This window comes from Miscanthus floridulus, chromosome 2 (assembly GCF_019320115.1).
Source record: "Miscanthus floridulus cultivar M001 chromosome 2, ASM1932011v1, whole genome shotgun sequence".
Taxonomy (NCBI): domain Eukaryota; kingdom Viridiplantae; phylum Streptophyta; class Magnoliopsida; order Poales; family Poaceae; genus Miscanthus; species Miscanthus floridulus.
Window position 1 is genome coordinate 12,332,266 of NC_089581.1, and position 71,895 is coordinate 12,404,160.

Sequence of the window (71,895 nt, forward strand, 5' to 3'; positions counted from 1 at the left end):
GCCTCACTGTAGCGTGGAGTGCGGAGCCCGTGTGCGTGTAGGAAGGCGTCGCTAAGGAGCCGCTGCCGATGACCCGTAACACAGAGGGCGGACACTCATACACGTGTGGAGAGAGCCGGTAGACAGGGCCATTTCTGGAGACATCGAGTATCAACGTGACTGGTCGAGGATTTGCATTAAGTATAGCTGTATGTCATCTTTAAGATGGTATACATGGACAAACGTTATTTGAAGAATAATCATGACGAGGACGTTTGTGGAGAAACGTCGTAATGAAAATTGTATTAAATATAAATATTAGAAGTGTACTTATCTTTGGATAGAAATCTGGTCGATGGCGATAAAGTTGTCCGGTCCTCGTGCTTTTTGACCTGTTGTGACGGTGGTCGCGGTTGTTATAGCGTCGTTCTTCGCGACGATCATCATTGCGACGTGGTCTAGTGGTCGAGGTGGTCGAAGCTCGGCGGAGCCGCTCGAGACATGGTCGACGTGGTCCGTGGTCGACGTGCTCAGAGTTCGGCAAAGGCGCTCGGGACGTGGTCGACGTGGTCCATGGTCGACGTGGTCGGAGCTCGGCGGAGCCACTCGGGACGTGGTCGACGTGGTCCGTGGTCGACGTGGTCGGAGCTCGGCGGAGCCACTCGGGACATGGTCGACGTGGTTCGATGCAACTCGCTCAGCGGCTCACTTGATGGCTCAACGTGGCTTGCTGGCAGCTTGTCATGACTTGCATGATGACTTGAGCGGCTTGCTTCGGCTCGGCTCCACCTTTCTTGATAGCATGATCAGTTTGAATGACTTGATGGGCTTGGATGAAGTCGAACTCATGTTGGAGACGTGGAAGAGCAGCAACAAATCTGTACGTAATGTATGGCTCACGTACATGCATATGTATGAGTTTTTGTCCTTGCATGGTCTTCAATATTTAGCTTGCATGACTTTCTGGTAATCGGCTTGCATGGCACTTTGTAGATGTACGTATATATCTCTTTCTTTATTTGCTTGTCTTAGGACTCAGACGTGCCCTTGCTTGCCTATTTGGAGTCGTGGCCGTGTGCCGCCGGCCGTCGACAACAACTTCGATGGCTTCAACAAGTATATGTCTTCTTCGTTCATGCATGGCAGCCGTGGAGGGAAGCCAGTCCCTTAAGACAAAGCGGGACCAACTAGGCCATGATTGATCAAATCAACCTTTGCCGGACGCTGTGCTGAATGTTAGGGCTGCTGTTTAACTTCGTGCACTTTGGTAGCTGCCCATGAAACGCGTCGTCGTAGTCCGCCCACAGGATCCCGAGTTGTCGCGGATGACGACGTTGGTGAAGAAAATTCCCATCTGGCTCGCCAAAGGGCTAGCACGCACAACCCCTAAAGGGGCACAACCCCTAGAGGGGACCCCTACCTGGCGCACCACTATCGACGAAATATGGTCGGTAGTCCATCGAGAGGGGTGCCCATGGTGGTAGATTATCGGTAGGATACGTGTAATCAGGAACCAGATGGTTACAGAGACACAAGACACAAGATTTATACAGGTTCTGGCCGCCAGTGTGGCGTAAAACCCTACGTCATGTGCTCTGTTATTTGTATTGATCTAGGGTGAGATCTGTTATGATCCATCCTCTAGGGGGACCCTTGCCCCTCCTTATATATTCTAAAGGGACAAGGTTACAAGTAAAGTATCCAATTTGGTACAATTACAATATAGCGTGCTCCGCACGCTTCATCTTACGGGCTGGGCCACCTCTGGTGGTGCGGCCCATGTATACCTATGAGGGTATAGGGGGTCTATTCCCCCACACTGGCGTTATCTGGACGGTTTAATCGGAACGCGTCGCGCCGATAGTGGGAGTTATTCTAAGTATTGCTTGACGTAAAATCAATAATGGATTTGTTTCTGTCTTTTGTTAAATTTTTTTCATAGCCGAATAGAGAATTTGATAAGCCAATGATATTTTTCCGTCTTTCATAATATGGTTAACCACCATGTTAACTAATCGATTATGAAAAATTAGATCGAATTGAAACAAATATTTTTTAAGGGAACTTATTTATTTGGCTTTTTGGCCCCATATTGTAGGATCGGCGGCGACACGACCATGGACCCCGGCTTCCTCGACCCCTCACGCAAGACACCGGCCACCGGCGTCGAGATACCGCGGGACTACCGGTTTTCGAACTAGTTGCTACTTAATCTTGCATGCAATGATGCCGCGACGCATTGAAACGAATATGAAGCAAATAAATTAAGTCCATGCGTAAGTTGATAAGCTGCCACATAACATTTTCATTGGTTTGACATAAGTTCGACATAACATAACCAACTAAGCCTATAAGTTTTGGACGCCAATAATAGTTCGACCAAACAAACTAAGACCCTAGAGTGTAAGGATCCCTAGGACGCCTATGTCTCTTTGGATTTGTTGGCAACACATTGAAAGTGTAGCCAATGTCGGTGTGGTCGCGTCGTTGGTGCGTACGGCTCGTACCCTGTAAGTATATGATATGCACGATTACTTAGAATTCTTTATGATCGTTAGTTCATGTAGCCTATGTATTTAAACAAACTATCTTTGTTAGTACCTGTGAGGCTCCTTGGGTACCAAGCAGGGCACCACCTAGCTGAGACATGCTGATCTCGTCCTGCGGCCAATCATCCCACTGGTCGTACTGTCTATGGAAGCTCGGGGGGTTGTCGTCGTCATCATCGTCGTCGTCGTCGTCCTCGGTTGTAGGGTCCTTCCCAGCGCTATAATGTAGTGGTGTACGCACCACGGAAGTGGCACCTATCACCAGCTGAGAAGAGCCGGCTGGTGTCCTCAAAGAGGCTGAAGACGTGCCACCCAACCACGCCGGGAGTGGCGGTTCCTCATAAGGAGTGTCCATCAGCTCAGCTTTTGAGCTAGCTTCCTACAGCTCTTTTCACCTTCTGCATAAATAGACGTTAAAGTTAGTGCATTTTCCAACCGCTTATACACTAAAGAAATAATTTTGGAACAGACTAGTTTATGTTTACCTCCACAAAAGCCTCGAGAACGCCTGGCCCCTGCCCTCTAGACTCATGAAGCCAGAACGCTTCTTCGTTGGACTGCCTCGACAATTGTGTCGCCTAGGTACAGAAACGCGGTTAAACAGTTTTAGTATACATACTTAATACCAAATGGATAACAAATTGTACCATTTAAGTATCTTACCACGTATCTTTGTAGCGGAGCTCTCTGTAGCTATGTGTCCTCTCTAGTGGCAACATCGTACACATCTTCCTCTAAGTCCTCGTCAGTCGCCTCCTCAGTGTATGGGGGCTTGATATGTGTCCTCATAGACCTGTGAAGCCAACGCAGGTACTTGTCGAAGATGTGCTGGTCGTGTGGAGGACCCGCATGGACCGGCTGTCGTTCCCTAGTCTCCCACAAGTGGATGTGTGCGTTGTGTGTCATGTGCCAATCCTAGGTCTTGTACCTCTTCCTGCGGTCATACCTGTAACAAAATGATGTTAGTTGTACCACACACACCACTGAATTATAGCTTTGTTATTAATCGATAATGCACCCGTGCAATCCTTGGTTGGTGGAGTAAAGCGGTGGTGGGCAGCCTGTCATTCTTCCAAACTGTCTGCAGACCCTGACGGGTAAGTGAATCTCGACCATGTGGAAGAAAATAAAGAGGGACGTTGTAGCGATACTCCTCTGACTCGTCCTTAGTGACAGGACTGAGATAGTACTAGAGCTCCGGAGCATCCCAACAACACCAATGCACCTGAATATTTCATAATTGAGTTAGGCTGTGATATAGTATAGATCGAACAAGACATAGGTATGATAGTAAAGAGAGCGTAACCTGGTGCTGTGTTAGGATGTTGAGACCGTCCGTGTACTCCCTGTACTTGCGCCTCACATTCCCTCTAACTAACTCTGATTCCATCCAGATAAACAGAGTTGTAGGGAGTGTATCATGCCCGTTCTATTGTTGCATTGAACACGATAATGAATTAGCCATTAATAAACTCATCATATGTAACCATATCGAAGAATATAATAAACCGAAGTACTTACCGATAAACCAGTACTAAGGGGCCTCCCAATGGGCCATCGTTCTCAACACCAAACCTGGAGTAGGTACGAGCAACCTCCAAGGTTCGCATACCCTAAGGTGTGATGGCAGGCAATACATAGCTGTCGTTACGTTCATGCTAGGACTACGCTGCCCCAGCTGTACGCCGCTATGTTCTCCCACGGCTGACGTAGTATGTCAAGGAAGATCTAGCTGATGGTGTTGCCCGAGGCGTCTGGGAAGAGGAAAGCACCAAGAAAGTTCCAGAGCCACACTCGAGCGAACCTATCGATCTGAGCCTCCTCAGCCTATGGGTCTAAGTAATCAAAGCGCTTCATGATCCAGGACGATGAAACACCAAAGTTTTAATGAAATTTACAAAGAAAATGAGACCCGATGGCTGCAGAAAAGCAATGCAAGTATTAAATAGGCTTCAATTTCTCACTTATTTTTCTTGGAAGCCTCGTCGTCCGGTGGAAGAAAGCCAGTAAACTGAGCCACCAGCTCCCTCCAGTGATCGTTGTCAACTATCCCTATCACTGGAAGTCCCCCAACCAAAGGCCAAAAATAGCCTTCACATCCTGCATGGTCAAGATCATCTCGCCACAAGGTAGGTGGAACGTGTGGGTCTCAAGCCTTCACCTATTATAAAAATAGAACGACTGTTAGTTGCCTCAAATTTGTTACAAAAAAGTTTACGTATAAATAATGCACTCACGCCTGTCTATAGCTGCAGTAAGTAGTGCTAGGTCAAGAGGCGGAAGACCATGGTTGACAATATGGACAAACTCGAGGAAGCCAGCATGCCGTATGTACAACGCATAACGCTCGTCCCACTGGTGCGCCCTGGTGTGCGTGCGGGGCCTCAAAGTAGGCAAGACCACCTCTGCGTCGTTATCACTCAAGATATGTGCTCGGTGCTGGTCGTCGTACTCCACCTCAAAAATGGGGTACAACGGGTGCTGCGTGGGAGGGGTCATCCTGTTACAAATTGATAAACTAAACGTTAGAGTATTCAAATTAACATTATATAGCATTGCAAAATTTGAACTATTTATTATGCAATACGAACACAATATGAAAGCACATGTATATATTCAAAGTAACATTAACAGACATATCACGCACTAGTAACATAAACAACTTCACTAGGAATATAAGCATTTGACAAAACTTCATGAAGTCATCAAAATCGACGTATCACGCACTAGTAAGTACCGATATTTGTAAACTAGTATCTATACCCAAAATCCCTAACTAAATAACTAACTATAAACTAAAAAATAAATACCTAATCAATTCCTAAACCCAAAATCATAACTATACTAGAACACATAACCTCAAACCTAAATACTACCTACGTAAATCACAAACAAATTCACTAATCTAACTATCCTAAATTTGACAAACTATCATAAATCAATAATAATCATAAAACCCTAACTATCCTAAATTACTAACTATCCTAAATCACTAATTATCATAAATCACTAATTATCCTAAAACAATAATAATCAAAATAACATGAAATCGAGAGGAAGGTACCTTAGGAGCGGGCGGCCTTGAAATCGTGGCGCGGCCAGCGCGGGCGCTGCGCGGCGGGAGTGGCCGGGCACGGCGTGGGTAGGCGCTGCGCGGCGACGGGGCACGTGCGGCTGGCGCGGGCGATGCGCAGCGGCGGGCGGGCGGGCTCGCTCGTGATATTTTTTTTGCCCACCCGCGCCATGCTCCATGGCGCGGCACTGCCGCGTCAAGATCGGTGGCGCGGTAGAGCCCTGCCACGTCAACGATCGTGATTCCGGTCGTCGCCACGTCAGCCCTCTGCCACGCCACCATGCATGGCGCGGCACAGACATTTGGCCGCGCCAGGGCAATAGGCGCGGCCAAAAGTGTTAGTTTAAAAAAAACAGACAGTGTTATATTTAAAATTAGTTTTCAAAAAATGTTAAAATTAAAAAAAAATTCACCTCCTACCACACCCTATACTTTTGTTGCCCCACTACTTTTCTCTCTTCACCCTCTATTCCTGTTGGCCCCCTCCTCCACTGTGCAAATTTTTCCCCTTCTTCTCTGCGCTCGAGCATGCGCGAGCACCGACACGGAGTCGGATGCGGTGCTTCCTGGCCGGCGTGAGGCCCTTCTCGATGCTGACAGCCGTCCCCCGGCACGGCCATGCTACCGGCACCCCTCCTCGGCGCGTCCTCCCGGCGTGGCCTGCCTAGGCGACGACGACTTGCCTCGGCGGGCATGGCACTATGGCGCGGGTGGCTTGCCCTGACGCGGGCGCGGCCAGCCCTGGCGGCCTTGCCCCAGCCTGACGCGGCTTTCCCGGTGGTCTTGCCCCGACGGAGCGGCGTCCTGACGTGGCTTGGTCATGGCCTCCTGATGCGGCGGCACCTCCCCAGCAGGCGTGGTTCCTCGACGCGGACGCGGCCAGTCCTGGTGGCCAGCCCTCGGCGGCGCAGCCAGCCCCGTGTCCGCCCTTCCTCCACCCCTCACCCCTTGCTGGCTCTGCTCATGCGTGCAAGGAAGAAGAAGCTGATAGAGAATGACAGTCGAGCCCCACGTGTCATTCTCACCTACAATGGATTTGGGTAGTCTGTTTTAGGTAGCGTTGCTGGCCGTGTTATCCTAAATGCTAAACGGTAAACAGTCGGTCGTCTGCCATTTAGCCCATTATTCGGGTAAAACGGGTGTTTAAACGGGAAAACGATCGTTTAAACGGTCAAAACATTCGATTAAACGGAAACGGTGTACAACTGTGTAGCGTTTAAACGGTGTGTAAACGGACTAAACGGCCGTTTAGGCGAACAGTGGTTGCTGGAGAAAACAACAAAATTTGGAAACTACGAAAATTGTAGTATTGTTGGAGATGGCTTTTAGCGATCCAACATGAAGGCCCACAGCTACGCAAGCATAAGTATTTTTTTTACCTTTTAACCGAAGGAAATGTTTGTAGCGTTTCCTTTATTATATATGATTGAACTTTTTAACTCAAGGAAATGGTTGTACAATGTATATATGAAGGATCTTGTCATAATCTGAAGTCCTCTAAGTCCAAATAGCACTGCTCCTTGACACCAGACACCAGTATTCATACTTGGTAGAGAAGTCTGAGAAGGCTTAAGTGGGTGTTTGATTACCCTGACTAAAGTTTAGTCCTGTCAAATGACAATCAATACGACAATGCTCCGTCCTAAACCTGTTCCAAGTCGTCTGAAACTTCCTACGAACTGACGAGACTTCAATACTTCTCAGCCGGCGGTGGGCCGGTGGCGGGTGGTCCGCTGGCGTGCAACGACCAAATTAATCGCCCAAGGCATTGTCTAGTGGTTGAAAATTTTTGGAAAATAGTACCGTAGCACTTTCGTTGTTATTTAGTAATTAGTGTCTAATCATAGTCTAATTAACTTTAAAAGATTCGTCTCGTAAATTTCGTCTAAACTGTGTAATTAATTTTATTTTTTAAAGTAAACGGTACCCAAGTCCCAACGGCCATCAATTTCATCACTTGACTTGACAGACAAGAGAGAGACTCACAAGATGGGACACCAACCGACAACCGTACGTGCCGCTCCAACATGTCAAACGTGTCATTGTCCCCCGGACAGATCAGACACCGTGCCGTGGCTCGCGTCGGACGCTGCCGAGGACGTCGGATACCACATGGCCTAAGAGTCAAACCCGTTGCTCTGCAGCGAAGCCATGGCCCCGAAATCCAGCTCCGTCGGGGACGGCTCCGGGAGCCCCAGGCTGCCGTCCAGGTAGCGCACGACCTCCGGCATGCTCGGCCTCGCGCCGGGCGAGGCCTGCGTGCAGAGCAGCCCCAGCCTGAGCACCAGGCTCGCCTCGCCGGCGTCGTACTCCCCCTGGAGCCTCGCGTCCACGCAGTCGCTGATCCTGCCCTCGGACCAGCGCCCGAGCACCCAGTCCACGAGCAGGACGCGATCGCCGTCGCCGCGCGCGTCTTCCTCGATGGGTCGCCGCCCACACGTGACCTCCAGGAGGAACACCCCGAACGCGAACACGTCGGTGAGCGGAGTCGCCTTGGAGGTGCGCGCCAGCTCGGGGGCCAGGTAACCGATGGTGCCGACCACCCGCGTCATCCGCGGGTTGCCGCCGTGGTCGTGCAGCCGGGCGAGCCCGAAGTCGCCCAGGTGCCCGGCCATCGCGTCGTCGAGGAGAACGTTGCTCGCCTTGACGTCGCGGTGGACGATCACCTGCTCGCAGTTGTTGTGGAGGTAGAAGAGGCCCAAGGCGACGTCTTTGATGACCCGGAAGCGCTTGCACCAGTCCAGAGTAGGCTTCCTCCCACGATCGTACAGAAATTTGTCGAGGCTTCCTTTAGGCATGTACTCGTACACCAGGAGGAGCTCGCCTCTCCGGCGGCAGTAGCCGAGCAGGCGGACAAGATTCCGGTGCTTGAGGCGACCGATGCTTGTGATCTCGGCGACGAACTCTTTGATCCCCTGGCGCGAGTCATGCGACACCCTCTTTACAGCTACCTGGAGCTTGGACGCCGGGAGCACTCCCTTGTACACCTTCCCGAACCCGCCGGCGCCGAGCAGATGCCTGTCGTCGTCGAACCCGCCGGTGGAGTGGAAGAGGTCCTTGTACGAGAACCGGCGCGGCCCGAGCTCGTCCTCCCATTCCTCACGAAGCTCGGCGTACTTGGCCCTTCTCCAACCGAACACAAACACGCTGGTGACCGCGGCGAGGACGAACGCCACGACGCCGATTGGCAGCGCTACCTCGAGGACCGTGTTTGACCGACCACTTCCGCCGCCAACTACCGGCTGTTGAAGCTATAGTATTGATCATAGATCTAGATCTAGGCTGGAGAGCGATTCTATTCGGAATAAAAGACGCAGTATATCTTAATATATATAGAACTAGAGAGACCGAGAGGGAAGGGAGAAAGCGTTGAACCTGACACTGCAAAGGGGAAGGGTTCAGAGGACGCCATCTCTTTCGTCGATGTAGTTTGCGCACGGGCAGCGACGGTTGGTGAAGAGAGCGGTGAAGACGTTGACGTCGATGGAGCGGTCGACGCGGCTGGTGGCTTTCCGTAACTGGCTACGCCCCTCTCTAGATTAGGTTAGAGTTTTGATGTCGGTGGGGAGCTCGGCTCAGGCGAATATCGTGATAAGAGCAGCCGGCCCCCACCTCTTTTTATAGCGCAGTGTAACAGGGGCCCTCCAGCCATGGTGGGCTGGGCGCCCCCGATCAGGGCGTGAATCAAAGAACCAACTGGACCGTTGGGTCCAGTTAGAATTAGAGATCAATCTAACTATCTCCCCCTTGATTTCCTTCCATCTTTCATTTTCATATCATTTATTTTTGTTCATTTCATTACATATTAGCGCATAGAGCATGTTTTATCGTCACGATCAATTGTCGATAGATTTAACAGCTACAACACACCACTCTATTCTGAAATAGATACTTAATTTTTGGGTCTTTCTTTGTCTAGGAATTATAGGCTTTCCCTTAAACCTATGTCGACTACATGTTCTCTGAACACGTTGGGTGGTAAGCCTTTTGTAAGCGGATTCGCGAGCATCTTTTCAGTACTTATATGCTTAAGACTTATGACATGATCCTGGACTTTATCTTTCATAATATAATACTTTATGTCAATGTGTTTGGTAGCACCACTTGACTTATTGTTGTGAGCATACTGTACTGCCGGATTATTATTGCAATATAACTTAAGTGGTCTATAGATGCCGTCAACCACCTTCAAACCGGGTATGAACTTCTTTAGCTAGTTCACCTGTCCCGTTGCCTCATAACACACTACAAACTCGACATACATTGTGGACGATGTAGTGACGGTTTGCTTTAAGCTTTTCTATGAAATAGCTTCCCCTACGAGAGTGAATACATATTCAGACGTGGATTTTCTATCATCTCCCGCATAATCAGAATCTGAATATCCCACTATATGGAGTGAATCAGATTTTCTATACGTCATCATGGGACCTTTCGTTTCGTACAAATAACGCAAGACTTTCTTTACTAATTTCTAGTATTCTATTTCAGGATTGCTCTGGAATCTACCAAGTAACCCGGTAACAAATGCCAAGTTAGGGCGCGTACATACTTAAGCATATTGCAAGCTTCTGACAGCTGAAGCATATGGGACCATTTTTATTTGATCGATCTCATATTGGTTCTGGGGCATTAAAAATTCCCATATCTGTCGCCCTTGACTATAGGAGCAGGTGATGGACTATATTTGTGCATACTGAAATTCTTTAAGATTTTTTCTATGTATGTCTTGTGTGACAGTCCTAATACCCCTTTACTTCTATTTCGGTGAATCTCGATCCCTAAAACGAACGAAGCTTCACTAAGATCTTTCATATCAAATTTTGAGGACAAAAACTTCTTTGTCTACAGTAGTAGACTGACATCACTACTAGCAAGTAAGATATCGTCCACATACAGGACAAGGAAGATAAACTTCTTATTTTAAACTTTGCATAAACACAATTGTCCTTAACATTCTCTTTAAACCTAAAATTCCTTATTGTCCGGTCAAACTTTAAGTACCACTGTCTTGAAGCTTGTTTTAATCCATAAAGGGATTTCTTTAGGCGGCATCACATTCGTTCTTTTCCTTCCATGATAAAACCTTTTGGTTGTGCCATGTAAATATTTTCCTCCAAGTCACCATTGAGAAATGTCGTCTTTACATCCATCTGATGTAATTCTAAATCGTAATGTGCCACTAATGTTATTATAATTATGAAAGAATCCTTACATGAGACTGGAGAAAAGGTCTCATTATAATCAATCCCTTCTCTTTACGTAAAGTCTTTTGCCATAAGTTGCGCTTTATATCTCTCTATATTTCCTTGAGAGTCAAGTTTTGTTTTGTAGACCTATTTACAACCTACTGTTTTGACTCCTTTAAGAATTATTTTCAAGTCCCAAACTTTATTGGCATTCATAGATTTCATTCCATCTTCTATGGCCTTAAGTCACTTTGATGAACGATCACTTCTCATGGCTTCTTCAAATGAGGTGGGATCATCCTCTATTTGAAATTTCTCAGTGTTGTACACTTCATAAGCAGCAGGAATAGCTGATTTTCTAACTCTTTGAGATCTTTTAGGGGCCTCCACATTTGGCACATCTTCTGTTTGAGGCTGTTGTTGCTCCCCCTCATTTGTGGCAATAGGTTCTATAGGATCCTAAAGAATAGGTTCCTTATCATCATTCATTATTGCCATAGGCGGATTAATAATAGGTGCTGGCACTACAGTATCTTGCACTGTCGGTGCAGCGACAGCAGATAGTGAGAAAAATGGCTCATGAATCATTAGAATGGGTGCATACACCCGCTTCTCCTCAAGGTCAATTTCTCGAGCTACCATGCTCTCCCTCATCATTTCATCCTCTAGGAAGACAGCGTGTCTCGTTTCCATAAACTTTGTATGTCTGTCTAGACAGTAGAAACGAAAACATTTTGACTTTTCTGGGTAGCCAATGAAATAGCAACTCACTATTTTGGGATCTAGTTTCTCAATGTTTGGGTTAAATACTTTAGCCTCAGTAGGACTCCCCCACATACGTAAGTGGTTTAGTGAGGGTACTCTTCCTGTCCACAACTCATACGGTGTTTTAGGCACCGACTTACTTTGTACTCTATTGAGAATATGAATGGCGTTTTAACGCCTCTATCCACAGGCTCAACGGTAAGGTGGAGTAACTTATCATACTGCGCACCATATCCATCAGGGTACGATTACGCCTTTCAGCTACTCCATTATGCTGAGGTTCACCCGGTGTAGAATATCAGGCTACTATACCATTCTCCTATAAGAACCTTGCAAAAGGTCCAGGAACTTGGCCATATGGGGTATGCCGACCGTAGTACTCCTCCCATGGTCGGATCTGACTATCTTAATCTTTAAATTGTGTTGGTTTTCAACTTTTGCCTTAAATATCTGAAATTTATCCAATGCTTCTGTTCTTTCTTTGATTGGATAAATGTAGCCATAATAGGAGTAATCATCTGTGAATGTTATGAATGAATCATAACCATCCACATTCTTTATAGGAAACGGACCACAGATGTCTATGTGAATAATCTATAAAATTCCTGCGCTTCGTTGGACATCTTTCTTAATTTTCTTTACATATTTTCCTTTTATGCATTCTCTGCATTGTTCTAAATCTGAGAGCTCTAATAGAGGAAAAATATTATTCTTAACTAGTCTTTCTATTCTCTCCTTTGAAATATGGCCTAAACGATAGTGCCATAATTTTGACAACGCATTATGTGCTCTCTTTCGTTTTCTGTTTATATCCACAGACGAGGATACATTCTCATTGTCGCACACAACGTTCCCATCATCGCATACAATATTTATATCATCACGTAGTGATAACAAATAAAGCTTATTTTATAAGACAGCAAGACCAACACATGCATTATTAAATATTATCTTACATTTGCCATTTTCAAAATGACAATCATATCCATCATTGTCCAAGCATGAAACACTAATCAAGTTTCTCTGTAATGAGGAAACATAAAGAACATCTCTAAGTATAAGTGTGAAGCCATCAGCAAGCTCTAGAGAAAGATCGCTAACGGCTTCAATATCTGCTCGTACTTCATTTGCAACTTTAATGTGTCTTTCGCTTCTTCGCGTAGTCCTCATTGAACGGAATTCCTGTAAAGAATTAGCAATATGAACAGTTGCACCTGAGTCAATCCACCAAGTAGATTTTGAATACTGTACATATAGGGATTCATTTATGAACATAATAATGTTCTCACCTTTCTTTGCCATGATCATATTTAAGTAATCGGGACAATCTTTCTTATAATGTCCCATCTTCTTGTAATAGAGACATTGATCTTTCTCTACTGTGAACTTGTTTTGCTGAGGCTGATGCAGCATGGGACCCTTTTCCTTTGACTTTGAGGAGAAGTTAGTATTATTATTCTTTTTCTTATTGTCTTTCAGATAATTGATAGTGCCACCATTGGTAGCTTTTATTCTCTCCTCCTCTTGCACACACATAGTCATGAGCCTCTCCATGTCCCATTTCTTGGGCTGTATGTTGTAGTTGACAACAAAAGTGTCAAACTCTTTTGGCAAGGAAGCAAAAATCAGATGAATAAGGAACTCTTCCTTGAGAGCCAGATCCATTGGTTTTAGCTTGAATGCCAAATTGCTCATCCTTAGTATATGCTCTCTTATGCCACCATTACCTAAGTATCTCTTTGTCATCAGCTGCTTTATTAGCTGGGTAGCATATGTCTTTGAAGAGTTAATGAACTGACTCTTTATTCTTTTGAGGTACTCGGTGGCGGTGTCACACTCTGGGATTGAGCCCACAATTACAGGCTCAATCATGTTCTTTATCACAGCCAAATATTTCTTATTGGTAATGACCCACTTCCTATGCTCAAGGTCATAAAACATTCTTTGGGATATAAAATCCCTCTCTTTGGTTGCCCAAGCGGCATCAGCCTCGTTTGTCTCCCTCACTGGTGCCATAGGCTCAGTGGGATATGGTGAGGTGACTACCCAGTCTACCTCAGCCAAGATGAAGGCTAGGTCAATCTTTTTCTTCCATTCCGTGTAGTTATCATCTTTGAGAGTGGGGATCTCTTTGATACAATCCATCAAGTTGTATCTGTCGGAAAACACAATTTATATAGAGTGAGAACATAAATAATAACAATAACAACTACATGCCTTAGTTCCAACATTGGTCAAAATTAAAACATACAATTATCCTCTACACTAATTCTACATCACTGTTGGGCAGAAATAGAATTAATGCATGACAAAACTGTTCATAAATAACATCATAATATTGTCATTAATCAACGTTGGTCAGAATAATAATAATAATAATATAATCAATTAAAAACATATCCATTTTTAAAATTAAATTCTTCCGTTGGTTCGAATTTAATAATGAAAATAACATCTTTAAATACGCAGTGGAAAAATAATTAAATTTAATGAATTTTACCCACAGGACAAATCTCTTTTCTATTTTCTTTAAGCCATTAATCAATTTCCATGAAACAAAAAAATAACTCAAATTCTCACTGTTCTTTTGGCCTGGCCTACAAAACAGCCTGGCCCACTTCTCTGTGCGCACACTGCCCGCACCCAGGCCGCAACCTGGACCTGGGTCGGCAAAGCCACACGGCGCGCTCACCCGCCTGGGCCGCGAGTTGGCCCGATCAACCAGCACCGTCTGTTCTGATCCGACAGCTGCATGGTGAAGTCACAGGATCAAAACCGATGCCCGGCTGCCTCCCCGTAACCCTAGCATCATTTTCTTCTTTGCTCTCTCTCTCTTCACCACTATCCTCTCTCCTTCCCACAGCGCAGCTGCAGCGAGGCGAGTCCGAGCGAGTCGAGCAGGCAAAACGATGGAGCGATGGCGCCGTCGCTGGCCCCCTCGCTGGCGTGCGTGCTCCCCAGCAGGTGAGCGCGACGTCGTCGAGCAGCCTGGCCGCGGCGCCCCTTTGGCCAGAGCCCAATGAGCAGCTCCCTTGGCTCGGCCCTTTTCTCCCTGTACGCCGGCAAGCCGCTCTACGGCGGTGTCAGTAGCGGTCGAGGCAGGCCTCCCTTTCCCCTTCTAATTTGCGTTCTTTCTTTTGTTTTTCTCGGATTCAACCGATTATGGATCTAGGGTTAGAGTCTCGGGTTTCATTGTTCTTTTTCTCCATGATTGATTCATGGGTTTAGGGTTTGACTTTTACCTTCTTAAGGCCGAAACCCTCTTCTTCTTCTCCTTTCCTCAACCCAGTTAGGGTTAGGGTTCAACCAAACCTTTTGTCTTCTCAGATCCAAACTGGATCTGACCTTTCTCTTTTCTAACACCTCAGCCGAGATCTACACCTAGTGGACCTGCTCTGGTACCATTGTTGAAGCTATAGTATCACTAGGATCATAGATCTAGCTAGTAGAGTGATTCTATTCAGAATAAAAGATGCAGTACATCCTAATACATGTAGAACTAGAGAGATAGAGAGGGAAGGGAGAAGGTGTTGAACCTGACACTACAGAGTGGGAGGGTTCAGAGGACGCCATCACGTTCGTCGATGTAGTCTACGCACGGGCAGTGACGGTCGGCGAAGAGGGCGGTGAAGACGTCGACGTCGACGTCGATGGAGCGAGCGGCGCGGCTAGTGGCTTCCCATCATGGGCTGCGCCCCTCTCTAGATCGGGTTAGGGTTTTGGTGTCGGTGAAGAGCTCGGCTCAGGCGAACCTCATGATAAGAGCCGCCGGCCCCCAGCTCTTTTTATAGCGTAGTGTGATAGGGGCCCTCCAGCCATGGTGGGTTGGGCGCCCCCGATCAGGGCACGAATCAAAGACCCAACTGGGCCATTGGGTCTAGTTAGGATTAGAGATCAATCTAACATCAGTGGCATCAGCATCTTGGAGTAGTCGTGTGGAGGAGCTGATGATCCGTTCAAGGAAAAGCTCTAGCCAAGGATGTAGTGTCACGACGACATGGAGCCTAGGGAGGAGGCAAAACCAACGTACGATGTGTCCATGATCACCGTCAAGAGGTCGACGGCATGGGAGAGCAGAGGCTTCTTGGGGTTCAGCACCCGTTGGGGTGCTAGCATCACGTTGAGCTCCGTGCTCGGGCCATCATAGTCCACCCACACCTGCTTGGCCTTGTTGCTGATCAGGCTTAGGTTATGGAGCGCTCCGCCACTACCGTCCTTGTCGTCGTAGTACGCTGCTGAGGCAGCCTTGACAGACCTCAGCCCATTTATGTCAATCCCAACGTGGTTGTTGTTCATGTCTCCGAACTCCACGTCGAGCAGTGTGTCGAGCTCGATGGTGAAGACATGGTTGGTGGTGTTCCCAACATTGCTCGTGTTGAAGAGACCCATGAACTGGCTTGCCAACGTGTCCGAGAAGCTCTTGGTAGGGGTGATGAAGAAGGCGATGCTGTAGGCGCTCAGCTCGGCGTACTCCTAGAGGATGGCGAACACGAAGATGGTCGAGAAGGAGAGCACGCTTCCACCACGCCTGAAGGTGAGTGGAAGTGGAGCTGGGCTGGGTAAACACCATGGCCTTTCATTAGGTACGTGTTGTTGGTGACCACGAGGACATCGTCCGGTGTGACCATGGCCGAGTTGTCGACGGTGAGGTTTGCGCTGGTGAAGCCATTGAAGATGAAGTCGATGGCGCCGTCGGAGGAGTGCACAAGGTTGAGGCTTTACAAGGATGTTGCCGTTTGCTTTTACTTTAGTGTCACACTATTTATATTGTATTGCTTTGTATACAGTGTTGCTATATTACTGACAATCTTTCTATTTAAGATAGTGTCACACTTTTTACAAGTGGGTTGCTTTTTAGAGGTGCTGCTGTTATTCTGACTATGACATCTTTTGACCATGGTGTCACTCTTTTTCATATGGGTTGCTTTTATAATGATGTTGCTATTTTTGACAATGCATCGTTTTACCATCACTACCGAAGGCGGCTTCTTTGCCGAGTGCCTGAGGCACTCGGCAAAGGCCGATATACATTCGGCAAAGCCTTTTGCTGAGTGTTACACTCGGCAAAGGGTGCTCGGTAAACAGTTTATCGGCAAAGACCTCTTTGCTGAGTGCACTTTATCGGGCACTCGGCAAAGGCTTTGCCGAGTGCCAATCCGACACTTGATAAAGAAAAGTGGCCATGACAGCGAGCGCCACTATCACGATGGCTTTGCTGAGTGTCAAGGTCAAGCAATCAGCGAAGGTGCCCTCTTTGCTGAGCACAGTTGACTTAGACACACGGCAAAGGTGGCCACTTTGCCAAGTATCTTGTCGGTGACACTCGACAAAGTGGCCACCTTTGCCGAGTGCCACGGTCCAGACACTTGGCAAACCTATGATGTTTGCCGAGTGCAATGGCCATTGCACTCGGCAAAGCATGTTCCCAGATAGTTCCTAGATGGTCACTTTAACGAGTGTCATGGCCATTGCACTCAGCAAAGTGACTGAAAACAATATTTTTATTTGTTTTTTACATCCCATCCAAACAAATAGAAGATATATATAACAAACATCACCAACATCACATATATATCATCAACATCACATATATATCACCAACACCACATATACATCACAAACGTCACATATATATCACAAACATCACATGTCTCACAATATATCACAAATAAGTTCACAAGCAATCCAAGTGCTCCATCATCGTCAACCACAATTGCAAATAGAAGTATCATTAATAACCACAAGTATCATCACTGATTTGGTAAAGGATTCGCTGAAGCATGAGGATCGTTCAATGCCGCCGATTGATTCTGCACAAAGAATAAGAGATTGCATGTGTGAGACAAGATAAATATATACCATACATGAATAAAACTTTCATACTCCACTAGGTTTGACCGTAAGCATGAACATACAAACTAAAACATTTATACTCACAGGAGTAGAATAGTGAGGAGGTGGAGGTGGAGCGAATAGCGAAGGTGGCGGAGCTACACCCATAGCGGTGCCAAGACTTTGCATGTACTAAAGAATCTCCACCATCCTCTGTTGCTTGGCCTCTCGCTCAGCCTCCACCCTCTCCATCTTCGCCTGCATCTACTCCCATATCCTCCTCTCTTATTCTAGCTGGGCCTACAATATATTCACCCCAATATTATAATAATGCAAAGGAAAGGTATGAAAAACCCAATAAACGACGAATAAACCAGGAATAACCTCAAGTGCCTCCACCCGATGGTGTGAAGTGTCCTACCGAGGTTGTATGGTCGGGCTCTTGCTTGTGCTGCTTGCTTGAATCTATGAGAGACTAGGAGTAGCGGCCGAGTCGATTGCGCCGTTGCTAATCCAGTACCGCCCATGCTTCTTGCCTCCTCCTACCCTCATGATGACTTCTCCATCAAGGTCCTCGGTGCTTGGATCGTACTCTAACCCATGGACCTCCCTTGCCATCGATGTGTACTCACTGAGGAGGTTGTGGACGGTCGCATTGTTGTACGCCTCGGGCCCATCCTCCAGGTTGTAGTCGACGTCGGATGTCGCCTTGCCTTGTGGGCCATAGCAAATGCCTTGAAGATGGAGAAAGGCTGGCCACCATGTGACGCCGACTGCGAGAAAAAATGCAAGATGATTAGAAATCATGCAGAATTGAGCATAAATAAATGAATTTGTGTACCCATGTTTCTGCGTATCCGCTAAGGCTATAGCTGCCTTGATGGTGTGCTACACCTGGCATCATCAAATGCCGCTCCCGACACAAGTTGTGCGTCTCCTCCCACTCGCATGAGCACCACCTGTCCACCATCTGTTCCTAGCACTGGGGATGCGTGACGCACCAATAAGGAATCATCTACAGGCCATCAAGTACATGACATATCAGAAGATGAAATTAAGCCTACTTAATCTCAAAAGAAATCAGTGTTAATGTTCTATATTTACCTACAAGTACTAGTCCTGGGTCAGCGTCATGGATCTTGCATCCCTTTTGGTGACCTTCGTTCCAAGGACGGTCCCGTGGTAAGTTACGATTGCCTGGATACGCGCCTCGTAATGCATGTCCACGATGAGTTTTTTGCAGCATTTGGTAGCCACTGCATCTGCCCTGGCCTCATGTCCATCCTGGCATCTAAAGAAATCCTGCATACAAACACGATGTATCCATTCATTATTTCAAGATTGTATTGAGCAATGTAGTGCAAGGAAGACTTACCCACAGCTCTTGCTTCACCCACTCTGCCTTGTTGTTGAATACCCTATGGGCCTGATCTGTAGCATCAGGGACGGCGACGTAGTGGTCAAACGAGTAGGTTGGCCCCGTCACTCCGGCGTACTCAACCAGGCCAGGGAAGTGCTCCTTGCATAGAAGACCGAGGATGCCATTGACTTGGCGTGTGTGACCACCTCCACTCGCCACAATCGTCTAGTTTCTGCCCAAGTGATTAAGAAAAATATTAATTTCTATTTTGATTTTCAACATATCATATAAAGTACTAATAACATCTAAAGTTACTTACTTTTCCCCCTCGGGTCGAATCGGCGGGTGTCTCTCACGAGGTATCGGTCGCTGAGGGAGGCTCGCGAGACCTCGCAAGTAGACGCTCGACGAACTAGAGGAAGTGGAACCCCCTGCTGTCGCCTCCTCCTCCTCGTCCTCCTGCGCCTCCTCGGCGTCCTCCTAGGGCACCTACTCCTCCTCCTCCTCCTCACGCGATGGGGCGGCAGGCGACGGCTCCCTCCTGCGGCTGCTCCTCCTCCTTCTCCCACCGCCCACCATCTTTTTGTAGTGTGCAAATGCTGAGATTTATGGGAATAATTCCTGAGTTGATCCATAGTATTTTGATAGATAGCAGTTTTGACTAGAACTTATATATGTAGCATTCGTATCACTCCATAGATCAAAATTAAAATTAATAAAAGATAGACCGACCTCTGGCCGTTCCTGCTGAACACAACATGCAGTCAAAACTCAGCAGTCTATGTGTGTAGGAGTATGTACCAAAGTAGTATATATATACATGTGGGATGTTCAATATATAAAGTTTCCCAAGTTAGAGTAAACTTAACAAAGGCATTAACATTTGACATCCTTTTGGACGTCTTAATAATTATAGTTAGTACATCAACCAAAACAATCCACCACACTACTTCAGAATTATAGCAAAGTATATATATGTCAATGCAATCTACAGTCGACACAGCATGGGTTTATTTGATTGTTGTTGCCTTCTCTCTTTTTAGGATAATGGAAATAACAATCAAAATCATGCCTGCTTTGAGTTTTCATGCATGGATATATATATATAAACTTTATTTGGAATATTCAGTTGTGTTGTAGGCCCTAATTTTTGCAAAGTTAAACATGCCAGTCACATTTGCTTTGATGCCATATCTTATTGGAGTAGTAGCACCATTAAATCAAAACTAAAACTACACCAATATCACAGTCACACTACTAATTCATAATTACAGCTCTATATATGTGTCGATTGATCTACGCACGAAGAGCAACAGCATGAGTTTGATTGCAGTTTTGCGGTGCCCTTTTTCTTTCCAAGATAATGAAAAAGGGCAACCAAACTCATGTGTTAATTTGAGTGTTTTGCAAACACAGATACAAAATACTAGCTATTTATCTTACCGGATATATAGGCAGTGCATTGCACCTTCTCATCAAGTCTGACCGATCCCAAATGCCATAATTACGTACCGAGCTACGTGGACGTCGACAACGACGATGATCTCCTGCCGCCGTTTGCCTGCTGCCTATCGAGCGGCACGGCGGGCTGGTGTCCGGTGAAGAGCGCGAGGTGTCAGACGAGCTTGTCCTCCTCTCTTTCTCCTCCACCTCTGGTGGCGCGGGCGCGGGCATGGGCGGCGCGGGCGCGAGCGGGTGCGGGTGCGGGTGCGTGTGTGCGGTGTGTGTGGGCCGGCTGGGCCGGGAGGTTAAATCCCCGCTTCGCCGAGTGCCCCCGATCTGGCACTCGGCAAAGTTTTTTTTTAATTTTTTTTAATTCTTTGCCGAGTGCCACCTGGCTTGGCACTCGGCAAAGAGTTTTTTTTTAAAAAAAAGTCTTTGCCGAGTGCCCCGGACTGGTGCTCAGCAAAGAGGGGTTTTTAATTTTTTTTTAAAATTCTTTGCCGAGTGTCGTACATCCTGGCACTCAGCAAAGCGGTGATTTGTCGAGTGTCACTTGATGACACTCGGCAAACCATATTTTTTCACTTTTGACCTCCAAACTTTTTCTACAGTTCTCATACAATACCTGGTACTCTATGTTCCAATGTGGCACATTTCTTGAACTTTATCTATATCTCTTTAATTTATTTCATTTAATTGAATTTTCTTGGATAATTTAAATTATAACTGCTAGTCATTTGAATAATGAAAAAAATGAATGAAAAAATGATATTCATGTTATTTAGTATAGTGTGAGGCCGTATCCAAGACAAGACCACCAATTTCGAACATCTTATTCACGAAACATGATCACAAACTTGCGGTCGAGTTGTTTTTAAATTCTATAAAAAGCAAACGAAGTTCGAAAATCATGAAACTTGTCAAGATGTCATGATATCATATGTGGAGGTCGTGATAAAAATTTGAGAAGGTTTCACGCAAGTTGTCACGTACGATGCTTACCACCTTGTCGGCCTCTTCACGAAATCAAGAAACTTCTTCGGAGATTCTTCGGTTTGCAAGCATCGTACGTGACAACTTATGCGAAACCTTCTCAATTTTTTATCACACCCTCCACATATGATATCATGACATCTTGACAAGTTTTATGATTTTCGGACATCATTTGCTTTTTATAGAATTTAAAAACAACTCGATCGGGAGTTTGTGGTCATGTTTCATGAACAAGATGTTCGAAATTGGTGGTCTGGTCCTGGATACGGCCTCACATTATACTAAAAACATGAATATCATTTTTTCATTATTCGAATGACTTGCAGTTATAATTTGAATTATCTAAGAAAATTCAATTAAATGAAATAAATTAAAGAAATATAGAAAAAGTCCGAGAAATGTGCCACATTGGAACATGGAGCACTAGGTATTGTATGAGGACTGCAGAAAAAGTTTGGAGGTCAAAAGTAAAAAAAAATATGGTTTGCCGAGTGTCATATAATGACACTCGACAAATCACCGCTTTGTCGAGTGTCAAAAAAAATAACACTCGGCAAATCACGACTTTGCCGAGTGTCAGAAGAAGACACTCGGCAAAGGGTTAACGACGGCTGCCAGCCATTAACGGCGGTGGCCCTTTGTCGAGTGTCAGGAGAATAACACTCGGCAAAGACAGTTTTGCCGAGTGTTATTGTTTGCCGAGTGCTCGGCACTCAGCAAGCCACCTCTTTGTTGAGTGTCAGTTGTTTGCCGAGTGCTTTATCTCTGGCACTCGGTAAACAGCCTCTTTGCCGAGTGCCCGATAAAAAGCACTCGGCAAAGTGTGGGACACTCGGCAAAGAAGCCGTCTCCGATAGTGCATGGTGTCACTCTGTACCCAAACGCGTTGCTTTTTCAAAGTTGTTGTTGAGATGCTTGTTTTTATTTTGGTGTCACCCTGTTTCTATCGCGTTGCTTTGTCTACAGTGTTGCTGTGTTATACACAATGTGTTGCTTTGTCTATGGTGTTTTTACTTTGGTGTTACCTTGTACTTATCGCGTTACTTTTTTACAAACGTGTTGCTTTCCAGGATGTTGATGTTCTTCTGACCATGTCTCTTTTTGTCATAGTGTCACTCTGTTTTATAAGGATGTTGCCGTTCTTTGACAATGTATATTTTTATGATGGTGTCACTCTATTTCTATCGTGTTGCTTTTACAGGGATGTTGTTTGTTGGAGATGTTTGTTTACCTTGGTGTCACACTTTTTCTAGCGTGTTGCTTTGTCTATAGTGTTGCTGACAATGTTTCTATTTAGTATGGTGTCATACTTTTGCAACGCGTTGGTTTTCCCTGGTGTTGTTGTTCTTCTGGAGATGTCTCTTTTTACAATAGTGTCACTCTGTTTCCTATGTGTTGCTTTTATAAGAATGTTGCCGTCTTCGAAAATGTATCTATTTAGCGTTGTGTCACTCTGTACGCTAACGTGTTGCTTTTACTAGGATATTACTGTTTGTTGGAGATGTTTGTTTTTACTTTGGTGTCACACTTGTTCTAGCGTGTTGCTTTGTCTATAGTGTTGTTGTATTACTAAAAATGTTTCTATTTACGATGGTGTCATACTTTTACAAAACGTGTTGGTTTTCCCGGGTGTTGCTGTTCTTCCAGCCATGTCTCTTTTTATCCTAATGTCACTCTGCATTTACACGGATGTTGCTGTTTGTTCGAGATGTGTCCTTGGTGTCACACTTCTTACAAATAAGTTGCTTTTTATAAATGTTGTTGTTCGTCGGCACATGTCTCTTGTTATCCTGGTGTCACTCTGCTTCATACGTGTTGCTTTGTCTATAGTGTTGCTGTGATGTTGCCACCCTGGTTGGCGCTCGGTTCGGTGCCACCGTGGTCGGACGGTTGCACTCCCCCTTTCTCAGTACATGTTGATGTTCCTATGACCATGTCTCTTTTTACCGTAGTGATGCTTTTATTTGGATGTTGCTGTTTTTTTACAATATATCTTTGGAGCCTGATGTCACTCTGTTACCTAACGTGTTGCCTTTCCTAGGATGTTGCTGTTTGTTGGAAACGTTTGTTTTTACCTTAGTGTCACACTTTTTCTATTGTGTTGCTTTATATACCGTGTTGCTGTTTTACTGACAATCTGTCTTTTTACTATGGTGTTACACTTTCCTACATTACTATTATGTTGCTCTTTCTCAGCACGTGTTGCTTTTCATCCGTGTTGCTGTGTGTTTATTTTCCTGACACTATCTTATTATCTAGGTGACACTCTATTTCCGAACGTGTTGCCTTTTCTATGAGAATGTGGGGAGCATCTTACCTCGATTCACCGTCGGCCGCGGGTGCCATGAGCTTGCTGCCGCAGCCGCTGCCCATGAGGATTCACAGCGGTGGCGCTGGTGGAGGGAGGGCCCCGCGTTAGGCCGGCGAGAGGCCCGCGGTGGCGCTGGTGGGGGGGGGGGGGGGGGGGGTCATGCCATTAGGCCCGTGGTGGTGCACACGACGAGCCTTGGCTTGCATGGTGGAGGGAGGGCCCCATGTTAGGCCGGCGAGAGGCTCGCGGTGGCACTGGTGGCGGGGGTCGTGCCATTAGGTCCGCGGTGGCGCACACGACGAGCCTTGGCTTGCCCATCGCCGGACTTGTGCCGTGGTTTCTTGCGCACCCGCCGCCAGGTGAAGCACCTCGGCGGATCCCTTGACGGAGCCGCGCGTGACTTGGTCGCGCGGGTGCACTGGCGAGAGGGTCCGCAGTGGCGCTGGTGGTGGCGTGCCATGCGTCGGACAGGAGAATCTCAAGACAGCGAGCTAGGGTTTCTAAGAAGAATCTGTCTTCTTCTTAAGACAACGAGCTCACAGCGACGGGCCACACCTCCAGCACCAGCAGACTAATTGGGCCACTTGCGCCATACAGTGAATGGGGCTGGTGCACTCTGTCTGTGTTGTTGTCCCACATCGCCAACCCAGAGAAAGCAGGCACAACATATAATCTCCAGTGTTTTTATAAGACGAGTCAACTCTATCTTGGTAGTAGAGCCCTTCGTTTTGCCTGGCAGACAAAGGCACTTTACCAAGCAACTTTTTTTTATCCTGGTGTTCTATTCCAAACGTGTTGCTTTTACTCTGATGCACTCTGTTCCCGAACCTTGGTGTCACAATTTTTCTATCGTGTGGCTTTTTATACCTTGTTACCATGATGTCACTGTTCCCTAACGTGTTGCTTTTCTCGTGATGTTGCTGTTTTGTTGGAGATGTTTGTTTTTACCTTGGTGTCACACTTTTTCTAGCGTGATGCACTGTAGAATCATGCTTTTACCAGACGACACCTTTGACATTCTGACCGTCCCCTACGTATAGGGTTCTGATATAAAGGAGAAAGAAGTACATCAACAGCATGTTCGTTTGGTCGTATTTGGCTTATAAGTCATGACTTATTAGCCAACGAATAGTATTTTTCTCTCACACAAAATCAGCCAACAATACTTTCAGCCATAACTTGTAAACCAAACCAGCACAAACGAACAGGGCGGAGAATTGTTGTGCAGGGAAACGCAACAACACCTTGGTCTTAATGCCAGCCGACGGGAAGAACCGTCAGCCTGTTCGGCAGCCTGTATCTAGCTTATAAGCCTTGGCTTATCAGCCAATGAATAATATTTTTCTCTCACACCAAATCAACCAGCAGTACTTTCAGCCATAGCTTATAAACTAATCCAGCCAAAACGAAATTAATTTGTCCTCAAAGCTAGTACAAGTATTTTGCTACTGGCCTACTGCTGTGTATCTACTTTCGCACCAAGCCCAAGCCTGCGGTGTACTAGTATACCTAGCACATACTTGGTGGCCCCCCTTGGCCTCAGAGGGCCCTGTGCTGCTGCACTGCTCGACCTGCCCCAGGGCCGGGCCAGCAGCAGCAGCTGGCCGGCTGCCTACAAGTGCTGTAGCGGCTGTTGCAGTTGCAGTTGCAGTTGCAGCCGGCTATACCCTAAAATGCATGTATCTTACTGTACTAAAATGCAATCAAATAATTAATTTCTAGGGCAATCAATGGTAGTGAGGAAGAGGAAACTAAAATGGGTGAGGAACCCTAAACAGTGACAAAGCGGGGCAAAAAAAAATGAAGGGCGCTCACCTGGCGAGTTGCAGTTGCAGCTGCAGCCGGCTATACCCTAAAATGACTCTACTAAAATGCAATCAAATAATTAATTTCTAGGGCAATCAATGTCAGTGAGGAAGACGAAACTAAAATGCGTGTGAAACCCTAAACAGTGACAAAGCGGGGCAAAAAAAATGAAGGGCGCTCACCTGGCGAGTATGGACAGCTTCGTGTCGCTCAGGCCGCGTGCGAGTCGAGAAGCAGTCGGCGTGCGAGTCGAGAAGTGCGGCAACGACCGAGGCTGCGAAAGGGAAGGGGAAGGGGAAGGGGAAGGGGAAAGGGTGGCGAAGGGGAAGGGTTTAGGCTGTGGTGTTGATTTTTATTTGAGAATGTTTCTCCAGGGGAAGGGGAAGGGGAAAGGGCGGGGAAGGGGAAGGGAAGGGGAAGGGTTTAGACCGTGGTGTTGATTTTTCTTTGAGAATGTTTCTCTTTAAGTTTCCTGACAATATTTCTTTTCACATTGGTCTCACTCTTTCTACGAACGTGTTGACTTTCCATTCCATGTGTGTTGATGTTTCCCCGAACGAGTTGTGTTGCTGTTTTCGGACAGCCTAGGGTGTTGTTGTTCTCCTAATCAAGTTTCTTTTTACCCAAGTGTCGCTTTTTTCTAACGTGTTGCTTTTCCTATAGTGTTGCTGTTCCTCTTGCCATGTATTTTTACCCTGGTGCCACTCTATTTCCTACGTGTTGCTTTTACTCGGATATTGTCTTTTTACCCGGATGTCACTCTATATTGTTGCTTTGCCTACGATGTTGTTGTTTGTTGGAGATGTTTGTTTTTTACCTTGGTTTCACATTTTTATATAGTGACGTTTGTTTTTACCTTGGTTTCACATTTTTATATAGTGTTGCTGTTTTCCGACGTGTTTGTTTTTTTACCTTGGTGTCACACTTATTCTAATCGTGTTGTTTTTCCTAGCAATGTTTGTTGTTGCTATTATGTCACTCTTTCTCAGAAAATGTTGCTTTTTCCAGACAATGTTTGCTTTTCACTTTGGTGTCACCCTTTTACAAAACGTGTTGATTTTCCTGACACTGTATCTTTTTACCTAGGTGTCACTCTATTTTCAAACATGTTGCTTTTTATCTGGCAATGTTGGGAGCATCTTACCTTGATTGGTCGACCGCGCGTGCCATGAGCTTGCCGCCGCCGCCACACAGGAGGAGTCATAGTGGTGGCGCTGGTGGAGGTAGGTCCCCGCGTTAGGCTGGCGAGAGGCCCGCAGTGGCGCTGCTGGCGGGGGTCATGCCATTAGGCCCGCGGTAGTGCCCACGATGAGCGTTGGCTTGCCCATCGCCGGACTTGTGCTGTGGTTTCTTGAACACCCGCCTGCCAGGTGAAGCATGTGGTAGAACCGCCTAATCTAATGCCTCTCAAGAGTACTTGTCTTCCATTAGACACTAAGTACTCAAGGGAGGACACTAAATTACGCAGTTCTATCGAGCACACCCCAAGGGAGAACCCGAAAATCTACATTTTTCCATCAGGATCATAAATGAGAGGATAAAGCTTACATCATTATTAACCATTTGTTACATCACTTTTCATGCACATCAGAGTATAATATTTATTGTTATAACAGCGAAATATAATCATGTTATCAGAGTTATGGACAATTTAATTTAATAGCAGAATATAAATATGTTATTAGAATTACAGCGGAAATAAATATCAATTCATGACATGATGAAGCATTGATATATAAGATGTGACAATAGATTATAAAACTTCTATTTATAAAAATATTTAGTGAGAGTTATAAACAAAGACTATGATCGCAGCGTAAAGGAATCCTCTTTGAGCCCACCAGGAGGAATTCACACACAAGAGTCAGCTCTAGCATCCGCCTTCCACCTGCAAGAGAGGGAAATAAACCCTGAAAGTCAGTCCAGAAAGAGCCAGAACCCATGACAAGAGAGTAACAAGTCTTCCCACGCGCCATACACAAGTATGTGTTTAGGATAATAAGTATGTGACCTACCTAGAACCTAATGTAATGACCGGTCCTTAACCGACACAGACAGGAAAACAGTATAACCCAGCTATGTCCCGTTGGCCGCAGGACACAACCTCTTACACCCACCAATACTCAAACCATATCCCTGTTCGATCTCCATTTATCATTCATATATATATTCCAAGTGATAATAATATAGTAACAACAATAATATATTTTCTATCTCTCGCTGAGTGACAGGCAATCACTTGACTTCTACCGGAATCCTGTAGCATATATATATATATATATATATATATACATATATATATATATATACATATATATATATATATATATATATATATATATATATATATATATATATATATGCAAGTGGGTTTCATTCAACTCATTAAAACTTAATGCAGAAACATAATATAAAGTGCAGAAAAGTAGGGGTTATGCATCGGGACTTGCCTGGGTAAAATATAACCAAAAGTTAGCATTCCATCTTTATGACATGATCCCTGGCACCATCTTTTTAGCTGCTCCACTTGATACCATCGATCCACCATCGCTCCTATCATGATAGGTATTGATACAAATGCATAGATGTAAATAATCAACGATAGCCGAAATTCTTAGAAATCCAATCACGCCTCACAAGCTAACAAGGTAGCTCTAACGCGCTAGTCTACATATCCCCGTCGTCAAGTAAGGCTTGTTCCCAGAAATGTTTTCGTTCTACAAACCCCCAATTATTTTTGACATTTGATTGATTAAATATATATATTTATGCACTAGGGCTCATTTAGTTACCTTAACAAACTAATCCCTATGGGGCTACAAAAATTATAGTGAATACCTAATATTTCTAGAAATCTACTATAAAAATTTTAGATCCAACATTATTACCAATTTATCACAACAATTCCTACGAGTTTATATTTTTACAATATTAAGTATCTTAAATTAATTATATAGCTTCCAAGAATATTATCAAACTATATGAACAAAATATACTAGCAGATAGATCATGATTTTAGGAGCCTAACAAAATTGGTTTTACAATTTTTTTTGGTTATCTACACAAATTTGTAGCTTTAGAAGTTTAAATTAGAATTTGCTCTAGAAAATGAAAAGGCCGGCAAGAATCAAAACTAGCCCAGCGGCCCATTATGGCCCACGCAGAAACAGCTGCACGCACAACGGGCTGGCCCAGCAACGACCTAAGGTGGAATCCAGCGTGGGTGCTGGCTCTTTGCTAAAGGGTCCCTGATCTCTTTTCTATTCGCAAAGCTACTAATAGCACTATTCAATTGAGTTAAGAACTTTATATCAAGAACCCTAGATATTTTTGAATTCTTATTTTCAAAGGTCCTTGGCTGGACTTAATAGAGGCCGCACAATTCCAGCCAAACGCCAACGCATACGGCCTCACCGGCGACAACCAACACTACCAAACGACTACACACATCAAGATCAACCGATCAAGGTATTTCACACACAAAATGGTGCGGTACAGTAGTGGGTGAAAGCTCTAGTTTGGTTTTGGTGAATTGATGAAACCCTAAGTGCTAACCTAGTTTATCAAGTGATCATGACATAGGTAGCACACTTCAAGTAGAAGAAGCTAATGAAGATCATAACATGACAATGGTGATAGCATAGAGATGATCAAGGGCTTAAACTTGAAGAGAAGAAAGAGAAAAACAAAAAGCTCAAGGCAAAGGTATAACTTGTAGGAGCTATTTTGTTTTGGTGATCAAGACACTTAGAGAGTGTGATCACATTTATGTTTGATAGCCGTACTATTAAGAGGGGTGAAACTCGTATCGGAATGCGGTTATCAAAGTGCCACTAGATGCTCTAACTCATTGCATATGCATTTAGGATCTAGTGGAGTGCTAACACCCTTGATAACATTTGTGAAAATATGCTAACACATGTGCACAAGGTGCTTGCAGGGTTGAGATGGGTTTGGGTCCCTCTCTTCCTCCCGCCGAGCTTGCGAGGCGGGATTCGGCGCTTTTGGAAAAATGAAATGTCTATTTTCTATTGCGCCGGATGCAAAATTCTTGGTGATTGGCTCATTGGAGCAAGGGTGAAGAAGTTAGAAGTGAAAACGAGTTGGTCGCAAAGATGCCAGCGTCGGTCAACTGACCGGACGCTAGATCTGAATGCACCGGACGCTGGCAGGCTGCGTCCGGTCGCGCTGACGTACGGTGACACAGTAGCTGGAATGTGACCGGACGCTGGCTGCGTTCGATCGCATTCGACCGGACGCGTCCGGTCATGCTCGGGAGCTTACTGGAAACGACCGGACGCTGGGCCTTCAGCGTCCGGTCAGTTTATACCGGAGCGTCCGGTCAGGTCAAGTGACCGTTGGAATCAGGACACGTGGTCGTCTGCGAGCGACCGGACGCTGGGGTCCAGCGTCCGGTCAACACGACTGGAGCGTCCGGTCAGAACGCGTTTTGCCCAGTAAAGGGGTATAACGGCTCTATTTGATGGGGGCTCTATTTATAGCCCCATGGCCGGCTCAAGGGATAGCTCTTGCACATTTTCATTGACATAGCAACCTTGTGAGCCTAGCCAAAGGACTCCCACTCATCTACATCATTGATTCATCATCATAGTGAGATTGGAAGTGATCCAAGTGCATTGCTTGAGTGATTGCATCTAGAGGCACTTGGTGTTCGTATTTTGCTGCGGATTTCTCTTGTTACTCTTGGTGGTTGCCGCCACCTAGACGGCTTGGAGCAGTGAGGATCGTCGAGCGGAGGTGGTGATTGTCTCCGGCTCCGATCGTGGTGATTGTGAGGGGTTCTTGACCTTTCCCCGGCGGAGCGCCAAAAGGTACTCTAGTGGATTGCTCGTGGCTTGTGTGATCCTCATCTTGTGTTGGTTGTGCGGCACCCTATTGAGGGTTTGGCGTGTGAAGCCAATTAGCGCGTGAACCTCCAAGTGAGTGAATCGCCACAACGAGGACTAGCTTGCCGGCAAGCAAGTGAACCTCGGTAAAAAATCATTGTCTTCATCTTTGATTCCGAGGTGATTGGTCATCATTGTTATTCATCTTCGTGATTGATTGGTTCATTCATCTACACGGCGGTATAACCCTCTTAATCACTCTCTTTACTTTACCGCAAACTAGTTGACAAGCTCTTTAGTGTAGCTAGTTGTGAGAGCTTGCATGCTTGGTTGGTGTGGCTCTTTAGTTAGCCTTTGAGAGCACACTAACATAGGGTAGTGTCATTGCTCTTGTGTGAATTGACACTATCTAAACTAGAATTGTGGTAGGTGGCTTGCATTTTGAGTAGGCTAGCGCAACACTCGCTTCGCCTCATAATTGTCTAACCATTTGGTTAAGTGGTGTTGTAGAAATTTTTATTAGGCTATTCACCCCCCCTCTAGCCATTAGGACCTTTCAGTGGGGACGCATGCCATGGCGGGGTATGGCCGCTGGTACGTCGACGCCGGTCACAACAGCCCTCCCGGTTGCGCTGCATCTCCAAAAATCCCTCCTTCAGTTACTGCTAACATGCTAGAAGCCTTAGATGTACTAGCACTACTCCCTATCGGCCCAGCCCTAGAAACGACATCTAAACCGAGTTCACCGGCGGCGGTGAAAGCGTTTCGGCGAGCACGAAGCTCACATAGTCAAACCGAATATCAAAAAATAGAAGGGCCTCACCAGAAACATGTAGGAAGGGCCAGTCGAGGTCGCAAGGCTTGGCGAGGTAGTCGACCACATGCGCACAGATAGGCTATGCACGCTCTAGTTTGGCACCATCATGTCACATCGTCAACAGAGAGGTCGCTGGCCAAACGGGGATGAGCAACAGCACGAGGGGACCGAGGTGAGCTCATATGAACAACTAATTGGACCCCCACTGAGGGATAGGGCCTTACCCCCAAACCCACCCTGCTCTAGCGAGGAGATGGTCGGCGACGAGCAATTCTTCAATTTGGCACGACATAGGATTTAGTTGGGGCTTGACGCGGTCGGCCGGCTAGCCAACTACCAAAGTTACCCATGGAGGCAAGGGGATCGAGCTAAGGCGCGCAGGATAGTGTGAAAAGCGGCAGTGGCTCGACTGGAGCTTGGTGGGACCATGGTGAGGGGACAAAGGCGGGAGTGCTCTGCTAGTTAAGGCGAGGTCGAGTACATGCGGGGAAACAACGTGGCACCATCGTCCCTCAAACTACCACATAGATGGGATGACTCGAACTTGGTGGGACACTCTCAGCGGCAGCGGAACATCGGGCGCACACTAAGTCACCACGTGGGACTGACGCACCACGACACGACGAGAGGAGCAGTAACATAGAATCAACGGTCGCAGCGTGACGAGACAGCAAAGGCAGCCAACTCCTCCATGGTTAGGTGGGTCGTGAGGTGGGTGGAGCACCACATCGGCTAGACGGCTGGCAGACAGTGCATGCGGCGACCGCAGGCCAAGCCGTTCGACGGTGAGTAGTGAGGCGCATGAATTTTAAAGCTAAGCAAGTGCTACGATTGATCACGATTGAGGCCCAAGCAAGTCCTCAAATCTGAAGTCCACACCACCGTCTATCAAACCAAACAACCATCATGACCAAGGAGTAACTAGGTAGAGAGGTACAAGGGTTCCAACAAGTAGCCTTGGGCAAATTTAACCGAGAACCGAGAACCAAACCAAAAGAACCGAAACCGAAACCAAAAGAACTGAAACCGAAAAACTCGGTTCCTAATATCGAGGAACCAAAATAACCGAAGAAAATTTGGTTCCTACTCTCGGTTAACCGAATTAACCGAAAGAACCGAATTACATGAATTATACTTCACTTACTTGTATTTTATAGGATTATGTTTGGTTTATGTGTAGTGTTTTATATTTGAACTTGTGTTACTATATTGCTATTGTTTTCTTATATATTATTATTATTATTAAAAATGAATATAGGCCCTGTTTGGCATGGCTCCAACTCTGGGTGGAGCTGCTCCACTTCAGAACTCCAGGTGGAGCCAGCTCTAGGTGGAGTTGGAGCTGTCTGATTTAGGTGTTTGGCTGGGAGGATGTCCCTAGCTCCAGAAAAGAGGAGTTTGAAGGTGAATTGTCATTCTTACCCCCAACTCATGGTCCCACCTGTCATCCTCTTATTCTCCTCTTTTCTTCCCTAGGGACAGCAACGCCTCGCCATCGCGCTGCTCCTGGTGGGTGGCCTGGACCGCACGGCATGCGCGCCCTCGACGAGATGTGCCACAGGAGCGGTGGCCGAGCGGCTGTTGATGGGGGTGGGGCGCTATTGACGGCGGCGACAAGGAGCCGAGGAAAACATTCACAACCAATGCTCGAAAGAAAACCCATCAATGGCAGCTCAGAACATGCGTCTTCGGACCAGGCCCTCGTGCCCGCGACAGAGCTCCAGCCCACGACGGCCCTCTATCGAGCTTGTGCCCGTGGAGAGCTCTTTCCCGCCCCTGAAGAAGCGCCCATAGAGAAGCGGAGGATCTTGTAGGGAACTCACGGAGGCCATGGAGAGGCGCCATGGGAAACACGCGGTGGCGCCCATGGAGCGCTCGCTCGAGGCCAGGATGCGCGGTGATGTTTAGGGGTGGGCGCGGTGGACGGATCTGGGCGGGCACGGCGGCCGGAGTTGGGCGGGAATAGGGGCCAGAGCTAGGCGAGCGGGTGACGGAGATGCTCAAAGACCTTCGCGAATCCAGTCGGTCGGGGAGGGAGTCATGACGCGAGGGTCAGAAAAATAGAATCGAACCATTTTTTCTGTAATCAGTGGCATTGGTGGGTAATTACCCACCAACTCCACGAGAAGGTTCAAAAGAGAGGGTTCTGGAGCAGCAAAAGAGGTGCTCCAAAACTCTACCCCCATTTGCACTATAGCTCCATGGAGTTGGCACCTCTATGGAGTTTTGGAGCTGGGGTGTTTGGCTGGATTTTTTGCTAGAGTTGCTGGAGTTCTGGAGTGGAGCCATGCCAAACAGGCCCATAGTGTTGCATAAATTTACCTTAAAACAAGTATATTTATTATTGTCATGAGGTCTTCTGAAAAAATTCGGTTAGTTCGGTTAGAACCAGAACCAAACCAAAATGACCGAGAACCAAAATGCTCGGTTCCTAATTTTTTTTGGAACCGATCGGTTCCTATTTTCTAGGAACCGAATTTCATCAATAACCGAGGGAACCGAACCGAGAATCGAATGCCCACCCTGACCAACAAGGGTTCGTCACGCTGAATAACGGTTCACGAACAGAGCGCCAACGACATAACTACAACGCATTTCAATGAAATTTGAAAATTTTTAGGAGGACCACGGGCAATCCAACACAACTATAACCTACACCCTGCTCAAGTGCTCACCTTGATGCAACCAATAGTGCAAAACACATATATGGATCGCTTAGTAGTTTTTGTCGGAATTTAAATGCCAAAATGGCATTGTCTACCAACATTTCAAAGTTAAGGCTCAATTTTAGGCTAACAACTACTACCACTTTTATCGTAATTTTTGGGATGCCCAAACATTATTAATTTCGCCCAATGAATATTTCACTCATTAGCCCGCACTACATACTAACATATCGAAGCGGGATACTTAAGCACCCTTTAGCTATTTTGGCCAAAATACTCTACAAAAAATGGCATCCACAACATAGGTTCATTGCCTCGCTAATTGAACGAAACGTTCTAGTTTGAATTACGGATTCGATTTTGAAGCTCCCAAGAACACTAGCCAACCGCACTATTCTTCAAAATCCAAAATTACATATCTATCTACATAACTTGCTCTCAAATTCTATCGAAGCTCTGCACTCCAGTTATATTTGGTTGTTGTTATAGAAATTGTTTTCATACCAAAACAATTAAAACAACTTTCCCATTTTTCTTATTATGATCTCGTTAGCATGTTTTCACATAAACTACTAACTCACCATATCCATTTGATTCCTCTTCTCAAGGGATGAGACATACAAGCTGACTATCATTGCATGTGGGTTTTAAAAATTTTAAGACCCGAAAACTTGTTTGGCTAATTTCTCTTAGACATTAACCTAGGTGCTAAGCAAGCCTCGTAACACTCGAGGTGTTACAAAGCACCTCAGCGGATCCCCTTGAGGAGCCACGCACGACTTGGTCGCACGGGTGTGCCGGCGAGAGGGCCCATGGTGGCGCGCTGGTGGTGGCGTGCCGTGCGGTGCTCGCTCGAGCTGCGTCGGATAAGAGAGCAAGTGAGGACGGCTAGGGTTTTTTTTGACAATGTATAATTTTCCCAGATGTCACTCTATTACCCTACGTGTTGCTTTTCCAAGGACGTTGCTGTTAGTTGGAAATGTTTGTTTTTACTTTGGTGTCACACTTTTTACTTTGGTCTCTTTTTACAATTGTGTCACTCTGTACCCTAACGTGTTGCTTTTACAATGATATTGTTGTTTGTTGGAGATGTTTGTTTTTACTTTGGTGCCATACTATTTCTATTGTGTTGCTTTGTCTGTAGTGTTGCTGTATTACTGACAATATTTCTATTTACGATGACATCACACTTATTACAAACGGGTTGCTTTCCCATATGTTGCTGTTCTTCTGACATGTCTCTTTTTATAATAGTGTCACTCTGTTTCATATGTGTTGCCTTTATAAGGGTGTTGCCGTTTTTTGGCAATGCATCTTTTGATCATAGTGTTACTCTGTACCCTAACGTAACCTTTTACAAGGATGCTGCTGTTTGTTGGAGATGTTTGTTTTTACTTTAGTGTCACACTATTTATATCGTGTTGCTTTGTATATAGTGTTGCTGTATTACTGACAATCTTTCTATTTAAGATAGTGTCGCACTTTGTACAAGTGTGTTGCTTTTCAGAGGTGTTGCTGTTATTCTGACTATGACATCTTTTGACCATAGTGTCACTCTTTTCACATGGGTTGCTTTTATAACGATGTTGTCATTTTTGACAATGCATCTTTTTACCATGGTGTCACTCTGTACCCTAAAGCGTTGCTTTTTAAAGATGTTCTTTGTTGGAGATGTTTGTTTTTACTTTGGTGTCACCCTGTTTCTATCGTGTTGCTTTGTCTATAGTGTTGTTGTGTTACCGACAATGTTTCTATTTATGATGGTGTTACACTTTTTACAAACGTATTGCTTTTCCCTAGTATTGTTGTTCTGCTGACCATGTCTCTTTTTACACTAGTGTCACTCTTTTTTATTTGTGTTGCTGTTACCAGGATGTTGCTGTTTGTTGGAGATGTTTGTTTTTACTATAGTATCACACTATTTATATCATGTTACTTTGTCTAAAGTGTTGCTGTATTACTGATAATGTTTTTATTTATGATGGTGTTACACATTTTACAAGTGTGTTGCTTTTCCCAGGTATTGTTGTTCTTTTGACCATGCCTGTTTTGACCATAGTGTCACTCTTTTTCATATGTGTTGCATTTATGTTGCCGTTATTTGACAATGTATCTTTTTCCCATGGTGTCACTCTGTACACTAACACATTGCTTTTACGAGGATGTTGTTGTTTGTTGGAAATGTTTGTTTTTACTTTGATGTCACCCTGTTTCTATTGTGTTGCTTTGTCTACAATGGCATCACACTTTTACAAACGTGTTGCTTTTCCATGGTGTTGCTGTTGTTTTGACCATGTCTCTTTTTACACTAGTGTCACTCTTGTTGATATGTGTTGCTTTTTATGAGGATGTTATCGTTTTTTGACAATGCATCTTTTTACCATTGGGTCACTCTGTACATGAACGTGTTGCTTTTATAAGGATCTTGCTATTTGTTGGAGATGTTTGTTTTTACTTTAATGTCACACTATTTATATCGTGCTGCTCTATTAATCACAATGCTTCTATTTACGATGGCATCACACTTCTTACAAATGTTTTGCTTTTCTAAGGTGTTGCTGTTCTTCTGACAATGTCTCTTTTGACTATAGTGTCACTCTTTTTCATGTGTGTTGCGTTTATATGGATGTTGCCATTATTTGAGAATGTATCTTTTACCATAGTCTCACTCTGTATCCATAACGTGTTGAGTTTACAAGGATGTTTGTAAGGTTCTAATGGCTAGAGGGGGGTGAATAGCCTATTAAAAATTTCTACAACAACACTTAACAAATCGGTTAGACAATTATGAGGCGAAGCAAGTGTTGCGCTAGCCTACTAAAATTACAAGCCACCTACCACAATTCTAGTTTATATAGTTTCTATCCACACAAAAGCTATGTCACTACACTAAGTTAGTGTGCTCTCAACGGCTAACTAAAGAGCCACACTAACCAAACTAACAAGCTCTCACAACTAGCTACACTAAAGAGCTTGACAACAAGTTTGCGGGAATGTAAAGAGAGTGAGCAATTTGTTTATACCGCCGTGTCGAGGAAGGAGCCAACCAATCACAAGAATGAATACCAATGAAGACCAATCACCTCGGAATCAAACGATGACACAATAATTTTTTACCGAGGTTCACTTGCTTGCCGGCAAGCTAGTAATCGTTGTGGCGATTCACTCACTTGGAGGTTCACGCACTAATTGGCATCACATGCCAAAAGCTTAATAGGGTGCCGCACAACCAACACAAGATGATGATCACACAAGCCACGAGCAATCCACTAGAGTACCTTTTGGCTCTCCGCTAGGGAAAGGTCAAGAACCCCTCACAATCACCACGATCAGAGCCGGAGACAATCACCACCCTCTACTCGACGATCCTCGCTACTTCAAGCCATCTAGGTGACGGCAACCACCAAGAGTAACAGGTAAATCCCGCAGCGAAACACGAACACCAAGTGCCTCTAGATGCAAACACTCAAGCAATGTACTTTGATCCTCTCCCAATCTCACAAAGATGATGAATCAATGATAGAGATGAGTGAGAGGGCTTTGGCTAAGCTCACAAGGTTGCTATGTCAATGCAAATGGCCAAGAGAGTGAGCTAGAGCTGGCCATGGGGCTTAAATAGAGACCCCCATGAAATAGAGCCGTTGTACCCCTTCCCTGGGCATAACACAGGGTGACCGGGCGCTCCGGTCATATTGACCGGACTCTGGTCCCCAGCGTCTGGTCGTGCGATGCACGCCATGTGTCCCCTCTCTTCAAATACTGAGCGCCCGATCCCAACGGTCAAGTGATGACTAGACGCGCTGCTGCGAAGTGACCGGATGCTGGACCTCAGCGTCCGGTTGTTTCCAGTAAGCATCCAGAAGTGAGAAATCACGACCGGACGCATTCGGTCATGCTCGACCAGACACACCCAGCGTCCGGTCACTCGGCGTCTCCCCTGTGCGCTGCCACGTCAGCAGGACCGGACGCAACCCTCCAACGTCCGGTCAGTAAGTGACCCAGCGTCCGGTCAGAGACCGATGCCAGCGTCTTTGTAGCTTCTACTAACCGGACGCGTCGGTCCAACCGAGGTCAGCGTCCGGCCACTTACAGTGACCTCTGTCTTTTCTGTATAGGGCACCGGTGGCACCGTCGGACTGTCCGCACTCTACGGGCGGACACTCCGCCGGTGAAGTTTCTAACCCTTCTCAAATGTGTTAACCACCAAGTGTATCACCTTGTGCACATGTGTTAGCGTATTTTTATAAACATTTTCAAGGGTGTTAGCACTCCACTAGATCCTAAATGCATATGCAATGAGTTAGAGCATCTAGTGGCACTTTGATAACCGCATTTCGATACGAGTTTCATCCCTCTTAATAGTATGGCTATCGATCCTAAATGTGATCACACTCACTAAGTGTTTTGATCACCAAAACAAAATGGCTCCTACCATTTATACCTTTGCCTTGAGCCTTTTGTTTTTCTCTTTCTTCTTTTCAAGTCCAAGCACTTGATCGTCACAATGGCATCACCATCATCATGTCATGATCTTCATTTGCTTCACCACTTCGAATGTGCTACCTATCTCATGATCACTTAATAAACTAGGTTAGCACTTAGGGTTTCATCAATTCACCAAAACTAAACTAGAGCTTTCAATGTTGTTGTTTGTTGGAGATGTTTGTTTTTACTTTAGACAAGCGGTGGCATGGTGGATGTACAGAATAGGGCCTAAACTGAATGATGCTTCTTCTTTTTTGCGCATAAAAACTAAATGATGCGGCATTAGTGTGCAATCTGCTATCGGCAATAGAAATGGCAGGTTCCTTGATGCAGGGACTAAAGTTTAAGAGTTGTCTTATCGGATGTCACATGGGGTGTCGTATGGGGTGTTCGGATACTAATAAAAAAATAAATTACAGAATCCGTCAGTAATCCGCGAGATGAATTTATTAAGCCTAATAAATCCGTCGTTAGCACATGTTTACCATAGCACCATCCATTCTAAGTTTTAAATTATTTGGCTTTGCATTGTATATTTAGGTGCACAATAAAAATTATGTACCTACAAAAATCAAACTCATCTTGGCTGTATCCATGCAAATACCACATTTGTCATCATAATTTTTTAATGTTTCAATTTCAATAGTTCATAGCACTCTGTGAGGAAGTACGTATGATTGGGCCGTCATATGGGCTATGGGCCATGGCCTAGTTAAGCTTTTGCCTCCACGGAGGGTACGATGTGTTTGTTTGAAGAATCCCATTTCTCAAATTTTGTGAAATGACTCTATTTCTTACTAATTATTAGCTTATGAAGACTTGTTCTATTCTACAAACCGAACAAAAAAGTGAGGAATAAATAGATGATGAATTAACTCATTCCTCGATCCAAACATGCCAAGATCAGAGTAGCGGCGATTGGGAAGGGCATATTCTGAAACAGAACACATCTCTCGTCCTGTTCTTCAGCAGTACTTTTCAACGAAGGGACAATATTTTTCTCTCACAACAAATCAGTATCAGCATAAGCCAAATTTTCCACCACTTTGGCCCCGTTCGCTTGGAGGAAATCTGGATGAATCTGGAGGAATTTATGAGAGAAAAACACTGTTCCGGATGAAAAAAAGAAGCGGATCAAGCCGGGTTTAAAGGCAAGCGAATGGAGCCTTTACTCTCTTCCTTTTGCCTGAAGCTTTCCCTGATGTACCTCTTATCCCAAGGTTGTACTCTGAACCTCATATATGTTACACTGGTGATCTGATTATGACCTGGGGTTGGAAAGTTGGGAAGTCAAATAATGTGACCTTCTAAAACAGTCACAAGTAAAGCCGTAACCAGTGTTCCGTTCACACGTTTGATAGTTTGGGTGAGGCTGAAGAGAGGCCGGCCGATGGCATCCTTCTTCGACTGTGAGCTAATGATTTTGGACTTGGCAGAATGGCAGGCACTTCTAGAGTCTAGACTACAGATTTTTCAAGCATACCTGCTACTATCTCTATCGTCTTTACCTCACTTAGGTGCCGTTCGGTTAGGCCATTCCTGGCCGTTCGGTTAGGTCATTCCTGGCCGTTCCAGGACAGGAACAATTCCAAACTAATACAAATTATCGAAGATACCGATTGACTGGGATTCCCTGCAAGCGAACGTAGCCTTAGGCTCCGTTCGTTTAGAGCAAATCTGGCCCTAGAAGTATTCTGGCTGAGGAATGCTTATATAAACTTTAGTAATGAATCCAGTAGGGAATGATTTCGGGGGGTCAATCCCCAGGAACCGAACGGGGCCTTAGTCAGATGCGTTCAGATTCCTACCATCGATTTCTAGACTAATAAGTAATTTTGACTTGGCAGATGATTTTTTTCGTAGACCTCAATTTTCTGGGTACGAGGTCTGATCAAGTGATCATAGGCAACTTACAGCAAGTACCAAAAATTGTGTCTCTTGCAGCGACCAGCTCACAATACTGTACAGAAGGTGTGTGTTTCCGAAAACTGTCAACTTACAGCAGAGCAGACCAGTAGCACTAGCTAATGAACTGGCGCCATCCAATGTACATGCTCCACCAAGACAATGCGCATGTCAATATATATGTCATCTCCCGCCGGAGAGGGCAGTCATGGTGGTCCCCATGCTCATCGCCGTGGACGACGACGGATTCGTCGACGCCGACAGGACAAACGAATCGAACCCTTCGCTCCGCATCAGTGCCAGCATGCTGAAGCTGAGGTGCGACGGCGTGAGCTCAGGGAAAGGCATGTCGCCGTCGAGATACTGCATCACCTGCCGCATGCTCGGCCTCGCAGCGGGCAGCGGGTGCGAGCACAGCAGCCCCAGCTTCAGCGCCAGCATCGCCTCCTCGTCGTCGTAACTCCCCTGGAGCTTCGCGTCGATCACCTCGGCGAGGGTTCCCTTCTGCCAGTGCTCGAGCACCCAGTCCACCAGCATGAGCCGGCTGTCGGTCATGCTCTGCTCCACGGGTCTCCGGCCACAGACGACCTCGAGGATGAACGCCCCGAAGGCAAACACGTCGGTGAGAGGGGACGCTTTCCCTGACCGCGCAAGCTCCGGGGCGAGGTACCCCATCGTGCCAACGACATGGGTTGTCTGCGGGTCGGCTCCATGGTCGTACAGCCTCGCGAGACCAAAGTCTCCTAGGCGTCCGTTCATCTCGCTGTCGAGCAAGACGTTGCTGGCCTTGATGTCTCGGTGGATGACGACCTGCTCCCAGTCCTCGTGGATGTACAACAGCCCTGACGCGACGCCTTTGACGATCCGGAACCTCTGCACCCAGTCCAGCGTGGCCATGGCCTTGTCGTCGTCCTTGCCGTATAGGTACTTGTCAAGGCTGCCGTTGGGCATGTAGTCGTACACCAGGAGAAGCTCGCCTTTCCGTCTGCAGTAACCGAGCAGCTGCACGAGGTTCCGGTGCCGGAGACGTCCGATGCTGACGACCTCGGCGACGAACTCCTTTATGCCCTGCCTCGATTCGTGAGACACCTTCTTGACGGCGACCTCCAGCTTCGATTTCGGGAGCACTCCCCTGTACACTCTCCCGAATCCTCCGACGCCGAGCAGCATCTTGCTCTTGAACCCTTCCGTCGCGCGGAACAGGTCCTTGTACGTGAACCGGTGCGGCCCGAACTCGACCTCCCAGTCCTCTCGCAGTTCGGCGTACTTGAGGCGCCGCCGGACGAGGGCGACCACGACCGCCACCACGGCGAGGACGAACGCCGCGGTGGCGATCGGCAGCACGATCTCCAAGACCTTGGACCGCGGCTTGGGGCCGAACCGTGGTAGCTTGGGCAGGCTGGCGATGTTGATGTCCGGAGCAGGGCCGTCCATGGCGAAGCTCCAGCCGAGCACGTAGTGCTCCGACCTCACCGTGCCCGTGGCGGACGAGAAGCCCACGTACGCTGGCTCCACGAGCACGTCCGAGAGGTTCTGCGTGGCCGACACCAGAGGCCTGGAAGGCTTGGGCGTCCTGAGGGGAGCCAGGAACACGTTGATCCGCGCGGTCTCGCCGTCGTAGTCCACCCAGACTTGCATGGGCTTGGCGCTGATCAGGGTCAGGTTGTGGAACGCGCCGGTGCCGTCGTCGTAGTAGCCGGCGGTGGTGGCGTTGACGGAAGTGAGGCTGTTGACGTCGATGCCGACGTGGTTGTCGTCGGGGTCCTTGAACTCGGTGCTCCGGATGGTGTCGAGCTCGACACCGAAGACGTGGTTGCTGGCGTTGCCGTTGTTGGAGGTGTTGAGGAAGCCCAGGTACTGGCTGGGCAGCGCGTTCGCGAAGCTGTCCTTGCCCACGAAGAAGACGATGCCGTGGCCGCTGAGGTCGGAGTAGGGCGGGATGATGCCGAACACGAAGGACGCCGAGAAGGAGCGCACGGGCCCGCCCGGCGTCCGCTGGAACCGCAGCGGCGCCGGGTGCACCGCGTGGCCCTTGAGCTGCGCGGTGCCGTTGGTGAGCTCCAGCAGCCCCGACGCCGTGATGACGGCCATGCCGTCCAGCGCGAGCGGCGCGCCGGTGAAGCCCGAGTAGACGAACTGCTCGTCGTCCCCGCCGGCGCCGAGGACGGCGACGACGCCGGCGAGGAGAACGCCGGCGGCGAGAAGAGACCGCGCGTGCCGCAAGTCAACCATAGCAGCAAGCAGCCAAGAAAAGCTCTGGCAATTCATTCACATCGAACGAACTCGCTGCTTGTATTGTACTTCGAATTGAGATCCGCGCTTGCAGTGCAGTCGCGTTCTGGTGCTACCGGTTTTATAATCCGGAGGCAGCTAGTAGCTCAGAGCAACTGGTGACCAGTCCAAGCTAGCGCAGAATTTTATTTTGCAATCTAGAGACTGGAGTAGATAGGCACGGATGACTTGGTTGTTGGGGGGGTTGGGCCTTGGGGCCATGCCTTAGTTCTTGTTCGTCAGATCGCGTTCGCGTGCGTGCCGCCTGTCCAGTAGTCTGAGGCGATCGGAACAGGCCATCCTCCGGGCTTGGACTTTGGCTAGCCGGGGTCCAGCTTGGAAGTTTCCACGCCCTGTTGTTTAGCCCTGTCAGTTCTCACGCTGGCGATGCCGCGATGTGGACGCCTGTGACTGTGAATGTGAAGAAGAAGAAGAAGAACCCGGGCGCGCGTGGCATCGCCGAAGGAGACCGGCGGTGAATCATGGCTTGCAAACTCAGATTAGGGCTTGTTTAGTTCCAAAAAGTTTTCCAAAAAGTGCTACAGTAGTCATCACATCGAATCTTGCGATACGTGCATGGAGCATTAAATATAGACGAAAAAAAACTAATTGCACAGTTTGGTTAAAAATTGCGAGACGAACGTTTTGAGTTTAATTAGTCTATAATTGAACACTAATTATCAAATAAAAATAAAAGTACTACCGTAGCTAAATTCCCAAATTTCACGAACTAAACACAGCCTTACTAGCGGTGACCCGAGCAGCCGGTCTTTTCTCTTTTGTCGATGTCCTCCGTCACGGCGGCGAGTTGGGTGTGAAATGAAAATTGTTGGCGTGTCACTGTGCCGGTTCTGCCGGGCTCTGCTGACTGTTGGAACGCGACGTCTGTGCCGCGGGCCGCTGCGAGCGGTGACCCGTACGTTCGATCTCCCGGCCGGCCGAGTTGGAATCGCTGGAGCTGACCCTCTAGATGCTGGAAAATGCTGTGGCGTGCCATTGCCATACGCAGGCTTCCACAGTGGCAGTTCCAATCATCAATCATGTGGTGGATATGCCGCCGCCGCCGCTCGTCGGTGCCAGTTGGCACTACCCGTCGAGACGGACCGGTCTGAATCCTTGGCTCGATCGGATTTTTGTCGCTTTCCTGTGCTGTAGACTTGTTGTCGCGGATCGCATGGCTTCATCCGTTAATTTTTTAGCCCTTTTTTCCGAGAGTTTCTCACAAATAGATCTTTAGCGGAAAGAATTCAGAAAATAGATCCTAGTTCGGCGCCAGCGTCTCTGACGCCGAGCCCCTGGACTGGGACAAACTTACATGAAAGAAAGCTCGACGTCAGTCACTCTGGCGCCGAGCTCGACGCCGTTGACGCTGGCGCCGAGCATGCAGTCTCAAAAGCGCCGCGACGTTGGTCCTGCCGGCTGCCGAGTCCGCGGGTGTGCGGTTAACCGCGCGTGCACAGCGCTGACTCCACCGCCGCCGGCTCCAATGTGACGACGCTGGCTGGCCCTGGCTGCCTCTGCCTCTGCCGCCTGGCCTGATGCTGATTGCACGCCGCACCCGCCTCTTGATGCGTGCATTTGGAGCCTAGCTACAGCTTTTCGGTCGCAATCATGTGGTACGTACGCGGCTGTAGCTGTTGCCCTGTGCCCCTGACTCCCTTGGCGTGGCACGCCGCACGCGAGCGTGCGTACGTAGCTGGTCGGTGTTTCGCAATGCTTTTTACCCCGCGGTAGATTCGGATGGCGGCTCGCTGTGAACTGTGATGAGGTTCAGAAGTCACAACAGGCACGGACGGGTGTACGTCGCTCGTGCGGTTTCGTGTTTGCAGTTGGTACGAGCTTGGTGTTGAATCTCGTGAATATAGAGGCGCCGGGTACAGCGATTTGCAACTAGCATACAGCTAGCTGCCTGCCCTTTCTGTAGCCGGTTCGTGCACAAGATCGACAGTGGCAACCCCGGCCCCGATGGTGGCGATGACAGCAGTGGGAGCGGAGTGAACGGGCGCAGCACTAGCGTGTATTGAACAATATTGACGGGGAAACCTGACGTTTCCACGGAGATTCCACGCACCGTGCAGGCACCGCACCGTGCCATCACATTCACGCTCCTGTTCCGAGGTCGACCTCCACGCACGAGCACGAGCAGGGAGCAGCAGCGCGCGGCCACCGGCTTTGGTGGATGCGGGTCCTTTGGTTGGTCGCGTCGCATCGCAGCAGCCTCCAAGCCCGTGGGCTGCGGCCCACTTCTGCTCTGGCTAACTTCTTGGGCCTCAACCGCACTGCTCGTCCGTCCGCGATCGAGAGAAAGGACCGCGGACCGGCGGCGGTGGAGTCAGCGCTGTGCACGCGCGGTTAACCGCACACCCGCGGACTCGGCAGCCGGCAGGACCAACGTCGTGGCGCTTTTGAGTTTTCCACCGCTCGGCGCGAGACTGCATGCTCGGGGCGCCGAGCTTCTTCCCATGTAAGTTCGCCCCAGCTCTGAACTTGGCGACAATATCAATGGCGCCGAGCTAGGGTCTATTTTCTGAATTCTTTCCGCTAAGGGTCTATTTGTGAGAAATTTTTAAAAAAGGGCTAAAAAGTAAAAAATTCAGGCTCCATCCGCGGATCAATTTGACTACTCCTGTGGCTGGAGTGGGCCGCATACGGATCGCATCTGTGTTGGGCCTAATACCACCCAATGTTTCCCCTGGCCGGATCTCTCTAGCCTTGTAGGGCTGCTCGCTCGCTCGCTACCAGTTTGGGACGCAGTGCCTTTTGCACTAGTCACACAATTGGTTTGGGCTCGACATCCCTAATCGAGTGGTCCAGCTGGATAAAACTTATGCTAGGCTGTTTTGATTACCTGCTGATGCTGTGTTCAAATGGCTCCGTTCGGCTAGCTAGTAAGTGGTAGAGGTATTTTGGTCCAGCAGAATTCTATGGAATAGTTAGCGTTTATGAATTATGTAATGTTTTATTATTATGGGCTGCTTTTCTTTTCTTTGCGAGAGATGCCTCATATATTTCACGCCAGAAGTTAGGTCATGTTTGGTTAGTGGTCTGACGTTCCCTAACGTGCTGATGCTGTGTGTTGTGACTATGTGGTGGTGGCTAGTAAGGATCGACGAGCCTCCTTCATTAGGCATATAAGTGGGTTAGCCTACCAACCCACTTATATAAAATTAAGGCTATATATATGGATTTATGTGCTACTCAGTTTGCACACCCATCCTATATCTAGGGATCTTTTCAACACTTCGTCAGAAAATGTTAGCTCCATAAAAGTAAAACCGTTTAGCTTGAGTAGATCACAAGTAGATGGTACGTGCACCTAGACCTAGATAAGTATGTTTGGCCTAAATTAGCTATCGCATTTTAGTTTGTGTAGCCGTGGCTTAGATGGACGACGAAGGCCTTTCACACACAAACAGCCTGTTCAGTTGGCTGGTTCGTATCGTTGCTGGTTCGTGAAGAAGTACTGTTGGCTGGTTTGTGTGAGAGAAAAATACTGTTCCAGCTAGAAATTTACGATCGTTTACGATAAGCCACAGCCAAACGAACAGGCTGAAAATTTGGCTCACTACAAGATTTTTTTCCCTTTTTGAGTTGTTAATGTAGTATCCATGGATTTAGGAGAAGAGAGCAGCAGAGATGCCGTTGAAGACCAATATCTATGGACCTAGGAGGAGAGGGAGACTAGGATTAGGGGGACGGATCTAGCTATTAGCTCATGGATCACTGCCTGACATTACAAGGAGCCGAAAAAGAGGGGCAAGTAGAGGGACACAAAGGAGAGGAGATGGATAAAGATGAGAACATAAACAAGCACTTTGGGCCACCGTTGGCATAGGAGAGAGATGAGAGAGTGACGACCAAGACACAACAAGGAGCAGAGAACATGGTGCGGGAGCGAGGCATAGAGGAGCCTAGGGTTAAGAGGCGCCTCGACGAGGGATTATAGTGTAGGGTGTAAGGGGCCATGTTGAGCCTGCTGTTAATCATACTAGGTAGGCTGACTCGTCGTGCTGAGAAATCAGCCCAGACACAGAGAAAAGGCTGGCCCGGCACCGGCATACCATGCATCCAGCAGTGTCTGGGCCGTGCCTAGGCCAGGCCAAATCAAGAGACCATGGGTTGGTTGATGGGCCTAGGGTTGTTTAAATATTTAGCCATCTATAGCTCTATAAATATATACTCTCAATTGCTGTATTTTCCAATTCCTACGGCACAACCACACAGAGACTGTCAGTCTGTCACACTAAGACTGTGAGACACGGCAGCTGCGCATGTCATCCGGCGCTCAAGGAGCGGACGACCAACGTCATGTACGTTCCCGTTCCTCCGCCCGTGAGTAGTGTCGTGACCCCTACGGGGGCACACAGCAGCTGCAGCTCCAACGCTGTTGTCACAGGGGCGTCCGGCCTGCCGCGCATCTACAGTTGAAATTAAAGTACACGCCTGACGTCGTCCGGACGCAGCCACAGCCTACAGGGTTGCCCCGCTCCGGCGCCGCGCGGTCCGGGCCGCGTCATAACAGCGCTGCCGAGTTCGTTGGCCGTCTTTGCCGCGGCGGCCACTGTCCGCGCCACAGTGCCCGGCATAAAACGCCCTTGGTGACTCACCCTGGGGCTGGGTTTGTTCAGCTCATGCTGACGCGAGATGCATGCATGGATCGGTCATCATGGTCAGGCGCTGCTGGCTGTTGTTCGCCTGTTCCGCCGCGCTGTGAAGGGCACAGGCGTACCACCCACGTACGGGCAGCTTAGCTCCGTGCTCGGTGCGGATTGGTTGCACACGGGCACCACGTGAGTCGCACAGGATGACAGGACGCGGGCGGCAATCGCAGCACAGAATTTGCCAAGAGCAACGTGCAGGTAGAATATGGCATGGCACCTGTGTTGCGCAACGATCGAAATGGTCGGTCCATCTGGATCTCATCTGGGTAACAGACTAACAGTTATACAAACGTACCGTTCCATCCCTCTCCTCCAGTTTACCTGCAGCAGGGCACAAGCTGAGAATATACCAATGCGTAGAGGTTTATTATCACTCGTATTTATTAGAGAAAATAAAAAGAAGAAAAACATGATGCCTACTTTGCAGAACTACTACAGATCGAGCAAAACGTGTCACCAAACCGAAACTGTACATTTACGGCCGAATAGCAGCAAATGGCCACTGTCAGTTCAATCATTACTACATCAACAACCACCATGGTACTGGGACTGAAAAATAAGATAAAATACTGTTTGGCAGGACTGAAAAATAAAACAAAACACTATTCCAGCTGATTGTTGCGAGAGAAAAATACTGTTCTGGCTGAAATCACTGTTCACGTGAACAATGATTCGTGAGGTGGCTGGCCAGCCGAACAGCCGGCTATACTTTAAGCTTTTACAATGCATGCCGCTAGCTGCCATGGATCGGAGTTCACCCTCCACGTACGGTAACCCCAAAATAAACATGCACCACTGGCTGGCCAGCAACTTTGCCGGACGTCGATCCGATCGAGCACACCTACGCATGGGAGACACGCACCAGACACACACGTACGAGCTGATGAGTCCCGGACCTCACGACCTCAGCCGGTACATGCCGCCGTCCGCCATGAACAGGGGCGGCCTGCTGTCCATGTACAGCGCCGCGGTGCCCTGCGGGACGTGGAACCCGCCCTCCATCATCGCCAACGGCATGTCCTCCGACGCCGGCTTCCAGTGCCGCTTCCGCTGGTTGATGAACCAGTTGTTGATCTGCTTCTGGTCCAGCCCTGTCGTCTCTGCCAGCGCCATCTTCTCCGTCTCCTGACGATATATAGATGAGTACGTACTCGCAACAGTCATGCATCAAAAGCTTCAGTTTTTCTTTGGCAACACAGTAGTTGCCATACAAGAAGAGCTTGAATTAGTAATGCATGGATGGATATATAGGGTCTAGCTTACAGAAGGATAGGGCCACTTGTAGTGCAGCTCCCACCAGTGCAACAGCTTCTGCCTCGCCTCCTTGGGGAGCTTCCCTTTCTTCTTCCTCTTGGAGAACTCCTGGCGAAGGCCGCCCAGGTAGCCGCCGTACTTCCTCAGAAGCTGGTGCTTGAGCTCCTTGTCCTCGGCGCAGGGATCGATCTCTTCAGGACAGCTCGCGTCCTGCTCATCCTCGGACGACCAGGCCACCTCACAGTTACTGTCTGCAGGTCAAGATGATGATCAGCAACCAACAAAGTTGGTTAAAGTTTGCTTGTCATCACACTTTAATTATTGGTTCCAAAGATACTACAGATTAGCTAGATCACTTCTGACAACGTTTGTGTGGTAACCAAAGGGCCACCCGAATTACAATAAAAAACCTCCCCATTAATTTCGGCTGATTTGTTGTGAGAGAAAAACACAAGTCGAAACCCGGTTCCGGCTGATTTGTTGTGAGAGAAAAATCCGTACTTTTCGGTCCTGTTCGCTTCTCTTATAATCCGTACTTTTTAGCTTGTTTTTTCAGCCGGAACAGTATTTTTCTCTCACAACAAATCAGCCGGAACCAGGTTTCGGCTTGTTTTTTCAGCGAAGCGAACGGGGCCGAAATAATACCGCTACTAGGAATAGGATTGTTGTAGCTCTAGCGCCTATGACACCGTGTTCTAACTTTGAACAGGGCAGTAACAGGGCAGTCTGCGCTTATTTGTTTCCCACCTTAGAAACTCCATGAGCCAGGCATCAAGGCCAGGCGCTTGAAAACGATTTATCTCTGGTTCTACCTTGGAAACTTGCCTGGGCCAGGCGTTCGATTGGATCGAATGTGGCTGCCTGGCAGAGCTCAAGTCAAGGGCTTCAACCAAACACGCTCTCTATACGAAAGAGAACCTTAATAAAAAAAAGTCCAGGGCAGACCTCCCAAGTCAAGGGCTTCAACTAAACATGCCCTCTCGGCAGGGAAGAGAACCTTAATAAGAAATTCCACATGTAAGGATACTATTATAGTATCGCAGGCCCCAAACATAAGGAATTTTAATTCAGATGTTTGAATCTTGTAAATCAATTAGACAACAAATAATTGGTACCAAGAATAAACTCTCTGGATTTATATGGTGGAACAAAAACGAAAACTAATCGAGGACAAATCCTAAATTCCAAGCCAACCTCACCAGTTGTGTTTATCTTTGACGACTATAAGAAGGTCAATTTCAATCGCTTGAAAGCATGAATAAATATTGGGAAAATTGGTTGTGGGACACTGGAGAAACACGTAATTGGCCAGTGAACACCGTCAAAGTCAAAATTTGTTGGCATACATTACAAATTCGTGGTACTTTGCCGGAAGACACCGCACCGATTATTTTATTCATTTTTCAGTTTAGGGGAGAGAGAAGGTGGGGGAAATGTCTAAACTGCCCTGGTCTTCTTCAACCTCTGGTCGTTCACTGGCCGGTCAAGCAGGCCAGTAAGGGGCTGGTTACCTACGGCGACCTAGGCAGCGCCCAGTGCCAACAGGGGCGGTCGTCCGCCATGGCCTCGTCCACGGCAAGGTCACAACGGCGCGTCCGCGCGCCACCCTGGCCTCCGTCGTCCGCGCGCCGCCCTGGCCTCCGCCCGCGCGTCTCGCGCTCGTCCTCCTCCCTCGCGTCCACGTGCCGCCCTGGCCTCCGCCGTCCGCCATGGCCGTGCCTCCGCCCTGGCCTTCGCCCGAGTGTCTCGCGCCGCCCTGGCCTCCGCCGTCCGCCATGGCCGTGCCTCCGCTCGCGCGCCTCGTGCTCGTCCTCCACCCGCGCGTCTGCGCGCCGCCCTGGCCTCCGCCGTCCACCATGGCCGCGCCTCCGCCCGCGCGCCCCGCGCGTCCGCGCACCCCGTTCGCCGGAGCACTGCCCTGGCCGAGGACCGGCGAGCAGCCGTTGCGGGATGCTCCTGCCCGATGCGCCACCAAGGCCGGAGGAACTGGAGCGGCTGCTGGCATGCTACCTGTGCATGGGAGAGAAGAAAAGGGAGAGGGAAGAAGAAGAAGGCAGGGGCAAAAATGACATTTCATCACTCTTCTCTCTCCTCCAAAGTCAAAAATGAATATTTTAATAGGTGCAGTGTCCGCCAGCAAATTTTGCAAAAAAACATAGTATCTTTTAGTAAATCTGATTATTTTTAGTGTCCGCTAGCTAAGAGAGGTCAATTCACCCATAAATATTTGATCTAGAGTTACATTATACAGTTGAAATGAAAGTCAATTAAATTTCCTCTAAACCAACAACTTAATTTCAGTGTCCTTGTCAGAAGATGTACATTAATCTAGCAAGAAGGCGGATGGTGTGGGGTGGCGTGATATGATCAGCAGATGGCTAGCTGAAGGTGACAAATTCAAGGACATACATCATTGTCGGCATGGTTTAGTAGGGAATGTGTGTGTGTGGTGCAACCAAGTTCTCAGCGGCATCAATGCTGAAGAAAGTTCACAGGGATGTGTGGTGGCACTGTGTGCCCCTCGTGGCGAGGGCAAGGCAAGGCCAAGATCCTTGGTGTGGAGTCTAGCAGTGGATGCTGCAAGGCCACCATGTGTTGTGTCGTCAAGGCGAAGAGTGAGATGCTTGGAGTCTAGTAGTGGATGTGGTGAGGCGTGTCCACGTGCCATGCAATTAAGATAAGATCTTGTGTAGTGTTTCAGCGGTCGATGTGTATGCGGTGCTACAATGACACGATAGCGGTGGCCTATTCAACATGGTGTGGTATGCTTCTTCTCGATTTCTAAAGATGCAGAGCCACGACTAGTGCTCGAAAACTATATATGTCGTGTGAGTTGAGAACATCGGTGCCTTGGTGCTTGCGGCTTTGTTGAGTTTGTTGCAGTGTTGTCATTGCAGTTATGTTGGTAGCCTAGCTAATCTTGGAGGACGTGGCGACATGGTGGTGTCCAGAGGAAGACATTGCATACCGTCTTGAAGGCATGTGGCGTTCTACAACAGCTACGACGTTGTAATGACTACTCTTTATAGCAGACTATGGCAGCTAGCCATGCAAAGTAGTGGTTAGCTTGGGGATACATCGTCAATCACGACACAAGTGCTAATGAATTCTTATCGACATGTTGGTTTCCTATAGTCCGATGACGATGGTGCAATATGAAGGCCACCGACGCTGTGTGTTGATCTTTTGCCTAGAAGTGGCAACGGTGCAAGGTGGTGGTGTGACTGTGTTATGTTTTGTGGTGCATATTGATGTCCTAATTCAGTAATTTGGTTTGCTTTTCGTTGCTGTGTGTATTGAAGTGAGAAATCAATTTAAACACTTCTCTTTGAGCAACTGTGTAATCTATATAAACAACCTATGAAACTTAATAATAATCATGGAATATTTGATACAAATCATCTAATATTTGCATGATTCATATCCTCACATGGCATAGAACCGGCGATGTTCCTAAGCCGTTGCCTCGGTAGCTTCCGCTGCATCAGCCCTCGAAAAGGTGATCACATCACTCTCCCAGGGTCTACAACCCATAGTTTAGTGTTCATGTTACGACTATTGTTCGGCCTGGAGTTTTTCATGATCTTTTTTAGATGGGATTTTCTCTATTTTCTCAATCACAGATTGGGTTGCATCACACTGCTGATCATTGACGCCCTCATTTTAGGCTTCCCCTCTCGACAATGACACGGCTTGACCCTCGTCAACAACGCTACATCCTTTGTACCAATCCGAGAGCCCATCTACTCGATCATCGTCACACTAGATCATCTTCCTGCTGGTCTGTTGTCATCCACGACTATGAACCATCGCACCTCCGAGAGCCAACGCATGTGACCATGCCATATTATCAACATGATAGCTGCATGTGACCATGCCATTATCAACAGGATAGCTGCCCAACTGGGCAATAGCCATGCTTCGTGCTGCTAGTAGTCCTCTTCATCGCGCAAGTTATTGATTTGAGTTAGCTCATTCCCACTCTCTAGCTACCATAGTTGTCCCATTAAGATTACCCCACTGCTAGTCAAGGCGCTCGACCAGACTAAACTAATTATGTGCATGAGTATGCTAGTGTTGGTGGCTTGGACCTGCAACTCTCTCCTCCATGACGATGTCCACAATGCACTGTTCTCTGCTACCTCGACAACAAAAGGGCTATCGTCTACCTGTCGGTTTTCACTCCGTTCTAAGCGTCTGTGTTGCTCGCACTATGACAACGGGGGAGGAGGGAATGCTAGAGTATATGGCATGGATTCAGAAGGATCCAATTGATATAGTAGGATAGGCTTGGTTTCCATCTGTATCTCTAAAATTGCTCAAGATCAAGCCACCTTGTGCTTTATATAAATAGCCTACGAGACTTAATACAAATCATCCAATGTTAGTGTTATTTATACTCCAACTTTCACAAGGTAATGGCACAATGTTAATAACAATCAATATTTTGATTTTTTGTTTCGAATAATGCTTTTAGGATGAGGGTTGATTCATAGCAACTCACCAGTTAACAATTATTAGCCAATATATATATATATATATATATATATATATATATATATATATATATATATATGGATAAACCATTAGCCTATGAAAGATTTTACATGATATGTACTGGTTTTAACATCACTAGCTAGTTGGGGCCTTAATAATGATAACATATAAATTTACGCATTCTTTATCAAAAAAATTATACTATAATCATTCTTATAAAAGCAAATTCAACTAACTTTCAGTTTAAACATGCAAGATATCCATATCATTTTCTACTAAATGCCACATTATCTTCCACTAACTTTCAATCTCTTCATGCAAGAAACCCACTCCACCCCCCCCCCCCCCCCCACACACACACAAAAATGCTCAAACTATCCACACCATCCGCACTAGGTACAATTAATTACTAATTTCAATTTGTCAAAATATGCATTCTATCCTATATCTATTATAAAAGCAAACCAACACTAACTTTCAATGTCAACATGTAATCTATCCACATCATTCCTCATTAATGCCACATCATCTGCCACTAGCCCCCTTCGATATCTTCATGCAAAAAATCCACTTCATCCCCACCAATGGCTAAAACAGTCGACATCATCCCTGCTAGGTGCAATTACTATTTTTAGTCTATCAAAATACAAGGCATTTAAGGCCTCGTTCGCTGGTCTGAAACTTAGCTGAAACTGGATGAAAATACTTTTCTGGCTGAATTGTTATGAGACAAAAACACTGTTCTGACTGAAAAAATAAGCCGAACAAGCTGAATATGGGGTAAGCTGAACAGGGCCTTAATTTACATCATGCTTTTTGCTTGTCCGTTCCATCATCTTATAAACCAGTCTGGTACTCCATTAGTTTTCTTATTGGATTAATCATTATACCATTAGCTTGCCCAGTTTTGACCCGAACTGATACAATAACATGCAGGTCCAGCTCATGCATGCAATGCACGGGTATCCTAGTTATTATATTCAGCCTGTTCGCTTGTTGGTTTCAGCCAGCCCAAACCAGCCAGCCAACAGTGTTTTTCTCTTACAATAAATCAGCACCAACCAGCCCAGAAACCAACTAGCGAACAGGCCGATTGTACAAAGGAAGTGCACGTCCTTTGGTAGGGTCATTAGAGCAGGTACAATAATGGATTTATAGCCAAGCTAATCAGTATTTTTGCTGATGTGGAGGAGAGAGAAAAGAGCTTGGCTTTTATGCAAGCAACAAGCTAGGCACGAAAGCATAGGCATATATGGGCCTAAATAAAAGTGTATGTGAGGAGGAATATGAAAGAGAAAGTAAGACATAGTATCACATAATAATAAAAAAACTTTTTTAGAGACAAATAAAAGATAACTATTGTATAGCTTGATTTTATGACTTGGCTTATAGCCAAGCACTTGGCTCTATTATTGACTCTTAGGTGTGCCATCGTTGTAAAAAAAACAGTTAATTGATTCCAGGTGTTTTTTCTCTTATTATGAGCCATTCACTGTGGATCAAGCAATCATACACACAAGCGCAGACTGTTCCGTTTCGTCCATATGCAGATAATAAATTCAGCGGGAAGGCGATGCAATGCAACTAATATAATTAATGTTGGATATGTACATATGTTCTGACGCATGTTTGGGCATCATGCAGCCATGGCCCAATTGCCATTCAGTTTCCACGCAGCATGCAAAAACATAATAGCCTGTTCGCTTGAGCTACTTTTCAATTTGAAACAGTATTTTCTTCTCATAACATTTCAGCATAAATATAGTATAAGCTAAATTTCAGCATAAGCGAACAAGACCAATGTAGATTTGTTCCATATTTGATTTGGGGGCAAGCAAGTAATGAGAATTGAGATCTGGGAAGGGCTGTAGGCCTGTAGTACATCGTACTACATACAACGATACGTACAGGTTATTCAGACACACTTGCTATTTTGCCCTGTGTGGATATGAGCTGCGAAATTATGTGCATGCACGTTTTTTTTATCTACATATATAATACTACAATAGATCTAATCTCGTCATGACTAAAAGTTGAATGATCCAAAAACAACATGATACTACAAAAGTGCTCCAGAAAACATGCATGATACTGCATACACTATAACAAAGCCATTTATTTTAAGAAATTATCCATCTAGAAGAAATTTGAATGAAGCTCTGTATCAGTCCTGGTTAGAAGTAGTAGAGCCTTTTGTCCACTTTTCAGTTCTCTGTAGACGATGATGAAATGATGTGGCAATTTACTGCCAAAGGCACTTATTCTTCAGTCTTTGTACAATTATTAACTTTAGGGGTATTAAAATGGTTCATGTTTCGGCTGTATGGAGCATTAAAGTCCCTCCTAGAGTCCATATGTTTTTGTGGTTGCTGGTTAAAAAGAGAGTTCTTGCCAGAGATAATCTGGCTAAGAGAAGAAAAGTAGAAGATGAATCTTGTCTGTTCTGTAATGAGAAAGAAACTAGTCAACACCTGTTTTTTTATTGTGCAGTTGCTAAAAGGTGTGATTTCTGAGATCTTAGGAGTTACAGTAGGTGATAATATGGTTAACATAGGAAAGTTTTGGCTTAGTAACAAAAGAAATGGTCTTGTTAATATTCTAACCTCTCTGCTGTTATCTCTGGTCGATTTGGAAACTCAGGAATGAGTTTTGCTTTCACAGAGAACTGGCTGGAAAAGTATGGAGGTGCTTATCTACAAGATTCATGCACTGTTACGAAACTGGACAGTTCTGTGTCGTGTGGAGAAAAGGGATATACTAAGTGGCGTTCTGAGGAACTTGAAGATTGCGGCCAAGATGGTGCTATGGCTCCCAGATATCCCCAGGGGCGCTGCCTGAAGTTTTACCGAGGCTTGGGTGCTGGCAGGTCCAGAGGGAGGAGTCTACACTTCTAATGATCTTTCTGTCATGAAGAAGGCCCCGGAAATGTCTTGGTGGGGGGCGCTGGACGAGGTCTTCAACGAGTTCAACTTGTTAGTTTCTGTTTTAGTTTTTCTGGCGTTAGACCTGGTGGCTCTTTTAAGCTTCTGCTGTTTTTCTCGGTGATCTATTCCTGCTGCCGGCTGGAGCTGGAAACTCTTTGTTCCTATATTGTGCTGTAACATACTTGATCTTTTGATATTAATTGAAAGGCCGGGGCGTCATGCCCTTGAACTCTAAAAAAATTATCCATCGGCAAGCATAAAACCATGTCAGAGTGCGGGCAGTTGCAAACAATAATATATATCCTCCGAAGTACACAGGCATGTGTAGAAGCAAAACAAATCGAATAGGATTCTTTTTTTCTAATGCATAACTACCACTGTCTCTTCATGTAAACACACTATGGTCACAAAAAATGTCATTTTTTGTCAATTACAAAAAATGTCATTTTGAATGAACTTTACAACTAATTTATGTATCATGTATATATCAAACATAGCTGTTCTAGAATATTATAAAATTATAATTCAAGGTAAATCAACTTATCATTACATCTTCGTGTAATTAACCTCCGGGTTCCTTAATTTTATTACTATTACTACTACTGTTATTGTATGTATCATACTATAGTACTACATGACCAGATGGTTATTGACACATCAAGAAAGAGCGGCGCTACCAATGACTAGGAAGGACGCAAGCAACCATATGACAAGTACTCAAGTGTGTCATAGCTTGGGTCCTTTTACCCTACTGTAGGAGTAGATCAAGAGACAAAGCAAACAGTGTAGCAACAGTACATTTATCTATCTCCAACAGTACTGAAGCTGCTATTTAGTTTGGACACTATTATTTGGCGACCCATAATAACAACAGGTTGCACCGCTCATCCACCGCCAACCGCTAACTGTATATGCCTACTAAACGAGCTTAGGTATAGTACTTTGCTTGTATGAATCTCTCTTTCTTACTAGCTACACACAAAGGTATATACGAGTACAACACACAGTCAAAGACATACAAGACGTGTGTGGGTGGTAAATAAAAGTAAGAAACAGTGATGGCTGAATATAGAGAAACTAGTAACGTACTCTGATCTGATGTGGTTAGTCAGTAACAGTGCATGTACTAACTGAAGAGGCCGGGTCTCCAAGATTGAAAATTGTGCCCCAGCGTTATTCCATGGCACGTCAGCAGCCTGATCGGCCGTAAACGTTTGAATTATTTACTGTTGATTGGTTTGATGTAAGAGAAAAATACTATTCTAACTTATAATTATGATTGTATACGAATAAGCTAACAGGCTGTCTTCAATATATTGCATGGTGGAGACTGGAGAGCCATGCAACCTGGAGCTAACAGTGGCCTCGTGATGCTCACTATACTACTACTGATAAGTGCTCTCTGTTATGCCTCAATCATCAAACAAGTGGACCAATGCATGCAAACCTTATCCCCTCTCCCCGAATAAACAAAGCAACAAAAATCACCCGTATCAGCAGCACGAATCCAAAGCGGGGAAAAAAAAAGCTGGCTCAGTTCCATGCATGGCATAAACCCAACAACGTTTGCCAATGTGGTAAGCTACCTGTCTGCAACGAACCATAGAGAAATAGTTACCGGAGATCGAGCCGAGCTGCAGCTGCCTCTCCACGCTCTCGAAGAACTCCGTTGCTTCCTGGATCGGCCGCGCCATCTCCTCCTGGAACTTGACCAGCATGTTGCAGTAGGCCTCCTGCATCAGAGTGACAAGCAGGTGATGCGGATGATTATTTGAGATGGATACTATGTATGCACAAAGAAGTATCGCAGCATGCGACGAATCCATCGATGGATCAAAGCACCGTAGGTACCATGAACTGGTCGAGCTCCGGGTCAGGCTGCGTCGTCGGCTCGCGCCACCGGCTTGGCCCCGGCTGTGCGTCCAGCTTAGCCGCCATGGCCGAGAGCCTATCCGACACATCCGGCGGCGCGCCGACCTATGCAATCGACAACATAATCGAATCCGTATCACATATAGTAGCTAGTAAGATTTTATTATATATATATATACATATCCTGAGTTCCTGATTAAACAAGTCCTGTGCATGGATGCTGGTTTGTACTAACCTTTTGGCAGTCCAAGTAAGCGGCGATGAGAGCCGAGTACTGGGGGTGCGACATGATCTTGGCCTTGATGGTGTCGGCATCCGCATCCGCATCCGCCGGCGGCGCTCCCTGTACTATTGCTGCCGCGTCCTTCTGATGGCTATGCTGCTGCGCTGCCGACGGGTCGGACAGTAACTGTTGCAACGCGATGCGTGAGCTGTGGTGATGCTGGTGCTGCCCGTCCGGCGGCGGAAACATCTGTTGTGCTGACGACGTTGATGCCGGCAGCGGAAGCTGCAAGAAGGAAGCAGCCTTGGAGGAACTGCTCCCACCTCCGCCAAGATCCCCGAAGCTATCCATGGCTTTTGGCTAGCTTCTTTATTTCTACTGTGTATCAATAATCAAAAGACAGAAGAAGAAGAAAGCTGCTGAGGCCTGAGGCCAAGACGACTCAAGAGACCCTAGCTAAGGCTAAGCTGCTAGCTACTAGCAATGGATCGGACGACGGGAAGGAGGAGATGAACTCAGGTAGATGCATGGTTGAGATAGATATTTGGGGTAGGATTAGGAGATGGATGAAGAGAGGAGGAAAGGTATACAGGAGTGAATGATATGCGTGTGTGTGTGTGTGGCTGGTGGGTGGTGGCTGGCTTTGTTCCCATGTCAAGTCAGAGTAAAGAGGAAGCAGCTCAGCTGTGCGCTGCTGTTGGTAGCTGCCGCTGTTACACGCACAGGACGACAGCTGCCTGGGGGGAATACTCGGTCCGAATAGACAGGGACCAACCGATGCGAGGAGGTCTGGAGGGAGGAGGAGATCCGTACCAATAAGGTGCAGGCATCATACTACATATCACATGCAGATGCGTGATCTTTTCTTGTTCTTCATCAGACGTTTCTTTGGAGCTGGACGGATTTTTTGAGGTTTCCATCAGTGTCGACGGCCTCTCTCTGCAGGAGCAGTCAGGACTCAGGGACAGCGAGTTGTTTCATCTACAAGCAGTAGCAAGCGTCACGTAGTAGGGACTGTAGAATGAAGTTACAGGCTACAGCCGCGCGCGGTGGTGTTCCCGGCATGTCGTCTCTCTCCGTCAATCGTCTTTTCCTATGTGGCTATGCCTGCTGCTGTATGTGTTTAGCCGCTTGACCCCTCCTTCTCGCTAAGTTTCGGATCCGGTGACTAAAATTGAGAAGGTGCGTTGGGAAGATGTTATATGGGGTGTTCGGATACTAATAATAAAAACAAATTACATAATCCGTCAGTACTCCACGAGACGAATTTTTAAGACTAATTAATCCGTCATTAGCACATGTTTACTGTAGCACCACATTATCGGATCATGGACTAATTAGGCTTAAAAGATTCATCTCACAAATTAGTCGTAAACTATGCAATTAGTTTCATAATTAGTCTATATTTAATACTCCATGCATGTGTCTAAATATTCGATGGGACAACAACTAAAATTTAGGAGGGGCAACCAAACACCACCTAAGATGGAAAGATTTTTTTGGTGAAGTACTCATTCCGTCTACGAAATAAAGCAATTCTCACTTTTCGAGAAATCAAACAGTTTAAACTTTGACTAAATTTATATAAAAAGTACTAACAATCATGATAGAAAACAAGTATCATTAGATTAGTTATATAATGTATTTTCATATTAAATTTATTTGGAGACATAAATGCTAATAGTATTTACTATAATCTGGTTAAAGTTGAACTAATTTGATTGTTATGGATCTTATAATTGCATTCTTTCGTGGACGGAGGAAGTAACATGCTACTAGCTGGTGCGTGTTCATACCGCCCGTACGTGTCATCAGTTGGCGCCTTCTCGCTCAATCTCATGTCTCTCCACCTCTGGTGATCTGGCCTTTCCATGTCAAGATTCTAGAGATAAATCAAAGCCAAGGTTATGTTGAATTAATGGTAGCGAAACACATGGCATATATCCTCTGCCGAAGATACAAATCCACCAAGCTCTGTCCCAAGTCAACTTTTTAAAACTCTCACCAGTTATTGTTGGCAGTAAATACCCGTCCACAACAAATTGGCTAACAGGTAAAATTATATACCCATACCTATACGGCTATACCTATGGATAACATTTTACATCCGCACCCATCCGATATGATACCTGGAAGAGCCCTTAGGTCCGCGGGTTAGATTGTCAGTGGTATAGATAAAATCATTTATATTTTAAGCACTAACAGGTGAAGTGTCATATAGAACTTGTATCTACAGGTAGAACCTTATATGTATGTACTTACGCCCGCGGGTGTAATTTTGTACTCTACACACACCCATCGGGTATAAATGTATAATATCCGCGGGTCGAATTGTCATCCCTAATCTACACACATTATTATCATTTAGGTAAAGGATGTTATTGTGAATCTAATAATGCCAGTCTTGTGCTATCAATTTATATAATATTTTAATATGAATGGTTAGAGTTAAAATAGGTCGATTAATTGGGATGAACCTGGTGGACTTATATTTTCATTAGAGGAAGTATGTATGTACTGGTGGAGGCGATAAAATGATATTTGCAAAAGAGCTAGCATCCTAATTACCCAGTTTTAATCGTGGACTCTTCGTCATCAAGGTAATTTGTGGGGTACATCGTTCGGTAGTTGCTTTTTAAATTTTATGTCACATAGAAGCTAGCCGATCGAGTGGTAATCAAATAATTAGTTCTCTTTAAAAACAAGCAAGAGGATCTATTGGGATCATATTAGGTTATGGGTCTGTTTAGGTACAGTTATATTCTAGTGGCACGGTTCAATCTAGTCCACGGGCTCCACCCCTTATTTCTGAAATATATTTTCCATTTTTACACATTCTTGCTACCTACCAGATACAATTTAAAGAAATAGTTTTTAATGTCTGCAATATACCCTTCAGCATATCAACACAATACTACTATTCTATGAGTGTGTTGACGCGCAAAATGTGCCAACGTGAAACGTGGGTTAGACCATCAAGTTTCTGACATCAAGAACATGTCGAAAAATATTTGGGACAATATATTTTGAAGCATCAAGTCAAAAGAAGAAAAAAGGAAGAAGATGGCGATGCACCCTAGCCAAACTGGCCGGCCCCAGACTGGCTAGGCGTCCCGTTTTCGAACCAGCTAGGCCTGTTTCACTTTTGTGCCTTGACCGGCCCCTTGCGCAGGCCCGAGGAAACCGGCCAGGCCTGTTTGCCTGCACTAGTGCAAACCGATTTGTTTCTAAATCGATTTTAGATCTATTTTTGACGTGGAAAACTTGAAGAATGCATTTTAGAGTTATTTTCTAGTGGGATAAGACCACCCCTTTATATATATATATGAAAGAATCACAGCCGATTGAGAATCCCAACTTTCAATCGTAAAAAACACAACACATACCATCTTTTTCCCTACTTCCTCTCTGTCTTGCTGTTCGTCACGTCTCCCAAGGCATCACGTTCTGGCCACACACAAAATAAGTTGGTGGAAGGTATGTAATTTCTCAGGCTGAAGGTCTGAAAGAAAGTAATCGCTAGTGCTCTCGGTTCCAGCAATGAGCCTTCTCTCTAAGAATTAAGGAAAACCATTATAGACAGAAATTCGAATCATTTTCTCGAGCCGTATAAGAAGAAAACCTCCTATACGTTTCTAGGGGGGTCGTTTATCTACATCTATACCTATAACACTCTCGTTATCTGGGCATCATGAAGTTTTGGCCAGCCATCTAGAAATGTTGTTGCCAGGAACCTATACCAGATCGACTCTGGGCAGCCAACCTGGGAATATATTTGGCGACATTCTAAGTGGCCTTGATGATCCTAGGACACCCTCCACGTGCTCAACATCATGTGCTCTAGGTGGCCTTGCTGATCGTCACGTCTTTCGGGAGGTGTTTGAGAGTCTATCACGTGAAGAACGGGCTCTAATCGGCCTAACCAGTTTCTCGGTCGGTTTTGTCGATCTATTGCGTTCTTGCTACGATATAGGTTGTTTACAACATCAGGCATGCTAGCCCTTGCTGATGTGTGATCCAGATCTCTATTCGGGCGTCAACAGAGTGAAACCAACTTTTCAGCACGATCACTATAAGCCTATCATTGCTTGTTCTAGAGGCCTGTTGCTGTTGGACCTTGGAGCTGGCAGTGCACAGCTGGTAGTGATGACGAGGGGCTACCACTATTGGTGATACAAATGGCAGTGATGTGCCTTAAAAAAAGAAAATAATCTGGAGTAAGTCGTTGCCATTGCCTACTGCATCTTTCGTTGTTGTCGCCTACCGTTGTCCCCGCCTCCCCCACACGTCGCCGCTGCTCACCACCATGCCTAGGTCGCGCCCGTGCACCAAGAAGCTCCTCCGCTCGTGCCGTAGAGAGCTTAGCCCACACAAAGTAGCTCTATTCGCACCAGAGCTGCATCCACCTGCCCCTGGTGATCGTGCATCGGATCCTCCTGTGCCTGCTGGAACCACCACCACATCTCGACCTACCGCCACTCCTCACAGCTACCATCAGCCTGTTCGGTTGGCTGGTTCGTATCGTTGCTGGTTCGTGAAGAAGTACTGCTGGCTGGTTTGTGTGAGAGAAAAATATTGTTTCGGCTGGAAATTTACGATCGTTTATGACAAGCCACGGCCAAACGCGGATGGTCAGCCTATGGGGGACGGGTGTAGGAGGAATGGGAAGGGTATCAGGGGCTTCACTAGCAAGATTTGAGATAGAGAGAGAGTGTGTGAGGGAGAAGGGTGATGGATAATGGAGTCTGGAGACAAGATTGGCACAAATTCGAGGGGTGGTGACTTAAGTGTTCTTTATGTTAATTTTGAGTCAGGGCATACAATACTGTTGGTTCTGGTTCCCATCTGACGAGAGTCTAACATAGGCATATGCTAAGTCCCCGAAAGAAGGACGTGACAGTCCCGCTAACCCCCTGGCCAACTCTCCGAAGTGCATTTATATATTTTGAGACAAGTTTCAAATACTTGAAGTGCGCTCATTTTGGAATGAATAGGGTATACTATAACGAATAGACTATGTTGCATAGGAGTAAGCTAATAAGAGAATAACAAGGCCTTCAATGCTGATAACAGTTAACCAAAAATTATCCCCGGCCTTCGACCATCACTACTGGATTCAGGCGCTTTGCCGAGTGCCTAATGCACTCGGCAAAGGCTACTTTGCCCTCGGCAAAGCCTTTGCCGAGGACAGCACTCGGTAAAGAGCCTCCGGTAAAAAATCCGTCGGCAAAGAATTCTTTGCCGAGCGCCTTTTATCGGGCACTCGGCAAAGTCTTTGCCGAGTGCAATCTCGGCACTCGGCAAAGAAAAGTGACCGTCACGGCACCGGTTCCGTTAGCACATGCTTTGCCGAGTGTCATGTCAGAGGCGCTCGGCAAAGATTTTTTAATTTTTTTTCAAAATTTCTTTGCCGAGTGCCCTACCAGGAAGGCACTCGGCAAAGATTTTTTTTAATAATTTCTTTGCTGAGTGCCCTGCCAGGTCGGCGCTCGGCAAATATTTTTTATTTTTTTTGTAATTTCTTTGCCGAGTGCCCTGGCATGCAGAATTCCCAGCTGGTCAGGGCACTCGGCAAAGAGGCTAATTTTTTTGATTCTATATTCACAAACACAGCATATAAGAGATATATATATAACATCTGTGACATCACAAACATAATATAGCGCATATATATCACATCCATCTCATCACAAAGGCAATACCACATATATATCACATGTCGATCACGCAATATCTCACATACACGACATCACAAGCATAATAGGTCCAATATCCATCGAAACAAGTCGATAGTTGATCACAGTGCATCACATGTCCATCAAGCGGTGAAAAAGAGATACAAACTACCGATGGGGAGGAAACTGAGTGCTTGGTGAAGAAAAAGTGTCGTCGCCTGCTTGCGCCTGAGATGGGTTATTCGAACCCACCGACGGGGGCTGCATAAAGGACAAGAGATTACATCTGTTAGAGTGGTCATCTAATGAAAGCACTAGTCAAAGCAATTTGGTTTCATACTCACAGGACTAGCTATAACTGGCGACGACGGTGGAGCGAACTGCGACACAGCTACATCGTGCATTTGCCCAAAGCTCTTCAGGAACGTCGTAATCTCTGCCAGCTGCTTGGCCTGCCTTTCTCGCTCGGCCTGTCTTTCCCGCTCGGCCTGCTCGGTCCTCGCCGCCAGGTCCCGTAGCTCCTGAGCCATCCTCTCGTTATCGGCCTGTAGCATTTCAATCGAATGTTTCAGTAATACAAAGGTAACTAAGTTATTTAAAGATCAATGTACGAAGAGTTAAATGGGACTAACCTGGAGTGCGTCGACCCGCTGCTGTGAAGGAGACGACCGTTGGTGTATGGCTAGGCCTCCGCTCGGAGTCTGTGCTTGGATCTGGGAGAGGGAGGGAATCTCGCTGGGCTCGAGGGTGCCATCGCCTATCCAGTACCGCCCATGCTTCTTGCCTTGTCCGAGCCTCATGACCATCGTCCCATCGATGTCGTCGGTGCTCGGATCCTAGTCTAGCCCATGGACCGACCTTGCCTCCGACACGTACGAACTGATGTGGGTGTGGACAGTCGGGTTGCTGTAGGACTCGGGCGGGTCATCTAGGGTGAAGGTGACAGCGGACGTCGCCTTACCCTTGCGGGCCAGACCATATGCCATGAAATTGGAGATGGACTGCCCACCATGTGACGCTGACTACGAGAAACACAACAAGATGATTAGAAGAAACATGCAGAATGGAGCGTAAGAATACTAAAAATTCACGTACCCATGCTTGCTTATACGCGCCGAGGCTACGGCTGCCTTGATGGTGTGTGGGGCCTATCGCTGCCATATGCCGCTCCCGCCCCGCCTTGTGGTCCTGGATATAACCCTCCGTGAACCACCTGTCCACGATCATCTCCCAGCAGTCCCGATACGACTCGCACCACCATGGAATTGTCTACATGTCATAAAGAATTTGAGATGTAAGAAGACCAAATTAAAGCTACTTAATCTCAAGACGAATTAGTATTATTCTTCTTCATTTACCTCAAGGTACTGTTCCTGGGTCAACGTCCTCTGTCTTGCCTGTGTCTTGGTGATCTTCTCACCAAGGTGCGTGGCATAGTACTTGACGATGCAAGTGAGGCGCTCCTCGTAGTGCATGTCGGTGATTCGTTTCCTAGAACTTTTCACCATCACCTTCTCCACCCTGTCCTCCTGTCCCTCTTCACATTTGAAAAAAGTCTGCAGACAGACACAATGTATCAATTCATTATGTCAAAAAAAGTCAAATGAATGCGATGTATTGATCAAAGTTGTGTGAGCGAGACTTACCCAGAACTCTTTCCTCACCCGCTCCTGCTTATCTCCACATGTGTCGGGGGCATCTTTGTAGTGGTCCCACGATTTGGCTGGCTCAGTGTTCCCCTTGTGCGAGACAATGCCAGGGTAAAAGTGCCTGCACACAAGACCTAGGATGTGGTTGGGGTTGTGTGAGTCACCAGGCGACACAACCAGCCAGTGCCTGCACAAGTCATTAACAAACATTATTAGTTTCTCTAACAATTTTCAACAGGTTATATGAAGTAGCTATGATAAAATCTAAAGTTACTTACCTGTCCCCCTAGGGGTGGATCACTGGGCGTAGGGGAAGAAGCGGAGGCCCAGGGAGTTTCGAGGGACCTCGCAAGTAGATCCTGGCCATAGCAGAGGAGTCCGAACCAGCTATGCCTCTAGCCTCACCGCCCTGCTGTGCCTCGTCTCCCTCATCGTCCGTCTGTCGAACCAGCTCCTCCTCATCCGAGGAGTCTGGGGTACGGCGCTCCTCCTCTGGCACGTCACGCGACCTGACTAGAGGAGGCTGGCCCCTCCTGCTGCCGCTGTCGCTACCGCTGCTCCTGGCCCTCTGCCTCCTCCCGTCCGACGACCCCTCTTCTGCATCTGGATCTGCATCGCGTGCCCTCATGAACCTTGAGTTCACGTTCCTTGGCACACGACTACCTGCTATCTTTGTTCAATCACCTGCAATTAAAAAGAAACAAACAAGACATATTAGTACATGTGATCACATGTGGAGATGTCTGGCTTTTAGGCATCCGACGTCACAACTTGCTTCAAACTTTCTCAAATTTTTACCACGGCCTCCACATGCGATAACAAGACACCTCGACAAGTTTCGTGATTTTCGGACTTCGTTTGAATTTTATATAATTTAAATACACTTTTCCCGCAAGTACATCATCATGTTACGACAACAAGATGCTCGTAATTTCATGCGAGTTCCTGGATACGGCCTCAACATACGCCAAACATCATGAATACCATTTTTTGAATGACCAAATTCCATTATTTCATGTACATGCAGTTCAAATTTGAAATAGTCGAAAAAATTCAATGAAACAAAAATAATTAAGGAAATATAGTAAAAAAAACTCAAAATTGACCCAAATTTTGAAATGGAGTTTTAATTACTGTAGCATGCCCCAGAAAAAAAATGGAGCGAAAAAAACAAAAAAAATTAATTTGCCGAGCGCCAGGTCACAGGGCACTCGGCAAAGAATTTTTTTTTTTAAAAAAATTAAAAACCCCTTTGCCGAGAGCCTAACGTCGGGGCACTCGGCAAAGGCTGATGGCAGGTGACCGCAGTCACGCTGGCCACCTTTGCCGACGGCCAAATTTTGCCGAGTGCCCGGCACTCGGCAAAGATTTTTTTGCCGACGGTCCCTCTCGGCAAAGGCATATTTGCCGACGGCCTATCTTTGCCGAGTACCGCTGGGTCCGGCTCTCGGCAAAGATTGCCTTTGCCAAGTGCCCGACAGAAAGCGTTCGACAAATCTTTTTGCACTCGGCAAATCGAACGTGTCCGGTAGTGCATTTCAATCTTGTGACAAGTACCATCAGCATAAGTTAACCACACATTACACACACTATCATGATTTGAAGGATGCTTGTCCAATCAAGGTGTAAAGTTGAGATCTGACATGATCCTCTAATTGCTTGTAAAAGTGAACTTTGGACTAGGATAATATCACATCACTAACAAATACGGATAGGAACTTTGCACCAACGCATGAAGCCATGAACTTATCCTACGATAACTTTTTTTTTGTTGCGAGACCCGGTTACAGACGTAAATACTCATATACACGAGCGCACATACTCACCCTACCTCTATGAGCACTTCTGAAGAACTGAGTTGGACCGGCAAATCTCGAGATTGACGAAGTCGCCACAGGCGTCTCGCTGTCAATGGACATATCGCCTATCACCAAAAGAATAGCGCCGCTAAGTCCTAGAATAAATTTAGAAAAATACGAGTACGCGTATTACCGTGTAAGTCAGGGACATGAACTTGGGTGGACAGGCCACCATAAAAAAAAACCCAAGCTACGCTCAATTCGCTATCCTACGATATATAACTGAACAAGTCTATATCGTTTCTCCCCCTACCCCCAAAACAAGGGCTTCGATTCAAAATATTTGCCTGAAACAATTACCATATCGATCAGACTCCAAGACACGATCCAGATTAATTAAGCTAACAATTTAACCCATACCCACTACAACAGTACTTGACGAGGGAGAGCGAGAGGGACACAAAGAAGCAGCTTAGCTTAGCTAGAGTACATATGTCCCCCACCAGCTAGCTACACCGGCGTCCATCGGACCCGGCCCTAGCTAGCTCTCATCAGATGAGAGAGGAGACCGTGTCTTCTGCTCGTCCTGTCAAATCCATGTCGAAAGATATGGGCTACTGCGAGTAAAGCCCAGTTCATGGCGTGCAGCCACCAGCCTGCCAGCCAGCATGCAGGCCTCAGGCACATGATCCTGCCCCCATCTCGTCCCCAGCCACTGCCAGTCGGCAATGCCTTGAGGATCTGTGCTATCTTGACCTATAGATCAGATGTCCTTGTTGGGCTCCAGCGCGCCTCAAGGGAGGATTATAACGAGCAAACAGCAAAAGAGATCGCGTGACATATAGATATAGAAAGTGAATAACAAAGTACTATGACCGTCAGCATAAGTCGCTCTTAATAACCACCAAACAGCTGTAATTTGCACTGCCTACCCAACAGTCAGGGGAGTTTTTATTTATATATATATGCATGCAGGTACAATCGATCGGGAATTGTTCATAGATGCATGCATGGTGCATATATATTTCCAAAATAAGTGACGTTTTTTTTTACTTCTAGATTTTTTGTTTTGGGACGGAGAGAGAGAATGCAGACTCGTAGTGTCACGATCGTGCATAGTATGTTTGATCTTGATATAAGGCTATGTTTAGTTCTAAAAACTTTTCAAAAAAATACTACAGTAATCATCACATCAAATCTTTCGATATATGCATGGAGCATTAAACGTAGACGAAAAAAAAACTAATTGTACAATTTGGTTGGAAATCGCGAGACGAACGTTTTGAACCTAATTAGTCTATGATTGAACACTAATTGCCAAATAAAAATAAAAGTACTACAATAGCTAAATTCTCAAATTTCGTGAACTAAACGTAACATGAGCAAAGGATATAATGGTCAAAGAATCCCATGTCGAACAGAACGGATGGGACTTAAAGCCTCCCCTATCACGTCCTTTCGTGCACCCCTGGCTAGACAGCAGACACTACGGCCCGAACAGAATTTTAGCTGAAACTGATTGAAAAATATTATTTCGGCTAAATTGCTGTGAGAGAAAAATATTATTTTAATTAAAAAAAGAAGTCAAACAAACCGAATATAGACTAAGTGAAACAGAGCCTACTATGGTTGATGCTACGTGGCCTCGTCTGCCTTGTCGTAGTTATCCTTTCTTTCTCGCGGTATTTTATGCGGTACGTACCTGGCCTTTGTGTTCATATTACTGTTGATGTGCGTATGAAGTTAGCTCACCCCAAATGGATCCGACTATCTGAGTTCCTCCTATGTTAAAAAAAAATGCACATTACATTATTTTCTTAGAAGTTTTAAGTTTGATCATATTTATAAAAAATATTATCAACATTCGTATCTAGGTTTACTATAAAAATATACTACATGGTTAATCCTTTTTTACTTGTTTTGTACCATAAATAAATATTAGTCTTCTTATATTTATTTAATTATATTTAAGTTTGTTTTACCCATCGAAAAGCGTGATACGCACTAATTTTGTGTGATGGAGAAAATATATGCTTATATTATACAGAAAGAATGTCCAATGTTTGTTAGGCCCTATTTAGATCACCCAAAACAAGTTTAGGTGGACTAAAACTTAGATAGTCCAGTACTATATACATGGATTACTACAAGCAATGGACAGACTAATGTGCACCTTTTATATAGTCCATATTAGTCCACAATTGCCAGCTAACGAACTAATGGTTATTATTAATTGGGTTGGAAACTAAAAATTAGTTAGGCCACCTCTTTGGAATCTAGACCTAAAACAAGCCCTTAGGATCGTGGAGCTGGAAAAAGGGAAACCAAATCAAGTATTTAGGTTGTTCGCGAGGTACAGTAGTTCAAATGTCCATTTCATGGATTCCGAGCGAGGAGATTAATGGCAGATTTGTCGTTAATTACCCAGCAGCATTTGGGGAGGTGTTAAGACAGACAGTAAAAGTTCAGGCACCAGGATATTATATAAGACTGGGGCAAGGTCTGTGCAAGTGCAAAAAGACGAAGGCAAGCAGCCAAGGATGGTAACGGTAAAACAAACATACTCCTACGCATGCATGCCGGGACCTACGAGGCAGCGTTGGGTACTGACGGACTACTGCGGCCCTGAATCTGGTCGGAGCTCGGCGCGAATCGCGGGGGTTCGATCGAGCTGGCGCATGGGTGCCGTGCCAGTGCCACTGCCGCAGACCGCGTGCAGCTAGCTAGCGCAAGGCGCCCATGCACGGATGCACCCTGTTCGCTTGTTAACCAGCCCAAACCAGCCAACCAACGATATTTTTCTCTTACATAAAACCAATATCAGCCAGTCTAAACCAGCCCAGATACCAACAAGCTCGGCTCGTCATCGTCGGCCGCAGAACAGATGCTGGCCCGGCCCGCCGACTCCCGAGTCCCACTCCAGCAACCAGACTGCTGGTCTCGTCAAATCTCTGATGGAATCATCAGGAATCCCTCCATGTCGTTCCATCATTTCGCTTCTTGCTTGCGTTTTCGTTGCTCCGCTCCGCGCCCGCCTGACAGAATCAATCCCACGCGCCTGATGAGCATGCATGGCAGCAACTCAACTCAATTATTGGCGGCAAGTCCGATCCCGTAGCAGTTACGCACTTGGTGGTCTTCTTCCTTATTTGCGAGCAGTACTTCCGGGGCCTAAGATGGCAAGAACACCTAAGCTAAGCTAGCTACTGCATGTACATGTTGGTAATCCAACTTTTTTTTTTGAAACAAAGTTGGTAATCCAACTTACCTGACGTGCAATGGCCGTTCCAAAACAGTGTGCAAGTATCCTGCTACGCCTCACTTCGATCATTGACCGGTTGTGGATGCTTCCCTGCAAGCCTTTAGTGAATGGGTATGCAAGCCCAAACTCTGCCTGCTCACAAGAAAAAGGCAGAGGTAAGCAGAAACTCGATCGCTACTCGGTTGATTCTATCGAGATAGAGAGAAAAACTGGAATGCAGTAGCAGTTGGGCCTTGCAATTGTTATATAACCAGGAAAGGCCGAGTAGAGCAGTAGCCAGTATGGAACCGGTCACTCACACCCGATAGTGGACCAAAAATCTGCACATGCTTCGCACTCACACGGCCCCCATTCACCTCAGCCCACTAAAACATATGGGCCACTTTTCCCGTAGCCCACTAAATGTGTAAAGCTAGCATCTTTTTTCGAAGGCTGAAGCATCTGTGACGGCTAGGAAGTCTAAAAAAAAAGTGACGGCTAGGGAACTGCTCTGCTCTATCACCACGGCCATTCCCCCGGAGGCAATTAATCAAATTGACAAACGCAGACGCTCCTTCTGGGCTGGAAACAAGGAATTCTCAGCGGCTAAATGCCTTGTCGCCTGGCCAAACGTCTGCACCACAAAGGAATTGGGTGGGCTCGGGATCAAAGATTTTGGCACGCATAACATCTGTCTGCTGCTGAACCTCATCCACCGCCTTCACTGTGCGGACTTGTCGGCCTGGGCAAACTGGATCAGGGAAAGAGCAGACATTGCCAACATGCAAGGAGATAACCTGGGTCACCACTGGGAGCTCCTCAGTCATCAAATCGCTACTGCCGTTATATCAAGCACTGACAACAGTTCAGCTGGGAGATGGGCGATCCACTCTTTTCTGGACTGGTGTCTGGACGGGGGATGAAGCACTAGAAGATCGCTTCCCAAGACTCTTTTCCCATTGCATCAGGAAGATGTGCACGGTGCAGCAAGCAATCAGCTCAAACCTCCAGGGACGCTTTGTGAACCGCCTGTCAAGTCAAGCACAGCATGAACTCCGGCAATTGAATGTTATTCTTCAGCAATCCCAGTTATCAGACCAGCCGGACAAGCGGCTATCGGCCTTCAGCCGCACTAAAGATAAACTGGACACATCTGCCATCTATCGATTGCTCAAGGCTAAAGGACAGGAAAATGATGCAACATCCTCCTTCATCTGGAAGAACGTTGCTCCACCACGAGTGCAGCTGTTTTTCTGGCTACTTCTCAAAGGAAAAATCCAGTGCCCGTCCAACTTATACCGTAAGAAGATTGTTGACTCACCAGCCTGCTCGATCTGCGGAGCGGATCATGAGACACCGGATCATGTAATTTTCCAGTGTCCCATAGCTGTCCATTTCTGGTCAGCAATAGGTTTACAGTCAAGCGCCAATCTTCAGAGCAACAATTGGCACATCATTTAGAAGATCAGAGGTATACCGGACGACCAATACAGTGCGTTTGTCACCCTCTGCTGCTGGCAGTTATGGAAAAGAAGAAATGCCTTCGTTTTCAGAGATGAGCAACTCACTCTCAGGCAATTAATTCTATCGTGCAAAACTGAGGCAAACCTTTGGAGAGCTAGAATGCCCAAGAAAAGTAAAAGAGTCATAGATGAGTGGTCCAAAATCTTTGACTCTTCGGTGAACACAGATCCAAAGTAATTTTAGACCATCACCATTTGTAGCGAAAATCCTCCTGTACAAATCTCTTGTAATCTCTTGTAAACAGCGCTATAAATCAATAAAATCAGGTGGGGATTTATCCCCCGT

At 46.4% G+C, this 71,895-nt stretch overlaps 3 protein-coding genes and 1 pseudogene across 4 annotated transcripts; 1 reads left to right on the top strand and 3 right to left on the bottom strand.

Annotated features, from left to right (window-relative positions):
- Positions 1 to 2,180, top strand: part of LOC136536106 (L-type lectin-domain containing receptor kinase SIT1-like) — a 10,692-nt pseudogene extending 8,512 nt beyond the window's left edge.
- A 5,538-nt stretch (positions 2,181 to 7,718) lies between these two features.
- On the bottom strand, positions 7,719 to 18,232 carry LOC136536107 (L-type lectin-domain containing receptor kinase SIT2-like). The gene is made up of 6 exons (XM_066528508.1): positions 18,229 to 18,232; positions 17,908 to 18,160; positions 16,181 to 16,271; positions 15,586 to 16,028; positions 13,611 to 13,710; positions 7,719 to 8,852 (listed from the first exon to the last, which is right to left on the bottom strand). Exons 1-6 carry the CDS (start codon positions 18,230 to 18,232, stop codon positions 7,719 to 7,721), a joined length of 2,025 nt encoding a protein of 674 aa, XP_066384605.1.
- Positions 18,233 to 39,917: 21,685 nt separating this feature from the next.
- LOC136517225 (L-type lectin-domain containing receptor kinase SIT2-like) lies at positions 39,918 to 42,559 on the bottom strand. Its single transcript, XM_066510757.1, has one exon. The coding sequence runs from the start codon at positions 42,286 to 42,288 to the stop codon at positions 40,204 to 40,206; it is 2,085 nt and encodes a 694-aa protein (XP_066366854.1). The 5' UTR covers positions 42,289 to 42,559; the 3' UTR covers positions 39,918 to 40,203.
- Positions 42,560 to 47,353: 4,794 nt separating this feature from the next.
- Positions 47,354 to 58,291, bottom strand: LOC136537945 (homeobox protein knotted-1-like 12). Of its 2 annotated transcripts, none has more exons than XM_066529922.1 (5): positions 57,735 to 58,291; positions 57,479 to 57,604; positions 57,246 to 57,360; positions 48,216 to 48,457; positions 47,354 to 48,065 (listed from the first exon to the last, which is right to left on the bottom strand). In XM_066529922.1, exons 1-5 carry the CDS (start codon positions 58,071 to 58,073, stop codon positions 47,850 to 47,852), a joined length of 1,038 nt encoding a protein of 345 aa, XP_066386019.1. In that variant the 5' UTR covers positions 58,074 to 58,291; the 3' UTR covers positions 47,354 to 47,849. The 2 variants fall into 2 exon arrangements, with proteins under 2 accessions (XP_066386019.1, XP_066386018.1); XM_066529921.1 differs by having other exon boundaries at positions 47,354 to 48,077; positions 57,735 to 58,290.
- Positions 58,292 to 71,895: the final 13,604 nt, after the last annotated feature.

Coding starts and splice junctions, on each gene's coding strand:
- LOC136536107 (XM_066528508.1), bottom strand. Junction 16,272..17,907: donor GGAGGCAAGAAGCATGGGCG/GTACTGGATTAG, acceptor ATCCTTGTAAAG/CCTCAACCTTGTGCACTCCT. Junction 16,029..16,180: donor CCGTCGACAACTCGGCCATG/GTCACACCGGAC, acceptor GCCATCCTCTAG/GAGTACGCCGAGCTGAGCGC.
- LOC136517225 (XM_066510757.1), bottom strand. CDS start 42,288: ATGAATTGCCAGAGCTTTTCTTGGCTGCTTGCTGCTATGGTTGACTTG.
- LOC136537945 (XM_066529921.1), bottom strand. CDS start 58,073: ATGGATAGCTTCGGGGATCTTGGCGGAGGTGGGAGCAGTTCCTCCAAG. Junction 57,361..57,478: donor CGGAGCTCGACCAGTTCATG/GTACCTACGGTG, acceptor ACTCTGATGCAG/GAGGCCTACTGCAACATGCT. Junction 48,458..57,245: donor GCAGCTCGGCTCGATCTCCG/GTAACTATTTCT, acceptor CTTGACCTGCAG/ACAGTAACTGTGAGGTGGCC.